This window comes from Podarcis tiliguerta, assembly GCF_965153285.1.
Source record: "Podarcis tiliguerta genome assembly, chromosome: 2".
Classification (NCBI taxonomy): Eukaryota; Metazoa; Chordata; class Lepidosauria; order Squamata; family Lacertidae; genus Podarcis; species Podarcis tiliguerta.
The window spans coordinates 20,126,289-20,187,236 of record NC_139535.1 but is presented as its reverse complement, the minus strand read 5'-3'; the positions used below and the strand labels follow the sequence as shown (position 1 = coordinate 20,187,236).

The window sequence follows — 60,948 nt, the reverse complement described above, 5'->3', positions numbered from 1 at the left end:
ATTTAAAAACTAAAACATTCTAAATCAGTTAAAACATCATTAAAAAAACCTCTATTACAATTAAAATTATCTGAAAGCACTTTCGGTTTAAAGCATTCTAAAACACATTCAGTTAAAAACATTATTCCATCTGATGATCATGACATTTCCAGCAACAGTATTCTTCAGTTCCCAAATGCTTGGATAAAGGGGGCTGTTTTCAAATTCCTCCTGAAAGTTAAAAATGAGGGGGACAGGCACACCTCACCAGGGAGGACATTCCACAACTGAGGCGCCATCACTGAAAAGGCCCTGTCACAGTTAAGCACCAACTGGGCAGCCTCTAGTGGTGGCAGCAGCACCAACAAGGCCTCACCTGACCATTGTAAAGTCCAAGGCGGTTGGTATTGGAGAAGGCACTCTTTGGAGTACTTGCGTCCCAAGCCCTAAATATATCTGTGGTGTTACATGTCCCACCCCCGATGTCTATAAGCAATGAGAAATGTCCCAGTAGTTAGTACAGTTAGTAGAGTTTGGCTTCCTTTGGAAGGAGAGATTCACAGGAGACTTACTGCCTTTTTGTAATGTTTTATTTATTTACAAATATACAAAATATAGAACAGGTGGGAACAGTCTGCACACACTCCAAGCAAGGAAATAATCCTGCTCCCTGCATGTGAGATACCCAGAAAGAGAGAGATGATACTTGCTTTAAAAGTGTCAAATAAAGGTGCTGGGAACCTTTGTGCTGAAGAACAGGATATGATTCTAATACAAGGAAGAAGGCACACTTATCACCGTGCTTTTGCCCTCATTGGAACGCTGGGATAAGTCAATGCAGAATACTCCCTGCATTTCTATCTAACTGCAAGGGCTAGAGACTCCTCTAAACATTTGGAGAAGTCGGAAAGATCTCGGACAAGGAGCCATGCCTCTGCAGGCCATGCTCTCTGGGGCTGATAGTAGCCCCTCTCCAGTTCCAGAATTAGTTATGCCGAACACACCTGCACCCGTTTGTGGTTCAAAGAGCAATGGAAGTAGCGCCTTGGTCCTTCTGTTCCGTAAGGGTCACCAAGATCAGCAAGGTGCTTTGTGGCCAGAAGGTGGCTGGCTGTTCGCTGGTGCTGCTTCGCAAGACGGTGCATAGCACGCAGCTGTTGCCGCCGTTGAGATACTTGCTGCAGACACTGCGTCGTAGAAGGACGTCCCAGCCACGGTACCTTGAAGGAGGCAGAAGCAGAGCTTCAGGTGGTAGCCACAGACTGGGATAAGGCCTCCCAAAAGGGATGAGGGCGCTGACAGAGTCAGTCCAGGTATTTATTTATTTATTCATCAACTTAATGTAAAGTCTATCAAACCTAGACCCTGGCAGACTGACAGCTCTTATAAAAAAGGTAAAGGTAAAGGACTTCTGGACAGTTAAGTTCAGTCAAAGGCAACTACAGTGGTACCTCGGGTTACATACGCTTCAGGTTACATACACGTCAGGTTACAGACTCCGCTAAGCCAAAAATATTGCTTCAGGTTAAGAACTTTGCTTCATGATGAGAACAGAAATTGTGCTCCAGCAGCGCAGCAGCAGCAGGAGGCCCCGTTAGCTAAAGTGGTGCTTCAGGTTAAGAACAGTTTCAGGTTAAGTACGGACCTCTGAAATTAATTAAGTACTTAACCCGAGGTACCACTGTATGGGATTGTGGTGCTCATCTCACTTTCAGGCCGAGGGAGCTGGCATTTGACGCAGACAGCTTTCCGGGTCATGTGGCCAGCATGACTAAATCACTTCTGGCTCAACGGGACACCGTGACGGAAACCAGAGCGCATGGAAATGCCGTTTACCTTCCCGCTGCAGCGGTACCTATTTATCTACTCGCACTGGTGTGCTTTTGAACTGCTAGGTTGGCAGGAGCAGGGACAGAGCAACAGGAGCTCACCCCATCAAGGGGATTTGAACAGCCAACCTTCTGATCAGCAAGCCCAAGAGGCTCAGTGGTTTAGACCACAGCGCCACCCGTGTCCCATTGGCATAAGCTCTTATGGGCTAAAGCTCACTGCATCAGATGCAGGACTACTGCGTGACTCACGAGGCTTTCTTTGGCTCCTGTTAGCATCTGAGGTGAGGAAAGTGAGCAGTGAAGATTTTATCTAATCAGAATTTTGTAGGATTGGGGATCTCTTTCACCCACTTCAGGAAAATAAATATCTATGCAATCAGCTGGCTGATTTAGGGATCCTAGCTTGGAAGCTGTCAGGAGGCCACCCATGACTCACATTTCCCTGTTCCACACTAATACTTATGTGATGTCCGCTAAATGACAGGCCAAAAGCAAGATGGAGAGATGTGGGTGTTCATTCCACAGTGTTTAAAGCCTGTTCAGTTGCTCAGAATGGCAAAGTCAGCACAGGAAACCAGTTAAGAGAGAAAGGCCATTCACTCACAGTGGGGTGCAAACCAGGACTACGGCTGAGAGAAGTTAGGACATGCTAGGCCTCAGAACAAAACATAAACTTTACATTTTTGTTATTGCTTTGTTATGTTTCCTTAAATTACTGTAAGCTGGCCCGAGCAGCAGAACAGCAACTGGAGGGTGGCATAAAAGGTTAAATTGCAGTTTAAAAAGCACCTGTGATGCTAGGTTCAATTCCCGGTGTCTCCACCTCCGGGCAGAACTTGGAAATTCCCCTCTCTGAAACCCACAGGATTTCTCCTCACAGGCATCTGGTTGGCCACTGTGAGAACAGGATGCTGGACTGGATGGGCCATTGGCCTGATCCAGCAGTGTTCTTCTAAATGGCCTCGGCTCAGTATACCTGAAGGAGCGTCTCCACCCCCATCGTTCTGCCCGGACGCTGAGGTCCAGCGCCAAGGGCCCTCTGGCGGGTCCCTCATTGCGAGAAGCAAAGCTACAGGGAACCAGGCAGAGGGCCTTCTTGGCAGTGGCGCCCGCCCTGTGGAATGCCCTCCCACCAGATGTCAAAGAGAAAAATAACTACTTGACATTCAGAAGACATCTGAAGGCAGCCCTGTTCAGGGAACTTTTTAATGTGTGACATTTTTATGTATTTTTACTCTTTATTGGAAGCTGCCCAAAGTGGCTGGGGAAACCCAGCCAGATGGGCAGGGTAGACATAATAAATTATTATTATTATTATTATTATTATTATTATTATTATTACTACTACTACTACTACTACTACTACTACTACTACTGTTTTTGAAGCCTGAACAGCCAGTCAGAATAAAAACTACTGAGCAAAATGAACCAGTGGTCTGGCTCCTAACAGGTTAATAGATAGGTTTCGAAGAAGTCTTTAAGACAGATATGAGAGAGGTAGCAGTGTGACAGTAAAAGAATAGTTCTCAGACACATCTGGGTTTTCTGTAGTGTCTGGTCCCAAGCATCCCTCTCACCTGCTGAGAGAGTGAGCGGCCCTTCTTTGCTGCTGCAGCCTCACGCTGGCGTTTGGGTTCCTCGTGCAAGGCCATCCAGACCTCCTCAGCGCCCATATCTGTGGATCAGGGTGGTTTTTTAAAAAAGTGTGAATGTCACTTAGAGACTCTTTTTATGTGGCAACAAGCGACTCATAAATCAAAAGCAATCAAAACACAAAACGCTTTCCCCCCCAAAGAGATACTTGGAATTAAAGGAGACTTTTCATGAAACAAGTGAATCTCCACACAGCCCACCGCAATCACTTCACCTCATGAGTCACGACACGAAAAAGAAAAAAATCCTCTGATAATTTGGCAGCACTAGCCATAACTAGTCGTGACTGAGTTTGTGAAACTGATGCACACACATACACAGCTGTTGGTTTAGCAGCCTGTTAGCAGACTGACGGGAAGGGAATTTCAGGGGATCACCCATTTCACTGCCGGCCGCATAGCTTACTGGCTCCCTACCTGGCAAGCAACCAGGTGGGAGCCATGATGAGGGCTTATTTATACCCTGCCTATCTGGCTGGGTTTCCCCAGCCACTCTGGGTGGCTCCCAATAGAATATTAAAAACACAGAGGATGCCTTCACCTATGGCCCTCTGGAACCTGGGGCTCAAACATACATAGCAGCATGTTCTGGTATTCTGTGCTAATTAACTCAAAACAAGGAACCACCTCATGGTTTGAAAACGGTTCACAGTCCCACTTTATCATCAGAGATTCTGGGTTGCAGGGAGTTGAACACCCATTTTTATTTCTGCACCAAGGTCCCTGTCCTCTGTCAGGAGCTCATCCTACACTCAAGTAGGACCCTGGCAGAGACACATGCCCGACTGGCATGTTCTCTCCCTCCTAGTCGATCGTTCGGGAGCTTCAAAATTTCTTCAGCCTGAACATCATGTTCCAAAGATAAGCACTGAACACTGAAAACACAAGGTACTTCAGTTTGACTGATTATTTAATTTGTATACCACTCGATACATTAAAAATATCTCCAAGCAGCGTACAAAAGAACTGAAGCAACAACAGGCAACTTAACAAAATATTACAAAAAGACACAGTTGGATAGAAAAATGTGACTGTTATGTACTGAGTTGAATAGGATCCAAACTGCAGCAGTCTGATTGGTCCTAGAACAATAGGATCCAAAAGGCAGCAGTCTGATTGGTCCTAGAACAATAGGATTCAGAATGCAGCAGGCTGACTGGTCCTAGAACAATGCAGCAGTATGATTGGTTGGCAGGAACCACCCAATCATGCTCCAGATAGAAGTGAATCCACAACCTGATTGGCTTACAGTAGAATTCCGGAATTAGCCAATCATGTGCAGCCCATTGTGTAAATAATGTATATAAAGCAGATACTTTGAGGGGACTTTTATTCATTCCTCCTCACCACTATGAGCTGAATAAAGAGCATGAAATCACTTTGCGACTCTGAGTATATTTCAGTGACATTAATACCAAGTTACTAACATATAAAAAATCAGTATCGGTTTATTTTTCCTTCTGACACACCCTCCCACTCAGCCTCTAGGTTCTCACTCAGGGTCCAAACAAATTCTCAGCTCGCCCACAAAAGTCTCGCAATGAGAAGAGTGCTTTGAAACAGCGGGCATCACCCTAGTCTCTTGCTCTGGACTTGCGTTTTGTGGGCAAGCCCAACGTGAATGGTATTTCCTCAGGCTGCCCACAGCTGTGTCCCATTCATCTGCACTCCTTGAACCCAATTCGAGGTGTAGCAGGTTTGTTGAGTTTCCTAGAGGGTCCAAAGGATGGGTTTCAAGGGAATGGCGAAGTGCAATGGAACGGCAAGGAAAACACAACTTTAAGTAGCTCCAAAAGATTTGGAGCCCTCCAAATGATTTGCCCTGAGCACAGAAAATAGATCTAGCTGAAAGGCAACACGTGGAGATCAGCATGGATTTTTTGTGCTGCATCCCATCCTTATTATTGTTGTATAATATTGTTTCATAATCTTAGAAGGGAGAGTGGCTGAGGGGGAGGGGAGGTCTGTGAGTTTAACTTCTGAATTTGCCACTACACTACCGGACTGGGATGAAGAGGCAAGTTCCTATGAAGCAGCATAAAAGGTAAGGTAAAGGGACCCCTGACCATTAGGTCCAGTCGTGGACGACTCTGGGGTTGCGGTGCTCATCTCGCTTTATTGGCCAAGGGAGCCGGCGTACAGCATGACTAAGTCACTTCTGGCAAACCAGAGCAGTGCATGGAAACGCCATTTGCCTGCCCGCTGGAGCAGTACCTATTTATCTACTTGCACTTTGACGTGCTTTCAAACTGCTAGGTTGGCAGGAGCAGGGATTGAGCAACGGGAGCTCACCCCGTCGCGGGGATTCAAACCGCCAACCTTCTGAGCGGCAAGTCCTAGGCTCTGTGGTTTAACCCACAGCGCCACCCGTGTCCCATGAAGCAGCATACACTCACCTAAACCAGTCACCAGCAGGCGCTTCACCCGAGGGCTTACTGGCTGCTCCTTGGTAGGTGGACGCAGGAAGTAGGAGGCTCTCTCTGAGCCCAGCAGCCTAAGGAGAAAGATAACAAGAGGCCATGTTGTCCCTCCCTACTGGAAACACCTACCACTCAGGTTGAGCTTATTAGACTAGCTCCCTCCCAACAGCAACCCATCCAAGTGATGAAGGTTTGTGAACCTGAGCAAATGGGGCACTGCCCTGCCAAACCCTTTCTGCTCTCAGCCAGCTCTTGCCTGCCTGCCTTCTTAATTATAACCAGTCTTGTGGGTGGCACTGCCTGGCAGCTTCCTCCGTGTTGTCCCTTGTAGATCTCAGCAGCAAGGAGGATGGGGCCAAAATTAGTTGGCTCTGCCTGTTATTGGCTCTAGCTCCACCTACTGCTATCTCCCTGTCTTCTGCTCTACCAGCCATCACTGCATCCAAACCATGATCAGAACCCCACATTTTAGATCAGGATTCATCATGTCCAGTCTGGGGCCGGGGCACTCATCTATGCTTGCCACATTGGCGTAGTTTAAAAGATGCCTGCTTCTTGGGAGAAAAGCAATGACAAACCTGGACAGCATCTTAAAAAGCAGAGACATCACCTTGCCAACAAAGGTCTGTATAGTTAAAGCTATGGTTTTCCCAGCAGTGATGAATGGAAGTGAAAGCTGGACCATAAAGAAGGCTGATCGCCGAAGAATTGATGCTTTTGAATTATGGTGCTGGAGGAGACTCTTGAGAGTCCCATGGACTGCAAGAAGATCAGACCTCTCCATTCTTAAGGAAATCAGCCCCTGAGTGCTCACTGGAAGGACAGATCCGGAAGCTGAGGCTCCAATACTTTGACCACCTCATGAGAAGAGAAGACTCCCTGGAAAAGACCCTGATGTTGGGAAAGATGGAGGGCACAAGGAGAAGGGGGTGACAGAGGATGAGATGGTTGGACAGTACTCTCGAAGCTACCAGTATGAGTCTGACCAAACTGCGGGAGGCAGTGGAAGACAGGAGTGCCTGGCGTGCTCTGATCCAGGGGGTCACGAAGGGTCGGACACGACTAAACGACTAAACAACAACAACAATAACATATCCTCTAGATGCTGGTTTGATGATGATGATGATGATGATAAATTTATTACTTATACCCCACCCATCTGGCTGGGTTTCCCCAGCCACTCTGGGCGGCTTCCAGCAAGAGATTAAAAATACATTAAAACATCACTCATTAAAAACTTCCTTAAACAGGGCTGCCTTTAGATGTCTTCTAAACATCAGATACAGTAGTTGTTTATTTCTTTGACATCTGATGGGAGGGCGTTCCACCGGGCCACATTTGAGCCACGTTACCAGAGAGATGGCAATTTCAACCTGTTCACCATGGTTCTAGGAAGGTTATTTCCAGCAGGCCATTGGTCCTTTCTGTCCCCCAGGGAGGTGTAAGAAAATACATCCAGGATCAGACCATCTAGTCCAACTTTTTGTTTCCCACAATGGCCAACTAGATGCTGATGTTTCAAAGCCCAATAGCGGTAACACGCTCCTGATTGTGATCTCCAGCATTTGATATTAAAAGTTGTTGTAGTCTTTTAAAGTTTTGTATAAGTTGCATTGCTGTGCTAAAGCTAGTGATGCATTTTTGAAAAATAGATAAATTGTTTTCAAAAGGAGTGAAGGGAAGAGCACAACGCAGGAGAAATATAAAAATGTATCTCCTACAAGGGCAAACTCTACCCTTGAAATGTTTTATTGTTTGCATTTGTTATATATTATTCAAACAAGCTTCCCTCTTTGTTGCAAATTTTCATAAGGCGCTTTAGTGGGTTTAAACAGGTCCGTTTCCTTGCAGATTGTCAGGGAACTGCCATCAGCGTCCGAGGGAGAGAGCAAGCTCCAAAGGGATCCCAGAGAGTGTCCCGGGATTGGGAGAGGCAGCCCATCTTCTGGGGAAGAGAATCAGCGTAGCACCAGTGGAGAAGGGAGGCAGATGGGGGAAGTGGCGAGGCGGTCCCATGACTCCTTGCCTGGGACCAGCGGGGAGAGTAGGGGTCCTCCATTGCCCACGCCCTCCCTGCGCAGAAGGCTTCCGCGCAGAGAGGGTAGGCGGAGACTAGACGTCAAAGAGCTTCTTTGCTGGAAGAAGTTTAAGAAACGCCCACTCACGGATTCTGCCAGCAATTGAGTCAGCCACGGGTGAGTGGCTATCTGGACACAAAAAGGTTCACTCTGGCAACCCAGCCAGGTGTTTGCACCCAGCCAGGGAGCAACCCCTAGAACCATTACACAGATACAATATATTATTCATTCCAGTTTTTGATTAATGAGCTTCCCTTCGCTCCCCAACCTGCAAGCACCTCATTCTATAATTCATTGTACACCTATTTTTAGTGAAGTATTGCTGATTCGTAAAATGCAGGAGCTTCCTTCCAGCCTCTTCTCAACCCACAACTGTGCACTTAAGCCCGTTGATATCAGTAGGACAACTCGTGAGAAAGTACATGAGGTTGGTGGGGCTTTTGGGGGGTTTTTTAGAGGTTGCATTTCATCTTAGGAACAGGTCTTTGAGGTGGCTAAGAAGAACAATCCCAAATAACAAACTCCATTTAAATTTTAAATAACCGATAACAGGAATAATAAAAACCTATTTATTTTCTTAGTACATCTGTATATCTCCAAAGTTTCTTCTGTCATAGAACTCAGCGCTGTTTAGGGAGGTTTTTAATCTTTGAAGTTTTATTCTGTTTTTAATGTTCTGTTGAAAGCCGCCTCTCTAACCATAATCCCAGTTGCACCGCAACTTGAAAGGCCCTTCTGTCTGTCCCACCAATGTATAAAGCATGTTTGGATGGAACTCAGGAGAGGACCGCTCTCCCTCCAAGGTTCTGGAATGCTCCCAGGTTCTGGAATGCCTTGCCAAGGCTGGCCTAGCTAATTCTGTCTCTAGTGCCCTCCAACAGGCAGGTAAAGACATGTTTATTAGTCAGGCCTTTGACCATGATAAACCAGAAAGCGCTCTGTCCTTTTTTTCTTTTTTGCATATAATTTTTATTAATTTTTCTGTTTTACAATTTAAAATACTCATTTTTAAATTCTTAAGATATCAATGACTTCCCTTTTTCTCTTTCCATGGTTTATTTTGCATATCATAAATCCCTGCATATTTTACAAAAACTACACCGTTTACAAAAACTACACTATTATTGCATCCATCAAATCTTATTTGCACTGTTGAATTTATCTTAATGCTGCCAGCTTTTTCAGCTGCACACAATTATTTTCCATATTTTCAATAAATAAAGATTTTCCAATCTTCTCTAAACATATGTTCTTCTTGTTATCTTATTTTATATGTTAAGTCTACAAGCTACGCATATTCTGTCAACTTAAGTTGCCATTCTTCTTTGGTTGGGACCTTGCTCATTTTCCATTTTTGGGCTAACGAAACACGGGGCCACAGTAGTGGCATACATAAATAACCTTTTCTGATACCTGGGAATTTCAGTCTGAATTATCCCCAGCAGAAAGGACTCTGGTTTGGGGAGGAAAGAAGGATGTAGGTGGCACTGAGCCTTGGGCTTGCCGATCAGACGGTCGGCGGTTTGAATCCCTGCAACGGGGTGAGCTCCCGTTGCTCAGTCCCAGCTCCTGCCAACCTAGCAGTTCAAAAGCACGTCAAAAGTGCAAGTAGATAAATAGGTACCACTCCAGCGGGAAGGTAAACAGCTTTTCTGTGCGCTGCTCTGGTTTCGCCAGAAGCAGCTTAGTCCTGCTGGCCACATGACCCAGAAAAACTGTCTGTGGACAAACGCCGGCTCCCTCAGCCAGTAAAGCGAGATGAGCGCCGCAACCCCAGAGTCGTCTGCGACTGGACTTAACTGTCAGGGGTCCTTTACCTTTACATTTTTACTTTTAAACATTTTTTTCAATTCATTATGGATCATTTCCCAATACTCTTTTACAAGTCCACCACATATGAAAGAACGTTCTCTCCATCAGACTGGCGCTCTGCTCTGATTCCTGTCCCTGACAGGACTGCTCTGTGGGGCTTAGGGCTCTCCCAAATCCTTGACCCACGTGATAGATCACTGCTCACCTGTGGAGATACTGTTGATAGTCTGGCAGGGGACTGCTTAGAGCTTCCTTCTCCTGAATCCTTCGCAGGTTCCATCTTCCAGACCCATTGGAGTCAGCCCACCTGTGAGAATCTTTGGCATGGGGCCAGACATGGCCTGGATATGCCATCATAACCTCCTAGAACATCACAGGGATAAAAGCAAAGATTGCACCTGAACTTATTCCTTCCTTCCTTAACTTCCCAGGGCCTGCTTCTATCCCTTCCACTCGCTGCCCCCCTTCCCAGTTTCTTCACACCAAGAGCAGCCCCTCATTTGCCTATTGGCCTTATGACTAACCTGCTGGATTCTGAGTTTAGGACCTGGTGTGCAGTCATGCAGCACTGTGGCTCTTTAGGCTTCCTTGTTTGGGCTGTCACCATGGTGCTTTGCCTTCCACCTGCCTCACGAAAGGTAGAAACCAGAACGAAATCACTTCAACACAGGGAGTGAGAAAAGCGTAGGCTGCAATCCTATGTGTGAAATTTGGCTGCATGGCTTCTTCAATACTTTGCATGTTTACCTAAAAGAAAGTCACGTTTAACCTAGTGGGACTTGCCTTAGAGTTTAAGTGTGTATAAAAATTTGGATGTGTTACAATGTGCCATTATTTGGGATAAAGTTACGCTGAATTTTTGGATTTACATGAGTGAGAAACCAAGAATTGGCCTATAGGGTTGAAAATTAAGAATCCCATGGTTTCTCAGACACAGGCTGCAGACACACCATACATTTAAGACAGATTTAAAGCACATTTCTCTACTCAGAGCAACCTGGGAGACATAGAAATCAAGGCTTTGTTCCCCTCCAGTCTACTTAAGAAGCTCAGCATATGAAGAGGCTAAGCTGGTTGCTCCATCTCAGCCGCATGGCTTTCACAAGCCATTATTGTGTTCCTATATCAGTAATTTAGGAATTTTCACCATTGTAACTAAGCCAAGTTTGACTCCCTTTGCAAATTTTTCTGAATGCTGTATGGAAAAGCACATGAATCTGACATGTGGAGAGTTCGTAAGTAAACCATTTTTAACTTACCGAAGGTGTAATACAGTGGTACCTCGGGTTACATATGCTTCAGGTTACATACGCTTCAGGTTACAGACTCTGCTAACCCAGAAATAGTGCTTCAGCTTAAGAACTTTGCTTCAGGTTGAGAACAGAAATCGTGCTCTGGCTGTGCAGTGGTAGCGGGAGGCCCCATTAGCTAAAGTGGTGCTTCAGGTTAAGAACAGTTTCAGGTTAAGTACAGACCTCTGGAAAGAATTAAGTACTTAACCCAAGGTACCACTGTATTTTTTCTGTACCATAAGGCTCACCCAGAATGTGCAGAAGCAAACAAGTGCATGTTCACTGTACACAAGATAAGTTCTGCTGCATCAGATGAAAAGCCTGTCCAGTCACAGCGGCCAACTAGATGGCTATGGGAAGATTTTGCGCACATTTAACATAGCGTCCAAAAAAGGGCTTCCTAATGCCTGTGCAACTTCTGCATTGCGCAAGCCTACATATTCCTTCTCTCAGAACCTTTCAGGGTTTTCCCCCCTACCCACACACTTCAACAGTTTATCTGTTGCTCATAACCCCTTCTGCAGCTGTCACCCTAGTATTTGCCCTCTGTACATTTCAGATTCTGAGAAGAAAATGAAAACCACCCCTTAAAACAAAGGAGTTTTAAGATTAAAGGAGGGGATGTGAATTCTCATTTCTTCAGCTTCGGCTTTTGCGTTTCACGAGGCCTGAAGCGTTTCGGAGCTTGGGGGAGGGGGGGTGCAGGGAGAGCAAAGTGTTTTGCTTGGCCAAAGCCCTGGCAGGTGGTTAGTGGGGGCCCGACTGTTAATAATTCCCAGCTAGAATAGGAGGTTTGGAAGACTTTTGTTTGTGTGTGGGGAGGGGAAAGCCTCCCCCCCCCCCATAGTGGAAAGGAACTCCATGCGAGGAAAGATTTACAATAAGGCACATTCAACGGCAAGAACGAGAGGAGGTGGAGAGAGAGAGAAAGAAGAGAGATCAAGGGTGAACGGGGCTGTCTGATTAAATGAGGTCTGAAAGGAGAGAGCGGGCCATTCACAACAGGAACGAAGCCTTCACCGGTAACAGCTCAGACTTAATCCAGGGAAGATGGGGAGGGGCGACGGCTGTGAAACTCTATGTAAGATTTCCAGCCCGATTCTGTGTGGGCTGTTGCTTGTCGTGGACAGCGTGGTGCCAAAATCACACCCACATCTCCCACAGAGGTGAGCTGGACCACCCTAATCTTCAAGCTACTTCTCAGGCAGAGGGTTCCAGAAGGGCAGTTATTTTCCTGACTCTAACCCCCCCCCCCACTTTCTTCTTCCAACTAGGCCGGGCATGGCCAAACTTGGCCCTCCAGCTGTTTTGGGACTACAACTCCCACCATCCCTAGTAAAATATACTCAGAGTAGAGAGTGGATTTCATGCCCATCATTCAGCTCATAGTGGTGAGGAGGAATGAAAGTTCCCCCAGAATGTCTGCTTTATGTACATTATTTACACAATGGGCCCCACGTGATTGGCTAATTCCGGGATTCACCTGTAGGCCAATCTGGTTGCAGATTCACTTCCACCTGGAGCTGGATTGGGTGGCTCCTGTGGACCAATCAGACTGCTGCATTCTGAATCCTATTGTTCTAGGACCAATCAGACTGCTGCCTTTTGGATCCTATTCAACTCAGTACATAACACCTAGCTAACAGGACCAGTGGTCAGGGATGATGGGAATTGTACTCCCAAAACAGCTGGAAGGCCAAGTTTGGCCATGCCTGAACTAGGCCAAGACACTGTGTTGCCTGAGGCAAAGGAGAAGGTGGTGCCCCTCTACTAAAAGTGACTGAAATAGCTGGATCTTTTCTGCAATACGGGCAATGGGGCTGCATTCTTCCTTACCCCTCACAGAGCTGCAGGTCCCAGCACCCCTAAACTATAGCTCCCATGATTCTTGGGGGAGGGGAGAGATGTGCCTTATTGTGTGTGCACAGCCTCAGTTGCACCCTCAACAATGTCTTCCAACAATTCCCAGCATTCCCAGTTCCCCATGCTCTCTCCATAGTGGCATTCTTGGTAGTGGCGCCTGCCCTATGGAATGCCCTCCCCTCAGATGTCAAGGAAATAAACAACTACCTGACTTTTAGAAGACATCTGAAGCCAGCCTTGTTTAGGGAAGTTTTTAATGTCTGATGTTTTATCGTGTTTTTAATATTCTGTTGGGAGCCGCCCAGAGTGGATAGGGAAACCCAGCCAGATGGGCAGGGTAGTAGTAGTAGTAGTAGTAGTAATAATAATAATAATAATAATAATAATAATAATAATAAAAATAATATTTTTATCCATCACCTGACAGTGCCAAAGGTTATTCAGTGGTTTCCAACCCAAGGCAGGGTGGTGGAATTTTGACTTTTTTTGATTCCAGGATGAAAATCTCTTAAAGCTACCACTCATAGGTCCTTGCAAATGTATGCAAATTTCAAACCAAGTACAGGTTAAAAACCCTTACCAAAATCTAGTGGAAAAATATTAAAGATGGAAATATTAAAGATGGAAATATTAAAATATTAAAGATGGAAATGTTTCTAGCCCACTTTTACTGTTTTACTGCTAAAAGTTCCCTATATAAAAAATATAAAACAATTTGTTTTTTTAAAACATATATTTTTATTGAATTTTCACATAAAAGACAGTGTCAGCATAAAACATCTTGGGGAGCTGCAAACTGAAACCATGAGATAGACTCCTGAGAGAAAATGGATCCTCTCATTACTAACACTTATTCAAAAGAAATTCAGACCAAATCTTGCCTGGCTGAGACAATTGATATGCTTCATGCCAGGATTCTGGAAAGCAGACCAAACCAGGGTTGTTAAAAAAAGCTTAACAACTTTTGTGTCCCGTATTTTATTTCTAGAAATATGGCAACCCTAACTCAGCAAAGATCTAGTGCTGATTTACCTATGCCTGTACAACAGCCAACATTTCTTACCTCAGGGCCTTGTCCCTCCCTTAAAAGTATGCAGTTTGAAGTGATGTTAGGCGATAAAAGCAAAACTTAGGACAAAGCGCATGCAGACCAAATGGAACGGAGTAATATTTACGATGTGACCTGTGCCATCTGCTGGCTTTTGAAAGGAATGCAGATCAAACAACAAAAACGTTGTTTAAAGGTTAAAGGAGCACTTTCTGAGGCACTGCAACCTCTGAACACGAGTTGCTGGAAATTGCAGGTGTTGTGCTTGTGTCCACACCTCGCAGGCTTCCCACAGGTATCTGGTTGGCCACTGTGAGAGCAAAATGGTGAAGCAGACAGGCCATTGGCTGATCCAGAAGCCTCTTAAGGCCTCTGGAGGCATATTTGTAATTCTGGGTACCACACCGTTGACTCCTCCTCTAGACTGCATCTTGGGAAATTTAGGGAGATTGCAGATAGTTTGGCGCATGAAGAAGTTAGAATATCCCAAGAACAGAGCTGGAGTGGGGAAAAACTTTTAAATGCTGGAAGCTTCTCAGTATTGCAAGACTCAGTTGGTTATAATAATAATGTTATAATAATTTGTTATTTATACCCTGCCCATCTGGCTAGGTTTCCCCAGCCACTCTGGGAGGCTCGCAACAGAATATTAAAAACACGATAAAACATCAGACATTAAAAACAGAGAACACACAAGGGGTAAGACTAGGCGCAAGAGGGTTGAGGAACCCAGTTCATAAAATGCAGGTGTTTGCAGACTCGGAGAGGGTTGCTGGGATCGTTCTCAGCTGCCTTGAGGAGAAAAATGTGGCTCACTTTCAAAGTTTGATGCTGCGGACCTGGCACACCCACCAGCCTCTGCCATGCAAATTGTGCCTGGATCACATCTGAGGCCCACATCCACATCATCATCATCATCTATTATTTGTACCTCACCCATCTGGCTGGGTCTCCCCAGCCAGGGTTTCCCCAGCCACTCTGGGTGGCTTCCAACAGAGATTAAAAATACATTAAAACATCAGTCATTAAAAATTCCCCTAAACAGGGCTGCCTTCAGATGTCTTCTAAAAGTTCCATAGGGTGGGCGCCACTACCGAGAAGGCCCTCAGCCTGGTTCCCTGTAATTTCACTTATTGTAGTGAGGGAACCGCCAGAAGGCCTTCGGCGCTGGACCTCAGTGTCTGAGCTGGCTGGAGCGTGGTGCTGATAATGCCAAGGTTGCAGGTTCAATCACCTTATGGGACAGCTGAATATTCCTGCAATGCAGGGGGTTGGACTAGATGATCCTCAGGGTCCCTTCCAACTCTACCGTTCTATGATTCTCTATCATTCTCCGAGAGAGGTGTAGCACAATATTGAAAGCCTTTTGGGCCATGTAGTAGGTGCACTGAAAGAACTGGAGCCACAATATTTAATTCAAATACATTTCCATCCTTAAGCCCAGCAGCAAGTCAACCCTCTATCCAATTAAAAGTGGGCGAAGTATTTTACTTGTGTGTCGCCTTTGTGCTTTGGTTCCCCACCGGCAACCTTTTTATTTCTTCCTCAAGCTCATTCTGGGAGCGGGGCCAGCCAACCTCTTCAGCAGCCACACGGCGGAAGACGACAAGAATTATCTTCTCTGAATCCTGGGACGGCCAGTGTTGTTCCATTCAACGCTCGCTCCCCAAGACTTCTTCAAAGAAATGTTGGATCTTTGGGCTGATAACTAAATAAAAAAATGTAAGCTGCCAAGATGAAGCACATTGGGGGGGGGGGGGGGCTTAAGATGGCACCACGTCAAGTTAAAGGTGGCGTTTTCACATGCAGGAGTGGGGAGAAGAGAGTGGGATTGCTCAGGCTGCCCCTGAGCTACATTCATTCATTTGAAGATTAGAAGCACCTTGGACCAGTTGCAAAGGGAATGACAGCGACAACTCAGTAAAGCTTGGCCATGGTTCTTTATGCATCGGTGACTTTGAGACCGGATCTCTGCAATGTGCTGTACGTGGGGGGTTCCTTTGAGCCTGATCTGGAAGCTTCCGTTAGCGCAGAATGATATGGCGTGATGGCAGCCAGCAGTGAGACCCTGTCGGCATATGACACCTCTGCTCAGAGACCTGCACTGGTTGCCAATTTGGGCCAAGTTCAAGGTTTGGTATATAAAGCCCTTAACAGCTTGGAACCAGCTTAACTGCAAGATTGCCTTACCTCACGTGAGCAGACTTGGCTGCTTCGATCTGCATAACTGGCACTGCTACAGGTGCCGCATGAAACTCAAATCTACCCTTGTAAAAAGAAATCTGGTATTTTAGTGTGGCAGCACCTAAACTTTGGAACTCCCTGCCTATTGTCACCAGGCTTCATTGTACTCTGTTTGATGCCTGCTTAAAACATTCTTGTTTAGACAAGTCTATACAGTGTATCACAGAGATTAGGACTTGCCGATCAGAAGGTCGGCGGTTCGAATCCCTGCGATGGGGTGAGCTCCCATTGCTTGGTCCCAGCTCCTGCCAACCTAGCAGTTCGAAAGCACGTCAAAGTGCAAGTAGATAAATAGGTACCACTCCGGCGGGAAGGTAAACGGTGTTTCCGTGCACTGCTCTGGTTCGCCAGAAGTGGCTTAGTCATGCTGGCCACATGACCCGGAAGCTGTACGCTGGCTTCCTCAGCCAGTAAAGTGAGATGAGCGCCGCAACCCCCGAGTCGGTCACGACCAGACCTAATGCTCAGGGGTCCCTTTACCTTTACACAGTGTATAGAATATTGACGTGCTTTGATCTAGCTTTTAGCTTATCAATGATTTCATTTTTTAAAATGTTTGGAACAGTTTAACACTGTTTTACACGAAGAAATTTGTTGGGGTTTTCTTTCTTTCTGTAAACTGCTTCGATATTTTATCAGTACTGTATATAAATATTGTGAGATGAATTTGGAAAAAGGTTAGAATGGTGTCTAGGCCTGTGCAACTGGGGCACGTGTGAGGTGGTTTCCACGCCATTATGTTTCCCAGGCACTCTGAGGGAGCTAGGGCCTGCTGCCATGATCCCCACTTGCTCCCTCCTCCCCTTGGTGTAGCATCCCTGAATAGGCTGTATAAAAAAGGGCTATAGCCATACTCCTGTGTAAAGACCATGGCTCAGAATCTGTCTCGCGAGCCTGGAAAACATTCTGGCTTTGAGCCACAATTAGCGTATCAGGATATCTACTGCCGCAACAGCTTTAAATTCCATGAACTCGAAACGGACAGGTGTTCTGATTTTCTTTGGCCTCTGCTCATTTCTATCCCTTTTTACAGTACATGTTTCTTTTCCAGATGGTTATCAGCAGGGTTTTTGCCCAGTAGATGCACCTGTTTGCAGCAGCAACACACAAATAGGAAAAGTAATAATAATAATAATAATAATAATAATAATAATAATAATAATAATAATAATATCTTTATTGTCATTGCCCCCTTCGGGGACAACGAAATTACTTGGCTGCTCCATAAAAACACTAATTAAAAAATATAATAAAATACAGCAAGGGAGATTAGATGACTTTCAAAGTCCGGGCTTCCCATTCAGGGCCGAGATCGCTCTGGAGAAGAAGCTGTTCTTAAGACGGCTCGTTCTTGTCTTCATCGTCCTGTATCTCCGTCCCGACGGCAAGAGCTCGAAGAGACAGTGACCAGGATGTGATGGATCTTTTACTATGTCCAGTGCCTTCCTATGGCACCTTGTGGCATAAATCTGCTCTAAGGTGGAGAGTGGGCAGCCAACAATGCTCTCTGCTGCCTTAACAACCCTGCGCAACCCCATCCTGTCCTGGGTAGTACAGCTTCCGTACCACACACATAAGCCATAAGTAAGCACGCTCTCAATGGCACAGTGATAGAAGGCAAGCAGCAGTTTCTGCGGAAGATGGTTTTTCCTTAGTATTCTCAAAAAATACAGTCTCTGCTGCACCTTCTTCACAAGCCCCCTTGTGTTGACACTCCAGGACAGATCCTCTTGTAATTCAATGCCCAAAAATCTGAACGTTGTTACCCTCTCCACACAGACCCCATCAATCAAAAGTGGCTGGACATTGCTCTTCTGTCTCCTAAAGTCCACCACAAGTTCCTTTGTCTTCCTTGTATTTATGAGCAAGTTGTTGTAGCCAGGGTCTTGACCACATAACCTCCACCCCCTCTGGCAAAACTGCAAGGCAAACTGCTTTTGAAACCAGGAGGCATTTCAAAAGCAGTTTTGTGACATGGGAGTCTGCTAAAAAGAACCAAAAGGTAGTCCGAAATCTTAGTGGGGTGTGTGCTCCTACTAGAGCTTTGTGGATCCCAGCCTATAGTTGCATTTTTCCTTAAGTCAAATATATCTGCTTTCGAGACCCCATCCAGTTAAAAAAGCTTCTTGTGTTATTATTTTTTGTGCGTGTTTTTAAACTGCTTTTGGTTGTTTTTATTATATTTTGGACATCGCCTTGGCATATATATATATGTGGAAGGTGATTAGTAAACAATACGATGTTTACTGTACGAAACAGAAAATTGCCTCCCGACAGCCAGGGCTGTCAACAGACCCCAGGTTTCTTTGAAGGGGTTTTAAGAAAATGAGTAATCATTATCAGCAGGGTTGTAATAATTGGTTTTAAACTCAGGAGCCAGATTTTCTAGGCACCAGCCTGGAAAATGGGAGGTGGAACCTGAGTGAACCAACGTCAAGAGGAAAGATTACATCTTGTGGCACTATAATTTTTATTATTATTATTACAGCATAAACTTCTGTGGATGAGAGTGCATTTCATCAGATGCATGAATTTGTAGCAGGTGTGCACATGTGTCCTATAATCTCTACACGTACAAATATTTGGGGGGGGGGGGTTGGAGTGGTAATTGCAAGCAGTGAGGAAAATAGAATACATTTCTGAAGTCCACTGATTCTATTTATCCTATACAGAATGTAGAGCAAGACTGTGGATACATATGGCTTCTATTACGTTTCTGAGCACAATTCAAAATTTTGGTGCTGACCTTTAAAGCCCTAAATGGCCTTGGTCCAGTATATCTGAAGGAGCGTCTCTTACCCCCATCGTTCTACCCGGACACTGAGGTCCAGCGCCGAGGGCCTTCTGGCGGTTCCCTCACTGTGAGAAGCCAAGTTACAGGGAATCAGGCAGAGGGCCTTCTTGGTGGTGGCACCCGCCCTGTGGAACACCCTCCCACCAGATGTCAAAGAGAACAACAACTACCAGACTTTTAGAAGACATCTGAAGGCAGGGAAGCTTTTAATGTTTGATGCATTATTGTTTTTAAATATTTTGTTAGAAGCCACCCAGAGTGGCTGGGGAAGCCCAGCCAGATGGGCGGGGTATAAATAATATATTTATTATTATTATTATTATTACATTGGTAGCTGAGAAGGTGAACGAACCATTTATGATGCGGCTGACTCGACCACATCAACAATTATTTAATTCACCCGTTCACCTTCCAGAGTACAAGATACGCCATCGTCCAAATGCCATCCACTTCAGCTGCCTATTATTTCTCTAACTGCCTTAACACAGAGACAACTTCAAGCAAGTTTATTAGGAAGAACGATTTCAATTTTCTGGATTAAAATGTGTTTAGCATAAAATTGATTTTGCTTTGGCGATAACGAGTGTAAAAATCAAAAACTTAAAATCGAAATAATTGGCAATGCTCTCCCTCCATGCATAGAGGCAGAGCATAGCCTCCCGAATACCAGTTGTTGGAAGGCGTAGAAGTGAAAAGAGCTCTTGGGCTCAGGTCCTGCTCTCAGGTTTCATCTGGGTGGCCCCAAGGAGAACAGGGATGCTGGAACAAATGGGCCACTGGCCTTATCCAGCAGCCTCTTCTTATTGCAAGCTTCATCAACATGATTGTGATTATTGCATTAAGTGCAATGCAGCTACGACATCAAAGAGGCTATTACAGTGAGGAAACATACTGTACCATATTGTTAAAAGGTAAAGGGACCCCTGACCATTAGGTCCAGTCGTGGCCCACTCTGGGGTTGCGGCACTCATCTCGCTTTATTGGCAGAGGGAGCCGGTGTACAGCTTCTGGGTCATGTGGCCAGCATGACTAAGCCGCTTCTGGCGAGCCAGAGCAGTGCACGGAAATGCCGTTTACCTTCCCGCCAGAGTGGTACCTATTTATCTACTTGCACTCTGAGGTGCTTTCGAACTGCTAGGTTGGCAGGAGCAGGGACTGAGGAACGGGAGCTCATCCCGTCGCGGGGATTCGAACCGCCGACCTTCTGATCAGCAAGTCCTAGGCTCTGCGGTTTAACCCACAGCACCACCCGCATCCCTTGTAGCATATTGTTACCAGAGGACAAAACAGGGCAAATGACACCAAATTGGAGGTTTCTTTATGGAAAATCCTCTGCTAACATGGTAGGAGATCTGGTAAGCCGTTATAATTTCACAAACGGTGATTCTTTCTAGAACCCATCATTATGGCGAACCTTGCTATTCAGATGCAATCAATGTGCTATGTGATTACATACTGCTTTGCATTCTGCATTTCGTAACTAAATTATTCTCAGTTAGTAAAGAGAATAAATTTTCACCAGCTTGAGTCGTAGAAAATCTTTTTAAAAATAAGTAATATGTGTGTGCCTTGCGCTTCAAAAACTTTGCTTGGGGGAAGCCGCTGGACTGGAAAACCAATTCATTTAAGAAAAATGAAGTCAGCGATTTTGAAGCTTAGGAATGGAAATCAGGGAATTTTGAGACAGGGCTTAATCTTCCATAAATTGGCCAAACCTTTTTTTTAAACTGCTCTCCTGCAGCAAATTTAATAAGTGGCAGCTGCAACAAAATGTTGCAGTGCAGAGTGCTCAGGAGCCCCCTTTCCCCCCTTCACCAGTAAGCCAGTTTCTGTGGCCATTTGCCCAGTCCTCATTGGACTGCTTTGGGGGGGCAGCCCTCCTTAGTTCCCCTCCCCCTAAAGAGTTTCTGCAAATTTAAGTGTTACCCCAAGTATGCTGATGCCCCCCACCCACCCTGCTCCTTGGCCTACATAAGACACAACACACAGGCCTGAATCTGAACTAGAATGGTGGTGATAAAAGTCTATCAACCAAAATGGTCAAAGGCCTGGAAACGATGCCTTATGAGGAAAGGCTAAGGGAGCTGGGCATGTTTAGCCTGGAGAAGAGGAGGTTAAGGGGTTATATGATAGCCATGTTCAAATATATAAATGTCACATAGAGGAGGGAGAAAGGTTGTTTTCTGCTGCTCCAGAGAAGCGGACACGGAGCAATGGATCCAAACTACAAGAAGGAAGATTCCACCTAAACATTAGGAAGAACTTCCTGACAGTAAGAGCTGTTCGACAGTGGAATTTCCTGCCAAGGAGTGTGGTGGAGTCTCCTTCTTTGGAGGTCTTTAAGCAGAGGCTTGACAACCATGTCAGGAGTGCTCTGATGGTGTTTCCTGCTTGGCAGGGGGTTGGACTTGATGGCCCTTGTGGTCTCTTCCAACTCTATGATTCTATGATTCTATTTGCCAGTGCAATTTGGCTTATCTCTAGATATGAAAGCTCAATGAAGGCAAACATCAAAGTATGCTTACGAATAATACTGGGGAGCCCCCTTATGCCTGAGGAGCAATGGGTGTACTTTTTATAGCTGGAGGGGCATTCTTTTCTGTTAACGGCTGCATTACCTTAAAGAAGAAGTTTTTCACCATTCTGAAAGTCCATGGCTACCTTGACCAACTACAGATGAAACTCGGAAAATTAGAATATCATGGGTAAGTTCATTTTTTTCAGTAATTCAACTTAAAAGGTGAAACTAATATATGAGATAGACTCATGACATGCAAAGCGAGATATGTCAAGACTTTATTTGTTATAATTGTGATGATCATGGTGTACAGCTAATGAAAACCCCAAATTAGCAATCTCAGAAAATTAGAGTATTAAATGAAATCAGCAAAACAAGGATTGCAAATAGAGCAATATTGGACCTCTGAGAAGTAGAAGCATGCATATGTACTCAGTACTTGGTTTGGGCCCCTTTTGCATCAATTACTGCCTCAATGCAGCGTGGCGTGGATGCTATCAGTCTGTGGCACTGCTGAGGTGTTATGGAAGACCAGGAAGCTTCAATAGCAGCCTTCAGCTCTTCTGCATTGCTTGGTCTCATGTCTCTCACCTTTCTCTTGGCAATGCCTCATAGATTCTCTATGGGGTTCAGGTCAGGCGAGTTTGCTGGCCAATCAAGCACAGTAATCCCATGGGCACTGAACCAGGTTTTGGTACTTTTGGCAGTGTGGCCAGGTGCCAAAGTCCTGCTGGAAAATGAAGTCAGCATCCCCATAAAGCTCGTCTGCGGAAGGAAGCATGAAGTGCTCCAAAATCTCCTGGTAGATGGCTGCGTTGACTCTGGACTTAATGAAGCACAGTGGACCAAAACCAGCTGATGACGCGGCTCCCCAAATCAACACAGACTGTGGAAACTTCACACTGGACTTCAAGCATCTGGCATTGTGTGCCTCCCCATTCTTCCTCCAGACTCTGGGTCCTTGGTTTCCAAATGAGATGCAAAAGCTGCTCTCGATTTGATGACCATCACAATTATAACAAATAAAGGCTTGACATATCTCGCTTTGCATATCATGAGTCTATCTCCTATATTAGTTTCACCTTTTAAGTTGAATTACTGAAATAAATGAACTTATATTCTGATTTTCTGAGTTTCACCTGTATATTCTTTCTGCAGCTCCAGTTACAAAACCGGCAGTCCCTCACCCCTTTTTGAATACCCTCCCTCAGCCTCCTGTCCTCCCCTCTCCTTGGGAGTCCTCCTCTGGGCAGCTGCCATCACTGCCCCTGGTCTCTGAGCCGCTTCCCACCCCACACACACGCCCCAGAGAGAGGTGCCTCCTCATGCCACCCCACAGAGGCTTAGGAAGAGGATGCCTCCAGCCTTAGTGGCCCGACGTAGACTGGCCAAAGGTGAATGTGAGAACAGCACCTTGCCCATCTTGGGAGGCAGCAGCGGCCACCGCCAGGCCAGCAGGGCAGAAAGGCTGCCCTTCGGTTCCAGGCACTCAGCTCCCAGGCAGGCCTTGCACACAGCAAGCACAAGAAAGGCCAGCGTGGCGCCACAACGCCCAGCCTCCCACTTGTCCGTCCATTCCCAAATGCAAAGGTTGGCAGACTAGCTAACTGGGCTCCCTCACCCACTTGCTTGCTTATTCCGAGGCCGCCTCAGCTCCTGGCAACCAGCACCCGCTGGCCAGCCCCAGAGGCACCATTTGCTTGGGGAGTTTGTAGTCAGGGTTGCTGCAACAAACAACCACACAAGCCCTTGGGAGGCAGAGATGTGAGAGGGCATCAGAGGAGGGAGGGAAGGGGGGTAGAAGTCACTTGTTGCCTGTGGTATCCCGACTATAATTCGAGGCACCCCAGGGTGCCACAGCACACTGGTTGAAAACCATTGCCTTAAGGGTATAGTCTACCAGGGAAAGCTCCATGCCAGCTGTGGGAATGACAGGTGCCAGTGGACAGGCCTGTCCTCTTTGTTCTTTCTACCACCTACATTTTTCTTTCTGACGTCTTTCCTTCTCTCTATCCCTTCCTCCTCCTCCTCCTCCTCCTCCTCTTCAAGCCGTCTGGTTGCCCATCCCTGTTCTACACTAGGTAAAGGGACCCCTGACCGTTAAGTCCAGTCGCGTACGACTCTGGGGTTGCGGCGCTCATCTCGTTTTACTAGCCAAGGGAGCTGGTGTTTGTCCACAGACAGCTTCCGGGTCATGTGGCCAGCATGACTAATCCGCTTCTGGCGAACCAGAGCAGCACACAGAAACGCTGTTTACCTTCCCGCTGGAGCAGTACCTATTTATCTACTTGCACTTTGACGTGCTTTCGAACTGCCAGGTTGGCAGGAGCTGAGACCGAGCAACGGGAGCTCACCCCGTCGCGGGGATTTGAACCGCTGACCTTCTGATCGGCAAGTCCTAGGCTCTGTGGTTTAGACCACAGCGCCACCCGCGTCTACACTACAGAACAGCAAAGCTTATCAATAAACCAGTGCTGAATTGTGTCCCTTTCAATAACACCCAATTAAATGTATCTGCATCTATCAATGTAGAATTGGGCATCACTCATCTGAGAAATCCTAAGCATTAAGGGTTTCAGCAAACCATGCCTTTACATCCATCCATTGTTGCAAGGAGGAGACAGGAAGGCTAATGTGCGGGGAACCTGTGGTCCTCCAGGACACCAGCTCCCATCAGCTCAGCCAGCATGCTCAATGGTCAGGGGTGGTGGGAGCTGTAGCCTAGCAACAGCTGAAGGGCCACAAGTCCCCTGCCCCTGGAGTAATGGACCATTTACAGTTGTGTTCCTGCTTCTTATGGTGGTTTCTTCCTCAAACAGGCACTAGAATTGAGGAGGAGCTGCTTCTCCCATGCAGACATGTGTACCAATTGTGGCTCAAGATATGTGAACTGGGGACCAATGAATTATCGGCAGGCTGCTCTACATTTGCCTCCGCTGCATGTGACTGATATTAGGAACACAACTGGGTAGTTTCTCTGCAACCCAAGACTCTCACCCCCATCTCGCCTCAGTTTTCAACATCTCCGAAGGACAAAAGGACTTTAAAAAGACAAGACAGACACAGTAAGCTGGGTTTTGAAGCACCATTTTTTATGTAGAATGGCAGAGCGGGGGTCATCTGCTACAATTCCAAAACCAAGGAAAGAAAACTTTCACTTCATTTAAAAAATAAAAGACAGGTCGGGGTTTTTTGTTCCCTTTCCCTCCTTGGTGAAAACATAATACTCAAAAAGTCGCCTCGCGTCACACGAGGCTGTTCCAAAAATATACAAACACTGAAACCGGGAACGGTGGGCTGGCTGCATATGTAACATCAAAACAGAGAACTTCAGAAAGCGTCCTGCACAAAGAAATTGAATGGGAGAGAAATCTGCTCTTGTGAGGCAGCCAGGTGGTGGTTCAAACCCATAATACCAAAGTGTTCTGTTTGCTTCTCCTCCCACATAGTGCCAGGGAGTCACAGGTGAGAAGTAACCAATGGCCAGAGAAAAATATATGTCTATATAATGTTATATCAAGGTTTACAGCACGTTGGGAAAATGGCGGGTGGCCACAAGTTCAGGGCTGGAGATGAGATCCACTTCCATGAAAGGACACCGGGTTTGTGCTTGGCAATGTAGAAAGCTTGAGAAGGACCACCACACACACAATACCTTGTGCTGGCCCCGCCGTAGTCTGGCTGGCAGAATCTAGCTACTCTGCAGGTGGTGTCTATCAGGAAAGATAGCATCCGAAACACAAAGGACCAAGGAGCGAGTTGTAGTGTGCTACATAAACGAAGGCCGCCTCTGTGGCTCCCATGTCCTTCGGGCGCAAAAAGGGTACAATTCAAAGTGCTTTGCATATGGAGACTGGCAGAGGCAGAGAGACAGCTGGGAGACACAGTGGTTTTTCAATGCCTTGTGTGTTAACAACTGTTTCCACAGACCCTCCCCGTTCCAGGCACTGGCATAGCAGCAATACCCTGTCCGAGCGATAGGAAGAAAAACAGGGGGAAGGGATATTTCCAGACCATCGCTCTCCACAGAGAGAGCTCCCCAAGGGCCTGCCCACGACATTTTAGCACTTCCGATCCCTGCTGGCACAGCCACAGCGAAGCCTTTCGCACGACTCGTGGGGATCGGTCTGGGTCCTGCAAACCATGCAGCAAAGGTGACTGGTCTTTGGCTTGCCTTCATCCACCACCTCCAATCTACTCTGGTAGGAAACACATACCAAGGAAAGCAGGAAGGAGGCAGGTTGGCCATGCCCAATCGCCTCCCAACTCCCAAAGATAAGGTTGCTCAATGAGAAGCATGGGGCTCATTCACAAAAACAGGGAAAGATTCTTAAAGCAACAGGAACCCCTTGGAATCCTCACACAAGACTGCAGGGAGGGAAGCTTCACACATCGAAAAGCTCCCTTCTTGCAAATGTCAGGGGTGGTTCTGGTCAACACGGCCCCAATCACACTCTGGGCGTAGCCAGGATGCATGTTTTTTGGGGGTAGGCCACCCCCCTGCCTGGCTCGCTCTAGCAGATCCAGAATGAAATGTCCCAACAAATGTCTTAAATCGCTTTCTTTGGACCCCACGCTCTGAAAAAACCTGTCAAAACCTTTCTACAATTTCTACTTTTAGTTAACTATTTTTATTTATTCACTTGGTGGGGGGGCAGCTGCCCCCCTGGCTGTGCCCATGACTCACACTGGAATGCATGTGCAGTTTGAGTGAGCGGCGCTACAGTCCCGCCGCCCCAAAGCAGAACTAGCCTGTCACAAGAGACTAAGAATAGGAGACTGAGCAGCTAAGGGCGTGTAATATCTTGTAAGTACTCCTAATCCCGCTTCCTTCTCCCAGGTGTCCGTACCCACTCAGCTGCAGCATTCATTCACATTTATCGCATCCAGAGCCTCCACATGCCCAGCAAGCCAAGAGAGCATGAAGCATGTTCTCAGCTTACAAATGCACTTGCTAACTCCCAACCACAGGGCGCACAGAATAGGTAATCCCTTATAAAATGCAAGCATCATGAAGAATGGCTCAATCCGAGACCATTTGGATGCATGCTTTCTGGTACTGGAGCTGTGGAATTGCGAGTAGCGTTGGACAGAACCTGGCCAGGGGTCTGTGCAGCCAAGGGCCTCATCTGCCCCTTCCAATTGCCTCCCCCCGCCAAAAGGCACTCAATACCGTGCAGAAGTGAATCCAGCGATCACCTCTAAGTGAACAAAAGCCTTTCAAGCCCAGAGGTCCAAGTATGCGAGGTCGACAACGCAAATGAGCCATCCTGGGAAATCTCAAGCTGATTCAGCTTAGGAAATTGCAGGGTGGAGGAACAGGACAGTGCAGACAGCTGCCCGGGACCCAAAGATGAAAGCTCTGAGTAGCCATTGCCAGATAGCTGCGTCGTAACCTCTCCTATGGGAGGCTGGAGATCAATACATACGTCAACATGTGACGTTGTCTCATACCTAGCACCCAAAGCATAATAGTCTTCTCCAGCAGTTACTCTCTAAGGTTTCTTTGCCTAAAATAAATCTTCCCCTGCCCCCAAAGATTCTTTTGAAGCTGGGATGCTGGCCCTGTGACCTAGCGGGCATGGATGCATGCAAAGAAGCAGCTCAGTGGTAGAGAACCTGCTTTCCATGCAGAAGTCCCTTGCTGCAACTCTTCAGCTAAAAAGGGAACAGGGCTTGGGGAGAGACCCTTGCCTGAGACCCTGAACAACCAGCACCAGTCCAAAGAGAGAATACTTGGTGGATAGACACATAGGATAGATCTAAGGAAATCAGATCTATTGTGGAGCTTTACCACTTGAGGGTGGCTACTCCAAAGACCCCTGGGAACTGAGTAGCAGAGGTTGCCTGCATGAGCTGAGTGCTGGCCCCATTTCCCCATGCCCAAAATTAAGGGATGGCGGAGGTCTACAAGCACTTTTGGCACCAGTCCTGTGTTTGAGCAGCCACCACAAGACACAGCCTCCCCTCTTAGCATTCTTTTAAGTAGTGAGATCGTTTTAGTTGAGAAAGCTTGCTACTGAAGCGGCAAGCAACTGGGGGTCATCACAGGTGCTCCCCCACTTCAGCTGATGGGCATTAAGAGGCGGGGGGAATTCTTCCCATGCAAGAGACCATTCATCTCCTTGTGCTAACTTATTGCAGTGAACTACATGGGCTTCTCAAGCATCAACCAGGGAGAGGAAATAATAGAGGCTAAGTAGATGTGACCATTGTAAAGGCACAACAAGCTATCTAGATTCCTGCTTAAGTTTTCTTTAGAGTTATATCTTCACCGAGCTAAGTGCCATGATGCTAGTGTCTTTGGGGAACAGAACGCTTCGCTGCAGCAGATTGAAAACCTGCTTCCTAGAAGACCTTCTTGACCTCATCCCTGGGGTTCCCCCGAGCCTGAATGGAAGAGCTTTCGTCTTGCGCTATTCGAAAAACTGCTTATGCGTTACACTACCCTTCCAGGCTAATTTTAACATTGCAAAACCAAAAGGAGAGGTTGAGCCACAACAAATAAACTCAAAATTGATGGCTTATCCATATAAAGCAAACTGCCTGATGAATTTCCATTTAAAAAATCCTTTTCCTTTTCAGGTGAGAAATAACTCTCTGATAGTAAGAGCTGCTTGACAGCGGAACAAAGAACCTTGGAAGGTGGCAGATTATCCTGCATTGGAGATTTTTAAACAGGGGTCGGGTGGCCATCTGTCAGGGATTCTTTAGTTGTGATTCCTGCGTTGAACAGGACCAGACTAGATGATCCTGGGGATCCTTACAACTCCATGATTCTATACCAGGCTGAGACCTTATCTGGTGTTGTTGTTGGGGTTTTTTTGTGGGTTTATGTTTTGTTTTGTTTTTGCTTTCTGTTTCTTTTTACAGCTCTCAGCCCAGGACATTTACAGAGGGACTTGTACACACAATGTACACATCCAGCCAATCTCGCATTTGGTATTTAGGGCAAAGAGTGCTAATCTCCCTTTACTGCCTGCAAACGGGTTATGGAGCCTCATTTAATTGCTATCTCTGTTCCTCTTATCGATCCAAGATATTTGTTCAGCCAGATGTTGTGGAAACTTCAACTCCCACCAGCCCCTAGCAGCACGGCCAATGGTCAAGAATGTTGGGAGTTGCAGTTCAACAACATCTGGGGTGTGTGTGTGTGTGTCAGAGTTTCCCCCTCCATGCTGTAACAACTGTTCCTTCCTTAAGAACACAATCCAGGTACGCAGAGTTTTGTGAGTTGGCTAAGAATTCTCTTGGCAAGCCGTAACTCCTCCAACGAAAACGACAAACCCTCAAGGGCACCGGAGCAGGTGGAAGTCACACAGCTGAAGCCAGACTATGCTCCTACGCAGTTGTGAGTACAACAGGAGCACAAATCAAGAACCAAGGCTTTACCAAAAGCTGTTCTGGGAGGAAAACAGTCTCCTCTAGAAGCAGATTTGTTTGCGTACTGACGCACCCAACTGCCACCCAATCTCGACTTTGCCAGGCACTTGGTGTGAGTGTGCGCACGCAGACGAATGGCATCGTCAAGAAACTTGCCCCTAGCACATTCCCTATTGGAAGAGCAGAACAGAAAGGATTACCTAAAAATTCATTGAGAAGAACGCTCTTAAAGCATCTACAGCAGCTTGGTGGAAGGGAGGGGGAGGTCTCCCCGTTTTCCTTTTGCCCTACCAGCGAGATAAATACCTAACTCAGAAGTGATCGCAGAAAGGAAGGCTATTATCCTTTGGAGAGAATATTTTCTCAAAGCAGCTTAACTGGGGCAGGCCCAAGGGCTGGAGCTGTAGTCGGAAGAGGCTAGATTTTCTCCTTGCCTCAACTGAGAGGAGACGCTCAAATCTAGAGACCCCCGCCCCCAATGGAAAGATGCCAAGCAGCAACTTAGATGAGCTGCTGTGCTAAACGCAAAGATTGTCCCAGCAAAGGCGTGAGAAGGCAGATTTCCAGAATGATGGTGCTGGCAGCTCTGCAAAGTCAAGAGCACCTGCCAATGGCTCGTGGAGAAGTTTCCTCACCTTCTACCATAGTGCTTCAACAGGTTTTAAACAAGCTTAGGTTTGCAAACGTGGCACAAAGTTGAAGTATGCTCTTCTTGAAATACTGGAGGTGCTGGCAAGGATAAGAACCTTTAAAGCGGTGCTTCTCAACCTTGAGTCCCCGGATGTTTTTGGCCTACAACTCCCATGATCCCTAGCTCACAGGACCAGTGGTCAGGGATGATGGGAGTTGTAGGCCCAAAACATCTGGGGACCCAAGGTTGAGAAAGGCTGCTTTAAAGGCTCGCAGGCCAGAAGCCTCTGCTGCGGTTGGACTAGATGACTAGGTCCCTTCCGACTCTGCAATGCTAGGATTCTAGGATTCTTTTTGCAACAAGAATCACGCCCAGTCACTTCTACATCAGGCCCAAAAACCTCTCGTCACCTTACTGCAGCAGGATACCCCTGGGTACATTCAGATGCCCAATGGCTGTAGGTCAGACATACTAAAATGTCTGGTGGCAGAAATGTTCCAACAATTGCACTAGAAAATATTTATCATAAGCAGCCACAGGTTCTTTTAAAAAACAACAACAACTAAAGAGAGGGGAGGGTCAATTCCACTATGGTTCGCTAAGTTGCCCTTTGGAGAATAAAACACAGGACACAGGAAAGTGGCTGGCAAGCAAAGCCCCCCATGAACTCTAGATCTTCAGAAGGGGCTTCCACAGAGAGGCGCCCTTCCTGCCCACTATGGCACTAACTTGGCACTAAATTATGAGGCACCCTTTTCTGCTTGCTTGGGGTGTGCCAGGGGCCTTGGTCTGTCCTCCCTTGCTACTTTTTCCTATGCAAAGTCTCCATATTTGGGGGCGACTCTCCTCCCCCAAAATCCCCTTTCCTCTGCCACTGCCTCATGGTCTGCTGGGATTAAAAAACCTGGTCAAGCGAAGGGACGAGGGCACCGGAGAAAGCAAACGTTTTCTCCTTCCCTTTCTAAAAACTCTCCCGGCTGATGTGCAACCTTTATCCCCCAGTCAGCTCTATAAGGTGGTGGCGTGGGCAGCAAGCAGGAGCCAGCAGGTGGCAAAGGGCAGCCAGCCACTCAGATTTACAGCCACGGGAGGCAACCCTGCAGACAGGCAAAGGCCTTCCATTAAACAATCTAGCAACATATTGGAGAGAAAAGCTTTTGAAACCAACTTGGGGGGGCAATGAGGAAGGGATCACATTCTGACAGCCCTTGGGCAATGCATGTATGTGAGTCCGTAGATATTTATATTTAATAATAAGTATATAAAATATGATCAAATCAAAACCAAGTAGGTTTACAGGTTTGTTTGCTTTTTTTAAAAAAAGAAAAGTAAAATATCACAGTACACCAATCATCCCCAGTCCTGCCACATCCCAGATGTGAGCTCTGCCATGTTGAAAAAAGCATGGTAGAAAAGTGTTCTAGAGGAAGGCTAATGCTCTGCGCCTTATATCTATCAGGATGAAGCCTCGGAGGCCTCTTAAAAAGTTTTTTTTTAATAACATATAATCCAACAGTTGCCCAACTCTGCAGAACTCTCCCCAGCTGCTAGTGACAGGCCTGAGGCCTGCAAACGTGGATATCAACTCCTCCCGCAAGAGGCCTGCAGTCTGCTCGGTGGCGCCTGCATTCGTGGCCCTGCGGCTCCAACTTCTCCGAGCCCCTCAAGGGACGCTGCGGGAGTGAGGCAACGGCTGGATTCTGATGACAGGGGACAGATTCACCCGGAGGATCTTCTGTGCTCTCCTCCGCAACTCGTCGTCGGAAGAGCTGTTCACCTTGATCGCCCGGAACTTCAGCAGGTTCAACGTTGCGGACGCCAGATCCGGTTTGCCGGGAGGCGAGACGGGAGTCGTTTTCTTCCTGTGCGGCAACTCCTTCCCCTCCTCCGCTCTTTTCCTCTTCTGCTCGGCCGTCTCCTGGCGGCTGCCGCCACCTCTCCGTTCCGTTTTGGCCGCGGGCGGCTCCTTCGTCCTGGACGTCCCAGTACTGGAGCTCTGGGAGGCGCTTCCGGAAAGCCGGCCGTTCAGAACCCCGGAAGCTTTGCAAGCGTTGCTCTCCTGCAGAACGCCACCTTTGGGTCCTTTCACGAGGCTCACCGCCAGAGCGCCAGAGTCCGGTCCTTTTTTCGCCGCGTGCCTATACCCTTTGGGGTCCAACTGACCGGGTGGCATTTTAGTAGCTTTGATGGCCGGAGGCTGCCTGGACGCCCCAGCTGCCTTGAGGAGCTTAAGGTCCGAGGGCGAAATCCCAAGGCGCCCTTGTTCACATTTGGACTCCAGGCAGGAGGCTGTGGCTTTCAGAGGGACCAAGGCTTCCAGCACAACAGACAGTCTCATGGCCGGGTAGACGCCAGGGTACATGTGAGCAGGGAAGCCCACAGCGGATGCATTCGATGTGCCTGAGCGTGTCCGTTTCAAAGAGTTCAACAGGAGGTTGGTGGAATTACTGCTCTTCGGCAATGGCTTTTCAGAGTCTTCGGGAGAACTTACGGTAAGGCCTGCCAAGGGGCCAGGCACCTTGGCCACGAGCGCGGTGCTTCGGGCCGGAGCCTTTGCGGATTCCGAAATAGGGGCAGCTGCTTTCGAAGTGTCCGGAATGCTGTCTTTTGCCTGACCGGGCATACGGGCAGTACACGACATGTACCCATAAACGTCTTTGCTTCTGAGGATGGTGGGCTGGTAGCCTTCCTCCCTGAGGCCTTGGAGAAAAGCTACCAGCTGGGTCTCCGTGTCAGACAGGTCCCTGGACATGGGGTTGAAGACTCGCAGAGCTTCTTCCAAGGCCTTCTGTCCTGCGGAGGAGATCCTTGACCACGAATGGACTGCTTTTTCTTCCGCATTGTCCGCCTCAACATTCATGGCATTAGGCTGGCAGTAACTTCTTAGGGGTCCAAACCACGTGGAAGCCAATGCAGGTCACCTCAAATGAAAAGGGGGAAAAGGCAGTTAACTTACAACCCGAGAAACAGACAAATACAGGGTTTTGTTTTTTCTTGTGTGGAGGCTCTCAAGGCCCCAAGATACCTCTGCAGTGAGTTAGCCTTACCTTTCAAGAGCAAAAGGCCTAAAATCACAAGAGGTCAACTCTGCCAGAACGCCATTGACCAAATAAGCACATTTCAGCAAAGCTGCAGAGGACACAGAACTGCCTGAATTTAAGAAAAACATAAACCTGAACCAGAACTGTACACCATTTAGCAAGTTGCCTCTCCCCCCTTCCCCAAAGCATTGGAGGAGCCACAGATGTGATTTTAAGGAGCTAGTCTAAATTTCAGAATGCTACCACAGCTGCCCAAAACTACCCCCAAAAAGGTGAGCTCGGAGCAGAGGACTTCCTGTCCCGTCCCTGGACTCACATTCTTTTACGTTAACACTTTTTCATGATTCAGCAGGCCATAAACCTAAAGAGATGCTCGCACAGCATCTTTAATAGATCATTGCAAACGTTTCCCCTGCCCTAAGTCTCAAAACATGTCACAAAGCAGTGCCTGCATCTTCCATTTTGGTCTATAGGTGTCCCAAAACCAATGTCTAAGTAATTTCTTATGTTCAAACAAATTAACCCTGCCTTAGCATCACCTTAAGCAAAGACTATTTCAAGGAAGGCGCTTGATAAGATTCTATTGACCCACCCACCCACCCACCCCAATCAAAATTAAGGCTTTGTTCTTCCTTTTGATTCTACGGAGGTACAGGGGGACATTCTGACTCCCATTGCTGATAGCAGAGGAAAAAGAGAGAAAAAGGTTACTAGGGCAATAGGTTGCCAGGAGGGTAAGCCAGATCAAGGCGCAAGCTGACTTAGGTAAAAAGGTGCTGGTGTGAGGGTGACTCAAACGAAACCCACACTTTTTCATTAATACACACAACACCTTCATCATCTGGCCCGTATTTTGTTCGTAAGTAACTTATTTTTTGAGCATGTGCTCTTTCGATCACTTATTTTCTGTCGTTTCCTTATTATTTATTTCAGGGGTCTCCAAGCTTTTTTTGCCTCGGGCCAGTGTCTCCAGCGACAATTGTGCAGTGGGCTGGAGGGTGGGGGAGTGCGTGCCCGTATCCACGAGCTATTTCTGGCGCACTTTCAGGTCGGAGGAGCACCGGAAATAGCTTGTGTGCACGGGCCTCCTCTGACCCGGATGTGCACCGGAAATAGCGTTTGTGCACTATAATTGTGCATTATTTCCAGTGTTCCTCCGACCCGGAAGTGGGTCCCTGCGCCGCGCCACACCAGTAAGAGCAGGCGGCGGCAGGTGGTGGTCACCAGGGCCGAATAAACAAGTCCCTTGGGCCTTATCCGGCCCCCGGGCCGTAGGTTGATGATGTTAGGATATTTCCGTTCCACCTTAAAAGGGAGCGGGATGTTTGTGTCACAGCCTGCGTATTTTCCTGTTTCACAGGATGTTTATGTTGTGTCTTTGCTTTCGTTTCTCTCTCTCTGCTGGAGACTCTGAAGCAGGCAGTCATGTTTTGCTTTGTTCTGACCAACGCAGAAATAAACTTGTAAATAATGCTCTTCTGACTGCATCTTTCGCTGTGCTTTATCTGCTGATAGAGCGTGCACGGCTCTGGAATGTGGCAAGCTATTTCTGGAGCTCGTGTCGCTAATTGCTGATACTGCGTGTCTACGGGAGATCAATGGAAGTCTGGAGACGACGTGGAGTCAAGATGGACTATGTCTCCCTGGCAGTATCTCAACAGATGACCCCTGATTTATTTCAAAAAAATTATACATCCCTAGTTTGTAAACAAACAAAAACCCCTCAATGCGGTTTTACAAAAAGATAAAAACAGTAAAATCCAGAAAATCACGCTTCCTCTGTGCAGGCCGCACCATCCTGCGATTATGTTCCAATCAGATAAAGAAATAGGCTTGCGCGCCAAGAGTAGCTCTGCCAATCTAACGATGAGTCAAATTTCTCATCACAATGCCTGCAGGAAATGCTTGGGGAGATACTCACGCTTAGGAACAGCTGGGATGCCGCTCAAAACACTTATCTATTTGATTGCATCCTTAATAAGTATACTGAAGTTTAGGGCCCAGCAGCAACCAGGCCGTATTACATATCATGTCCTAGTCATGGTGCAAATACAGGAAAATAATTTCATCGATGACGCCTCCCCCCAAATCCAAACAGTCTTAAGAAGAGGCTAGCCAGCCAACGGAGTTCAGGAACATGGAACCTGGAACAAAGGTTTAAGTTTCAAGGATGTGGAAACACCTGTTGCACACCTGAAAAACATGGACACTCCAGCATGACAAGTCTGAAAAGTGAATACAGCACTATGAGCATGGATGAGGCCTCCCCCCATAATACATACTGATGGTTAAGGACTCTGGGCCCAATCCTAACCAAACCAGGACCACTTCCTTCCTTCGGTTCTTAAGTGATGCATTTGACTCTAATCAATTGACTGGTTTGGTCCTATATAGATAGCAACCAACTTCCGAATACCTGTTCCAATGCTACCCTGCACTAGTTCAGACACACAACCTACAAAGCCCATTTAAGATCATACACTAGAGATGTGAAGGCCTTGTGGGAAAGAGAAAAATTCAGGGTGGGAAAGAGGACGGGTTTTCTTCAAGCCTTTCGTTTTGTTTTTCTGAAAAATGTCCAACTATGAGAGGTAGAGAAACTTGTTTCAATCCAGGCAAACTTACAATGATTTGTAAGTCCATTATAAATATGGTGACAAATGTGAAGCAGAAACTGATATGGAAATGAATGCTTTATGTCTGCTTGACATATTCAATATTCATGTTCAAGATTAGTCCTCCTCAAGAGTAGACGATCCACTGAAGTTGATGAACATTGCTAACTTAGGTTCATCAATTTCAATGGGGCTACTCTACGTTGAATGTATAATCTTTTTTTCTTTTTTTTTAAACTATACTGATGTTTTCTCCTGTTTGGCTGGGTTTGTTGCCTGTTCTTCATACACTGGCAAAATGACAGAGTTGCTGGATTCCTTAAGTATGAAGTGAATTGTACCATTAACAACCATTTGTACATGTTTGTGGCTTCTTCTTTTTTAAAAATGGCTGCCACGTGGCTACGCCTTGTGAAAATCCAGCCTTAGTGACTAAATTGCATCTTATCTGATGTGCAGAAAATCCAAAGAGAGGTTTTGCTTAACTGAGCTTTCATTCAGCAGTTAGGATTGGATTTCCACAAAGCACAGCCACGGAACAACGAGAAAAGCCCTCGGATCCGAGGCAATTAATTGGTGCATAATATGCTCAAGATATGAGTCAAACAGAAGTGGGAACGAACCCTTACTCTTTTAACTGTGACTTGGACCAGGATAAAACAGATTCAAATATGCTGGTTTCATCCCCCAGTACCTGGCTGGTTACTTGCTGTCTATATAACCTTCTGGCAACATTGCTGCTTGGGAGTCCTTGCAGTTTCAAGGGCATCTGAACCACAAAGATAAACACTGCACACTTTCAGCAATGTGAGCTGCCACAAAAACTGGAGCGATCACTTGAAAAATGGGAAATTCAAAGGTTGTGAAGATGGGAGTGCGAGGCAACCCTGACTGCGCCTTTGAAAGAAACTCCACTCCAAGCCCAGAGGCCAAACCTGAGAAGACATCTGTATAATGGATATCTGCTTGCCCGCTGCAGTGAAGGAGCACTGCTATCAACCTCTGAATCTAGGAAGCTAGCTTATACTTACATTTGGAGGAGTACAGTATATTATTTTTGCTGTTTTTCGTATTTTGCTGTTAGATCCGATTATGAATTGTAAGGTGATTGTTTAATTTGATCGGATATTTCTTAATGGGATGCTTTCGTTAACTTACTGCTCAAATTTTCTTATATTTTGTAACTTGGGAATTATGTAATTTTCATCCCGCGAGCCTCCTTGACAATATTGATCGTGGAAAGGCAGCATGCAAATAGATGATACTAGACCAAACCGCTGGTCCTTCTGATTGTTGTTGTTAGTTTCTATTGATTTAATGGTTTACTTATTGTCTGTATAAGATATTCTGGTTTTGAATGTTTTATGTTTTATTATGTTTTTCTATATGCTGTAAGCCGCCCAGAGTGGCTGGGAAACCCAGCCAGATGGGCGGGATATAAATAGTAAAAATTAGTAGTAGTAGTACAGTGGTACCTCAGGTTAAGAACTTAATTCGTTCCGGAGGTCCGTTCTTAACCTGAAACTGTTCTTAACCTGAGGTACCACTTTAGCTAATGGGGCCTCCTGCTGCCGCCGCGCGATTTCTGTTCTCATCCTGAAGCAAAGTTCTTAACCCAAGGTACTATTTCTGGGTGAGCGGAGTCTGCAACCTGAAGCGTCTGTAACCCAGGGTACCACTGTAGTAGTAGTCGTAGTAGTAGTAGTAGTAGTATCACCTATACTGACTGGCAGTAGCTGGTTTCAGAAAGGCCATTAACAGCCTTGCCTGGAGATGCAGGGGACTGAATCAGGGGCCTTCTGAATTCAAAAACACACGCTCTACTGCTAAGCTATGGCCCCTCAGTTTAGACAGTGGCAGAAGCTAGCAAGGCAAAATCCATCTGCTGTAGTAATGCTCCTCTACCCCGCAGACCCTTTTTAAGGCTGTGTAGGCACCGTACATTTACAGCACACGACTGTCCCCATCCTGAGACTTGTCGTTTCCCCCTTGCATCGCTACAGCTCCCAGCACCCTTGAATGATTAGTTCCCAGGATTATTTGGGGGAAGTCAGGTGTTTCAAACGTATGGTGCTTACACAGCCTAAGTCAGGGGTCGGCAACCTAAGGCCCACGGGCCACAAGTGGCCCACGGGGGTCATTTAACCAGCCCCCAAGCCGAGCTGCCCGCTAGGCAAGTCCCCAGGAGCTGCGCTAAACTGCCGCACCGCAGGGACTCACTTTCGCTGCACTGGAAATCGCGTCTGCGCAGATGCTGGAAATCGCAGGTGCACGGGCACAATCCGGCCCACGGAGGGATCTGCGCTGGAATGAACCGGCCCAGGCGAGGTAAACCTTGCTGACCCCTGGCCTAAGTCCCTGCAGAAGCCCTATTCACACACCCCCAGCCCTAGACTAGCTAATATCTTTAGCTGTCCTCACATACACAAATCTCTCTCAAGTGACAAGCCATGTATCCCTCCAAGGCAAGGATGCCATGGCCAATATTTCACTACCTATAATGCTATTTTTAAAAAGCGCTATCTAATCTCCTGCAAAGACCACTGACCACTTGCAGTCTTGAGAGTCCCATGGACTGCAAGAAGATCAAACGCATCCATTCTTAAGGAAATCAGCCCTGAGTGCTCACTGGAAGGACAGATCGTGAAGCTGAGGCTCCAATACTTTGGCCACCTCATGAGAAGAGAAGACTCCCTGGAAAAGACCCTGATGTTGGGAAAGATGGAGGGCACAAGAAGGGGATGACAGAGGACGAGATGGTTGGACGGTGTTCTCGAAGCTACAAACATGAATCTGACCAAACTGCGGGTGGCGGTGGAGGACAGAAGTGCCTGGCGTGCTCTGGTCCATGGGGTCACGAAGAGTCGGACACGACTGAACGACTAAACAACAACAACAACAAGTCTCGCAGCTACGGAACTTCCCGCCTCTAAATATCTGTCCATGCCTGAGTTTAAGCATCTTCTGCAATGCCTGGGAGAATTCAGCTGGCGTGAGGTAGCATTTTTTTTTAAAAAAAAGCTCACTCTTATAATTTATAGTGCCCCATTCTTTCAAAGGAGCAGTCCAGGCTGGCTCAGAATACAAGGAAGGCAGCAGGGGACATAAGCCATTTAGAACTGGCATAGAAAGAACCATAAGAGAATCTCATTTGTAAGAATCAGAAGAGAATCGTATTCTACTTCTAAACAGAAATATTTCCACACGCCTTCTGAAAGATTATAGAGGCTCTGGAGGGAGTTTGACAGCTGCAAGGCCACCACCGAGAAAGCCCTGTATGATCACTGTAGGTAGCTCAGTCGGTACAGCAGGAGACTCTTGATCTCAGGGTCATAGGTTTGAGCCCCATGTTGGGCAAAAGATTCCCGCACTGCAGTCGGTTGGACTAGATATCCTCATGGTCCTTCCAGCTCTCTGATTCTCCCTTCAAGGAGCTCAGGTAAGTATCAATGGGGAGCTCACTTCATGTGACAGATTAGTCTGAGAGATGGTGGCTGCATTCAAAAAAGCACTCTATCCTGTTTTCCGCGTGCTTCCTTGCCTGATTAGTTTCTATCTTTCACACAACGTAAAAGCCATTTGTGGAATCCAGCGGAAGTTAAGCACTCAATTCTGTGTTGCTTCCGGGGGGGGGGGGGGCATTTGCAACACAATTAACTTGGAAATCACAGTTTGCACTACAGTATAACTCCAAGTGACAAAATCTGAGGCAGTATCCTGGCATACAGTTATTTTCTGCCGTATAAAGTTTCGTGTGACATGGCAGCACAACGCTCCAAAAGCCATAGTTCCATAACACGACAGGTACTACGGTGTGAAAGTAACGTTAGAGATCAGGACAGAAGTATTAGAGCATTATAACCAGGAAAACTATTGCAATAAGCCCCATGTTTGAATGCAGGCTATGTCTTAGAAAAATAGAATCATAGAATCATAGAGTTGGAAGAGACCGCAAGGGCCATCGAGTCCAACCCCCTGCCAAGCAGGAAACACCAGGAGAGCACTCCTGACATATGGTTGTCAAGCCTCTGCTTAAAGACCTCCAAAGAAGGAGACTCCACCACACTCCTTGGCAGCAAATCCCACTGTCGAACAGCTCTTACGGTCAGGAAGTTCTTCCTAATGTTTAGGTGGAATCTTCTTTTCTTGTTGAACATGGCTATCATATCACCCCTTAACCTCCTCTTCTCCAGGCTAAACATGCCCAGCTCCCTTAGCCGTTCCTCATAAGGCATCGTTTCCAGGCCTTTGACCATTAGTTTCACATTCTACTGAAGCTACAGCATCCCTGATGGGGGACCATCCAGCCTCTGCTTAAAACCTCTAATAAAGGAGAACACACCATTTCCCAATGAAGTCTGCTTCCTTGCCAAACAGTCTGTACCATCATCTAGCTTTTACTATCTACCAGTATGTGATGGCCCTGATGTGAAGGTGGCTATACCATACTGCCTCTTCTCCATGTTAGCTATACCCAACTCCTTCGCAACCTTTTCTTCTAGGGCTTTGGTCTCCAGACCCCGTGTTAGAAACTCAGGTATATAAGCCAATCGCCAAATGGAACCTTAAACCTAGGTTACGGTTGCCGCAACAGAATGTCTAGGCGCCATTTTTCTTTCAATGAGATCTATTATTATTCATTTCTATGCTGCTTTGTATTTTAAAGAGTGTTAGGGAAATTCCTAGGGTTCCTTCCTTGGAGTAGACAGCCAAAAGCTTCTAAGGAAAGAGGAGTCAGGTACACAAGGTAGGCTCAACAGAGATTTATTCATCATTGAGACAGGGCCAAATGGTCAGCCACAATGCTATTGCCGCAAGCATGGTCTGGCCTCGGTGTATGACCTTCAGCTTTTCTTATATACTCCTCTTCTATCAGGTAAATACATATGCAATCCTCATGCCTGTATCATTTATGCAATGCTATTGGCTAAAGCAATGCGTGAACAGATTGTGGACACTCTGCCTGGCCGTCCAATTGGACACACCATATTTGGAGTTGTCTTCTCCTCAGAAATTCCTACTACCTTATTAAGGTGTCGTCCTCAATCATTCCTTTTCAGCAGGTTTTGGCTTGCACATTCTGTTACCTATCCCTCCCAAACTTGTCCTCGGCAATTCTCCTTGTTTGTGTGAACTCCTTGTCATTGTATTCCAATAAATTTTCCTCCTCTTATCTGGCCATCTATTAATCTCCTATTAAAGAACATAATTGCTAAGGGCAAGGTTCTTGCTGTTTACGGACACTGCTTTCGACAAGCAGTTCTGACTCTAAGCATAGACGACAATTTTGATTTTAACTACTTCTATATATGTATTCATAACACTATACATCATATATATATGATATACCATATATCATAACATATATTCAAACTGTTTGTGCTGACCTTAAATGGCCTCAGCCCAGTATACTTGAAGGAGTGTCTCCATGCCCATCGTTCAGCCCAGACACTGAGGTCCAGCTCCGAGGGCCTTCTAGCAGTTCCCTCCTTGTGAGAAGTTACAGGGAACCAGGTAGAGGGGCCTTCTAGGTGGTGGCGCCCGCCCTGTGGAACGGCCTCCCACCAGATGTCAAGGAAAAGTATCTGACTTTTAGAAGACTTCAGAAGGCAGCCCTGTTTAGGGAAGTTTTTAATGTTTGAAGCTTTATTCTGTTTTTAATGTTCTGTTGAAAGTCGCCCAGAGTGGCTAGGGAAACCCAGCCAGATGGGCGGAGTAGAAATAATAAATTATTATTGTTATTTAATGTTTGATGTTTTACCGTTTTTAATATTCTGTTGGGAGCTGCCCAGAGTGGCTGGGGAGGCCCAGCCAGATGGGCGGGGTATAAGTAGTAGTAGTAATAATAATAATAATAATAAAAACACATATGTCTAACAAGACAAAATCTCAAAGCAGTTTGCAACACACTAAGCAGGCACGTCCAGCTCCCAAGAGACTGCGATCTACTCCCAGTATAAAAGAACTGGCAGTGATGTACCCATTGTCATTGGAGGGAGGAGAAGTGTGCATGGGGTAGGTGGATTGCCCAGACTTGTTGAGCTTTTTTTGGGGGGGGGGATTCCACAGAGTTTTTGAGCTTTCTTTAAATTTAACTTTTTGTACACTTTATTTAAGCCCGCAATAGATAAGGATCCAGCAATCTACCAGGATCAGCCAGGGATTTACTGATAGATCACGATCTACTGGTTAGACATGCCTGCACTAAAGGATAATAAAAAAAAAAAATCCAGAATAAAACAAATTCAAGCTTCAAGGAAAATACTCCAGACCCTTCTCTAAGGGACATTTTGCTTTTCCTATATTAATGCACACAGCATTGATCAGCTGATTGGCAGTGCCGGCCAAACTTCCCTTTGGCTGAGCCAAGTCTTTATCTGCCCCATACCTGACTTCATATGCTACGTCAGATGCAGGGCAGGTGAGCATGACTTGGCCAAAATTAGATTCAGGTGCCAGAGGCTGCCCATCTTTGCATGATGCCAAACTGCAGCCGTTTTCGAACTTCCTAGCCTCAGGGAACTTTTCCTATGGAGAGCTGGCCGCAAATGAATTCCTGCATGTCTGGCACGGAATCTCTGGGTGTTACAAAGGAGTCTGGAAAGCGTTCAGCTTCTGGGTACATGCTTACTTCAGACATGACGCTTGCCAGACTAGTTGGGCCTCACCGTTGCTCCACATTAATTGAGTGTTCACCCCAGAGTACACCCAACACTAGCCTGCGGCTAAACTTTTTATGTGGATGGGTTGGTCCAAAAATCAGGCTTTTGTTAGTCAATACAGGTCCCCTGAATAATATTTTGAGAACCAATATTATACTGGATCTTCCAGGCTGGCTAGAATCCAGGTGTCAGCTGGAACATGGCATTTTATAAGAGGGCATATGGACTGCCGGATTTAACCAGACCATGGTTTTTAAACAGGTACAGTGGTGCCTCGCAAGACGAAAAGAATCCGTTCTGTGAGTCTCTTCGTCTTGCGGTTTTTTCGTCTTGCGAAGCAAGACGATTAGCGGATTAGCGCTATTAGCGGTTTAGCGGCTATTAAAGGCTTAAGGGATTAGCGGATTAGCTGCTAAAAGGCTATTAGCAGCTTAGTGCCTTAGAAAAAGGGGGTAGGGAGCGGGGGGAAAAACCCAGGAATCGCAAGACATTTTCGTCTTGCGATGCAAGCCCATAGCAAATTCGTCCTGCGAAGCACCTCCAAAACAGAAAACCCTTTCGTCTAGCGGGTTTTCCGTCTTGCGAGGCATTCGTCTTGCGGGGCACCACTGTATGTTGAAAATCTAGCTCACACTCCTATCTGTAAAACAGCAACCACTTAACATTTACAGTGCTACCTCCGGTTACATACGCTTTAGGTTACAGACTCTGCTAACCCAGAAATAGTACCTCGGGTTAAGAACTTTGCTTCAGGATGAGAACAGAAATCGTGCTCCGGCAGTGCGGCAGCAGCAGGAGGCCCCATTAGCTAAAGTGGTGCTTCAGGTTAAGAACAGTTTCAGGTTAAGAACGGACCTTCGGAACCAATTAAGTATGTAACCAGAGGTACCACTGTATATGTAACTAGCACACAATGTCAGTGTTAGAAACTCAGCTAGGCACCAAATGGCTCCTTAAACCATTGTTGTAGTTGCCAAAATGGAATGCTCAGTTGCCATTTTTGGCTCTAATGATGGACTGACTGCGATTGATTATCAGTTAACCATCTGGCTGGTTCAAATGACAACCTTGAGCTAATTTCAGAAATAGACTGGAAAGAGAAGCTGTTGAGTTGCAACTTATTACCAAACTTAAAACCATGGAGAGACCTGGTCTGAATAGAGACATTGGATTCTTATCTCATTATACATGATAAAGCTATTTTTAGGCATCTCACCCCTTGCTTTTTTCCTGTAGAAGAAGAAGAAGAGTTTGGATTTGATATCCCACTTTATCACTACCCTAAGGAGTCTCCGAGTGGCTCACAATCTTCTTTCCCTTCCTCCCCCACAACAAACACTCTGTGAGGTGAGTGGGGCTGAGAGACTTCAAAGAAGTGTGACTAGCCCAAGGTCACCCAGCAGCTGCATGTGGAGGAGCGGGGAATCGAACCCGGTTCCCCAGATTACGAGACTACCGCTCTTAACCACTACACCACACTGGCTCTCACTGTTAGACCAATTGCGGTCATTAACAGTCATCAACAGGTTTACCACACCTATCAGCCAATCACCCCTTCCCACCACCCTTCTGAGTAATACCCCTCCCCACCCTCTCACTATATATAAGGTGACTTCTGTTCCAGTGTATCTGAAGAAGTGTGCGTGCACACAAAAGCTCATACCAATAACAAACTTAGCTGGTCTCTAAGGTGCTACTGGAAGGAATTTTTTTAAACCTCGAGCTAGATTAGTGAGAACTTAAAGAAGAAAAGTCACTTGATCCAGGGACAGTCTACATATATTGGCCTATTCCTACCCCTTTTTCTTTTCCCCATATGAACTGACCCAGACCCTGCGCTCATCACGTGAGACCTTTCTTTGTGTGTCTAGAGGGTGGCAACATGAGAACAGGCCTTTTCTGTGGTGGCTCCCCATTTGTAGAATGCTCTCCCCGGGGCGGCTCGCCTGGCGCCTTCATTAGATATCTTTAGGTGCCAGGCAAACAGTTTCCTCTATAACCAAGCCTTTGGTCTTTAACTGTAAGTGGCCTTTTAGAAGTGGGTGGGATGTTTTTAATGTATTTCTCTTTCCTCTTGGTTTTAGTCTACCTCTGTGGGGTGTATTGTCTATTTGTTTGGTTGTAATTCGCTTTCGGTCCGGCAAGCTAAAGTGAATCAACAATTGAATAAACAAACAAATAAGAAGAGCGCTGCTGGATCAGGCCAGCAACCCTTCTAGCAATCCCATTCTCACACTGGCCAACCCAATGTCTATGGAAAGCCTGCAAGCAGGACCTCAGCACAACATCACTCTCCCCAGTAACTGGTATTTGGAGGCATACTGCCTCCAACAGTGGAGGTACAACAGGGAACTATATTTCAGCAATGCTTTGCCAAGGTCCCCCATATTCATTTTTGCAAGCTGGTAAAATACGGTCTAGATGGTACTGTGTTAGGTGGATCTGTGGCTAGTTGATTGACTGTAGAGTTGCCATACGTCCGGGAAAACCTGGACATGTCCTCTTTTGGAGGGCCAACATGCCCATCTGGGTGGATTTTTACATTTTAAAGGACATGTCCAGGTTTGGTTTTTTGTTTTTGTTTTTAAATTGGGGAGTTGGGGTTTGGGGGGGCGCTGTGCCCTGGAAGCAGAAGTGCTGCAGCAGAGCAAGGCCATTGCAGCAAAGATCAGGTAGGAGCAGGGGTCCTGCTTCTGCTCGGGCCTCCTTTTTGCTGTTCAAGATATGGCAATCCTAATGAACTATCCCAAAAGACCACTAATAAATATCTCACCACCCTGAAAAGAAGTGACATGGTGGAATGATGCATGGTTCTGTCCCAGGCTCGGTAACATTTACCATCTTTATAAATAATTTGGATGAAGGAGATGCTCATCAAATTTGCAGGTGACAACAAACTGGGCTGGACAGCTAATATCTTAGAAGGTGGAAACCAAATCTAAGATGATCTTGACAGAATGGAGAACTGGGACAAAGATAGCAAAATTTATTTCAACGGCACTGAATATAAAAGCTTGGCAGTCAGGCAGGAAGATGCCCACAAAGAGGGAACCTGCAGCCCTCTAGGTGTTGCTAGACTCCCATCATCCCAGGCTTGGCCATGCTGGAAGGGAGTTGTGAGTCCCAACATCTGGAGGGCTCCCCCTAATATACACTCAATTTGTAGGGAAGACACCTGGCTTGACATGTGAAAAGGACGTAGAGGTTTAATGAGACCAAAAGCTAAACATGAATCAGCAGTGCAACGTGTGACAAACAATACCAATGAAATTCTAAGTTGCACTGAAGTCTATGAGGAAAGGCTGAAGGCGTTTGTCATGATTGCCTGGAGAAGAGATGATTAAGAGGTGCTACAATTGCTATCCTCAAATATTTAAGGGGCTGCTGTGCAGATGATGGACCAAATTTATTTTCTGTTGTTCCATAAGGCAGGATCCAATCCAAATGGTTTAAATTGCAAGAGTAACAATTTCCTGATGACATGAAATGTTAGACTCCCTTAGAAAGTTGATTCTCCCTTGTTAGAACCAAGCAGAGGCTGGATGGCCAGCTATCATGGATACTGTAGATTCCCTGCAACCACAGGGGATTGGACTAAATGACATTTCAGGTGCTCTTGCAACTCTATGATACAATCCTGCCACATGTTCTAGATCACTAGTCACTACAAAGGAAAGAGTGGATGACATGGGGCTACTGTTTTAGAAGCAAACACATTAGGCACTATGTCTAGTTTCAGCCAATGTCATACACAAAATCCATGCATTTCCCCCCTAAACACAGTACTAGTTAAATAACAGCAGAGCCAGACTGATCCAGTGGAGAGTGGTTGGCCTGGACATCAATTTGCGCCACAAATCTTCAATGAATTGACAAGGCGACTTTGGACAAGTCGCTACTGGCCTCAGGTCTTCTATTTATATAATGGAAATTGCTTCATATGGTTGCTTCAAAAATAACGTGTGGGGCATGAAGCCCTTTATACAAAAGGGGTACAGAAATCAATAGTCTCATTCCCAAAGTAATCGCATTCAGACTCATAGGCTGAGAAACCAATTAAACCACAGAACCCAACCCAAAATGAACCACAAGACATCACTCCCTCTGGAGCACCCAATGCATTTTTCAAAGTTAAAATGCTGCAACTTATCGCCCAAAGGAATGCTAGAAGCAAGCAAAGCCAGCAGCAACTGGAGTCTTAAGGCTACGATCCTAATCACACTTCTAAGGAGCATTATTAGTAAGCAGAGGAGGATTTACTTTAAAGTGAACCTGCACAGGATTGCAATGTTAAGAAAAATGAGCAGGTGTCAATGGCCACAAACCAGAAATGGAAACTTGCAACATGCAAAGGTTTCAGATCCTCGTATAAATGGACTAGAAACCATGGATCAGAAATCTTAAGAAAATTAAGGGCTGGCCTTAAAAGAAGGAACAGCCCAGAATTTACGTTAAGATGACAAGTTGGGAACAGGTGACCAGGCAGAGAAAAGTCTGTTTGGTTGGGCCATTCCTGGCTTTAATGAGTAACCATTACTCATTAATGGCCTTTTAACTTATTATAGTAACCTGTAATAAATGTAATGCTTACTTCTGGTATTATTTTTCCAGCTTTTGTTTTAGAACACAAACTAGGGACTACAACTACACCGAGTTATTAATTTTGTCAGCCTCTTCAAGAACTTTGAAGGCTAAAAATTGTTTTTCGATATACAAAATAAGTATCCACAAAGAAACATATCCTCTTAGCTCCCTTCGACTTTGCCAGATATCCTCCTTAGCTGGGAAGAGGACACGCAAATAACCCTAAACAAATGTTTCCAATCATCTTGAGTCGGGGATCTTAAACATCTCACGGTAGTGATCAAGAGCTGCAAAAAAGTTTGCAACTGTTGGTTTGTGAGTGCACACAGAGCGTTCTTTTTCTGTAGCTGTTACAGGACTAGTTTTCCCTCATTTACAAAGCCACAAACGCCACCTGCAGAAGAGCGCAACAAAGTCTCCAGGAACTGGGACATAAACCTGCGCTCCTAACTGATCCCAAACGAGCTCCAATAGCATCCGGCTACCTGTTGAGATGCTTATCATGAATGTACATATTTGGTGCAAATTGTGTGGAGAAACGACTGATATACCAGGATGACCGAGGCCACTCCAAGGGAAGCCAGCAAAGGGTAGCAGGCATTTAAAGAGCTGGCTCCCTGCGCTCCTGCAGCAAATATTCCCCACCCCACCCCACCTTTGCAACAAACGGAACCTCGGGCAACAACGCAGGTTTGAAACGCGGCGCGGGGAGTAAAGATGGGAGTAAAGTAAAGCTGGATTTACAGCCTCTCCTAAGGTTAGAACGGGTCCCCTAAGCCCGGCCCTACTCGGTGGCAGCAGAGTTTGGGAGGGGCTCGGTGGGATCCATCCCTGCAGCTGTCGCAGGGGCAGGATCGGGGCCGGCAGGCACTGGAGCCACAACATCGGGGGTCTCCCAGCGAGATCTTGGGAGGGGGGGGGGAGAGAAGCAGCCCTGGAATAAAAAGCGGGCGGGGCTCGGTGGGGTGGGATAAGGCCCTGGGGGGTGCAAGGGACAGGCTGCTGCAGCGAAGGATACCAGCAAAGCCAGTGGCGGAGGGCCGGTCCTGCGACTCCCCCTCGGGGGAAGGAGGGAGCAAAGGGCGGGGCATCCCATGGCTGGACGGAGAAGGGCGACGCGGGGGGGAGGGTCGGGGGAGAGAGCGGGCTGGGAACCGGGCAGGGAGCCACCCGAGCCCCGAGTTCGAATCCCGACTGCAGCGCCGCTGCCCGGCGGCGCCGGCCCCGCAACCTACCGGCCGCCGCGGGACCCAGCAAAAGCCGCTGCGCCGTTCCAGCCCCTGCAACATGGCCGCCCGCGGAGCGCCGGAAATACGAGGCCACTTCCGCTTCCGGCCCCCGCCGAGGACGGCCCCGCCCACCCTCCAGATTTATCACCTGGGCAACGCCCCCCCTCCGCCGCTGGCGGCCACGCCCACGGTCGAGTCTTTTTTCCCGGCCACGCCCACGCGGCGCGTCCGTGGCTCCGCCCACTCTCCCAGGCCACGCCCACCCAAAGACCCCCGCCTACCCTGCTGAAGCCGCGTCCACAGATAATCACTCCTTCCCCCTCCATCCATCTGTTACTGGCTAACCATTTGGCTTCCATCTCATTGAGGCACCACAGTGGCCTCTTCCTTCCAGTTAATTTCAAAATGTTCATAGTCCTCTCCACCTTCCCCCTCCTATGTCCAAGCACTTTTGAGGCCCCCTTCTCCAAATCCACAATATTCCTAGCATGCTTCTTCCATGAACTCCAATAAATTATTTCTCTCAGCAGCACTCCATCTGCTTTCTTTGCCCTCCTCTCAGATTCCACATGTCCTCCAAATAATAATAATAATAATAATAATAATAATAATAATAATAATAAATAATTTTTACCTCACCCATCTGGCCAACCAAGGCCAACAGGTTTTCCCACAATAACACTCCCCAAAATTCCTCTAAAGATTCGTTTCCTGAAAGCTCAAGTTTTGTGGTGATTGCTTTGAAATGTAAGGCAGGCTCCTGATTTTGACTTCTCAATCAGTCCACCACCAACCACCTGTCATGTTCAAACGAGATGTCCTGTTTAGTGTGCTATCACAGCACTTTGGTAACCAAAAATCAAAGTCCCTGAACTGAGTTAAGACTTTTAACAGACAGTGTTTCCACATGGGGATCTTATATCACAAAGCAGGTTGTTCAGATCTGATCTTTCCATGTAAGTGCTTGGCCAATCAGTTTCCACGCATTTTTGTTTTTTTCAGATGGCTATTTATTGCTTTTTAGTCACGCGCCAACCATACCAATGGGCAAAGCTTGACGGAGTGTATACGAGTTGTGTTTTTCACTTTCGCCAATCACTCCTTCCCTGTCTCTGCTACCATTTTCCATTCTGGGAATATGTACAGGTTTTCTGTATCTCTGTGTACACAAACCTTTATTTTTCTAAAAAAAAAAAATTTAAAAAATGCAGCAAATGTTACCAGCCTTATCTAGCCAGTTGCTCTTTCACAAGAGGCAAAATGGAAGTTTGTGCTTTTTTGTGGGGAAGCAATATCCATTCCAATATGTGTGGTTTTTGGTTGGTTTTTTTAATGTGATACTGAAGTCTTATGCAAGAGTGCAAATGTGATAAAGTGTATTTAAAACACACATTTTTATTTATTTTAAAAAAATCAATTTTAGGCACTGGTGCAATTGTGGTTGCCCAGGTAGTCCTCCACTTTTACTGTGCAGATATCTTAAATAATATCTCCTGTGAACTGGGCATGTGTCAATCAGTGGAAGTGGGTTTCTTTCCTTTGGTGCTGGGGGTCAGTGAAAACAAAGGTTGTTCTCAGGTGATGAGCAAACAGAAGTTGGGTGTGGCGAGATAATTTGAAACGTTGCCTCACATTACAAACTGCCCACTCCCCAAAAATATATTATTTTTACTTATTGGATTTTTTGCAGCAAGGAGAATTTTTATTAATTTCTTTATTTTTAAAGCACAGGTTGGTATTTTGATGACACATGACATCGTGCGAATTCTGCAAAAGGTTTGTAGACATGAGCAACACGAATTTCGCAATAAACTTCCCTCTGGAAACATTCAAACTGTACAGATAACTTGAAGAGGGAAAAACACCACCCAAGTCACAAGATCACATGATGAATGGTGGGTTGTTTCCTATAATAAAAGGTAACAAAACGATAGTTTACAGAAATGGAAAAGTTACAAATTACTGGTAATAGGAAAACTGATTTATGATCACTCAAATGAGGAAATGGATTTAATTATAACCCAGGACGGGAGGACCTGTACTTTGATCATAATAAGCATGAGTAATAATCTGTTAAGAATAAACATATAGGGAGCAGGATGTGTTCTTATAGAGAACAAGGCAGTCATTTCAGAGTGTTCATTAAAGCTGACTAGAATGACTCAGGAATAACTTTACTAATTCCACTGGACAGACAGGGGACCCAGGGAATCAATTCACTGAGCGACCTCCCAACCAATCTCCATTCTTCCCCTCATAATTATTGGCAAATATGTCAAATCTTCTGCTCAAGGTATATTATAAGATTACAAGCTTTGTGTTATTATTGAACCCATGGTTGAATCCATATGCGGTTGCAGGTTGAACTGAACGACCTTAATGTGCATGGGTGTCAGTGAGTGGACACATATGGTAAAAGGTAAAGGACCTCTGTCCAGTAGAAGGTGACTATGGGATGCGGTGCTCATCTCCGCTTTCAAGCCGAGGGAGCTGGCGTTTGTCCACAGACAGCTTTCCGGGTTGTGTGGCCAGCAGGACTAAACCGCTTCTGGCACAATGGGACACTATGACGGAAACCTGAGCACACAGAAACGCCCTTTACCTTTCCACCACAGCAGTACCTATTTATCTACTTGCACTGGTGTGCTTTCAAACTGCTGAATTGGCAGGAGCTGGGACAGAGCGACGGGCGCTCACACTGTCACAAGGATTCGAACCACCGACCTTCTGATCAGCAAGCACAAGTGCTTTAGATCACAGCACCACCTGAATCCCTGGACACATATGATCAATAAGGCACTGTGACCTGCCAATGTACACACTGAAATGACTCATATATTTGGGGCAGTTGATAACGTTGTTGAGCTTTCAAATGTTCTTTAATCAAAATAATACCATTAATCCAAGGAACAAACACTCTCACGTGGCGTTAAATCAGAGAAGAGCCTGCAGTAATTTGTAATTGATGAAGTGCTTCGGGGAGTTTGTCTTGGGGCAGGTGGTCCGCCTTGGGATTGAGAAAAGAGGCATTAACTGTGTCCTTGTTTCCAGCTGTGAAATGTTGCAGGGTGTGTGACACTGAAACCTCCACCTAAATTAATTTTGAGCTGCCAGGGAATGCTAAGTTCTTCTTAGAACATGACTCATCTCTCCCTGTCTTCTCCAGTTAGGCCGACTGCTAATAGGAAAGCCAGGATAATTGTGAAGCATGAATATTTCAAGACCCTCAAAATGGCAGTCTGCTTGCCTGAGGCAACTCCTAACTGCCAAGATCTTTCCAGCGTGTCAACTGGCAATGTTTGCTCCTCCCTCCCACCAGAAAAACAGCAGCAGGAACAAAACTGTGGGATATGAACGGCTAAGGTCAAATGTGGAAAGACGAGCCTGTTGAACTTCCCACATTTATTTATTCATCGTACGTTTATCGCTCCCTGCAGCCATATTCCCATGGGTGGCAGTTTACAAAAGGGGTGGTTTGTCTCCCTATCCAGACTCAAGTTTTTCTCCTTTCCTTTGCCTCAGTAGGATAAAAAGAGAGCCCTGCTGGATCAGGCCAAAGATCAATCTAGTCCACCAACCTGTTTCAAAAAGAGGTTGGTCAGATGAATCTCAAAAGCCCATAGAAGAGTCTGAGGGCAACAGCTATCCTCTGAGGCAACCAACATGTTGTCCTCCAGATTTTGATGGACTTCCACCATCCCTGACCATAGTGGGGGCTGACAGGAACTGGACATCAGGTGGTGTTGTAGGAAAGAGGACAGGAACAAGCGTAGACTTAGTTGGCTCTGTCTGTCACTGGCTCTGGCTCCCCTTCATGGCTGGCCTCCATGTCTTCTTCTCCACCAGTCCCAATGGGCACCAGGCAACACTGGGGCATTAGCATATATCATCCTCTTTCTCTTTTATATTTACACCTTTAGCTCTTGAGAGAACTTTTAACGCCACCATCTGAGTCACCTTTGTTTTGTCTTGGGGAAGTTCAGATTATTTCGCTTTAGATTACAGGAGACTTTTGATGATGACAAAGCTTTGGGAGCTGTGGGTTAAAGGCATCTTCTAAAACGAAACTGGCGGAAAGCGCTACTTAGTCAATACAGATTTTACATCCCACTCCGTGTGATTCAGCACCGGGGAATTCACAGCTTGTCTTATTTTATTATTTTTATATTACCCTAGGTGGAATTTTCAGGCAAGGAAGCCTGTCAAATAATTACTACTTGGCGAGTTGGCCACACAACATTCGAGGAGACAGATTGAAAGATTTGGCTGGAGAACACACATTTGGTTAATGTTCTGGTCCTACATGCATTCTGGGTGAAGGAAGGTTGAGGAATGAGGGGTGATCATTGTTTAGCACATTATTGTACTCTGATTGTTACCTACTTTTGAAAATCGATGAAATGTTATTTTAAAAAGGATGTGGCTCCTGAAAGCCTCCCTAAATTATTAAAAACTACTCAGCTCTCCCGCTCTCCCAAGGGCCAGGGCTACAATTCTTGAGGTTTGTTCGTACACAGATTGTGGTTAGGGAACTTGCTACCAGCCTGACAGGCTTTCCTGGCAATAGCATCTAGTGCGGTGATTGTTAAGCTTCAATCCACCACAATGCCTTAGTGTGCCCTGGAGTCAGGGGCATTCTGGGAAATTGAGCAGCAACCAGACTTGGCCACCCAGCCCCTGGTGGGGTATTAAAACAGCAGTGGGCCTTGCTAGTGGTGGGTCCCTGGCAGCTGCACAAAGATGTGATGTGTTAATGTTGTTGTTGTTTAGTCGTTCAGTCGTGTCCGACTCTTCGTGACCCCATGGACCAGAGCACTGCCACCTTGGCAGGGATACTGGAGTGGCTTGCCGGTTCCTGCTCGAGGTGGATCACGTTTGGTCAAAACTCTCCACTATGACCTCTTCATCTTGGGTGCCCTGCTCGGCATAGTTCATAGCTTCTCTGAGTTCTTCAAGCCCCTTCGCCACGGCAAGGCAGTGACCCATGAAGGGGGATGTGTTGATACCAGCCTTGTTTTCTGGAATGTTCCACAGGACTACTGAATGGAATCAGAGCAGGGAGAAGATCTTGATGGTCTAGGAAGGCTACATCTGCTCAGTTATCTCAGAAGCTCCTCACACTTTGCACGGTAGCTATCCAGTACATAATTTCTAGAAAAATGAAATATGGGTTTTATGTCTGACTTCAAGCAGCACATCTCTGATTTGGATGCCTTCTGCCCCCTAATCTCTGCTGTGTGGCAACTCTCTAATTTAGTCAGTGGCAAGAAAAGTGCATTTCACATCTGCTCAGGATCACTTCCAACTCTTCCGAGGTCATGATGTGATAGGGTCCAGCTCTGGCATGGAAAACAGATTGTGAGGCTGAGTATCAGAACAAATTAAGCCCTTAATGCTCTCCCCCAACTTCAGCTGCAGCTTCTGGCTCAGAGAAATTGGAACCTATTTACTTCAAGTATGGCAAAAACATGATCTGAGGACTCATGCAGGAAGAGAAAAAATAGTTCAGTAGCTTGTCCATTTGTGATTCCAGTTTACCTGTCTAAAAGGTTCAGTTGTGTGTGTCCTTGTTCCTGTCTCACATACAGAGCATCCCTCATGCCACCCACAACCAGGAAATTATTCTGTCTGGCAGGTAGATGACACTTCACATCTACAATCTTGCCTCTTGCTCCCTGTGAACATGTGAAGATATCATGTATGTCAGCCTTTGCCAACCTCCTTCCCTTCACCCTCCAGATGGTTTGAACTACAACTCCCATCAGCCGTCATGGGAGTTGTAGTCTAAAACATCTGGAGGGCGCCAAGTTGGTGGCGGCTGTTCTGTGACTTTACATGTTCAAACCTGAGTAACTGGCCTCTGTCTAGATGAGGGTGTTAAGTATGACTGTTTAACACACATTGAAATTGGAGATATATAATGGGTCTGTATGGTATATTGTGAAGTATGGTTGGAAATTTCCATGAAGTTAGAGAAGAGCCTACCTGGTTAATCATTAGTGGGGATAATAATAATAATAATAATAATAATTTATTATTATTTATACCCCGCCCATCTGGCTGGGCTTCCCCAGCCACTCTGGGCGGCTCCCCCCAAAATATTAAAATACTGTAATACATCATGTATCTCTGTGGCTTAGTCACAGGGTCATCAGCTTGCAGTCACATGAAAAGGATTGTATTTCAGGTCTATGCATATGCTAACTCATAGGGATCCATGTTGGGTGCCGTGCCTCTTTGTTCTAAGCTGCTGAAGAGAATGGATGTGATTTTCTCTGTCTCCAGCAAAACAGCCTGAGGCTGAAAGAGACTGAAATGGATAATAGATGGAGCTCTGATTTTAGCTCAGAATGCAAGTTATTTGTAATCTAAGTTTTTATGCCTCATGCTGTGAGTTGTGTAAGGAATAAGCAACTAAGTGAATGTAATTTTATTTGTTTAAAATTGTTTAAAGTTAAGTTCTGTGAGTAAAGCTTTTTGAACTGTATTTTTGGAGATTTTTTTTATTTATTTCAATACAAGAGTCAGTTTTGTTCATCCAGCGGTTTCTACATGCATAAGATTATTAGAGGGTGCCAGACTCACTTTTATCTAGCAGTGGGGGAGAAATTAGATTCAGTTAACACTTAGAGGTACAGTACCAGAACAGACATCACAGCCCTTTCACACAAAAATCTACTCTCTGTCTGTCAGTGGCTTTCCAGAGATACAGCCAGAGGTCCTTCCCATTTTTGACCCAATATATCAGGGATTGAATTTTGAGATAATCTGTGTGCAAAGCATGTTTCTTTTACTACTGAGCACAGCAACTCACCAGCAGCAATAGGCTACAGAAGAGAGACAAAAATGCAGCGACTTAACACCTGCAAGAAGCCGAGATATCACTTTGTTATGTACTGAGTTGAATAGGATCCAAAATGCAGCAGTCTGATTGGTCTTAGAACAATAGGATTCAGAATGCAGCAGTATGATTGGTTTGCAGGAGCCACCCAATCCAGCTCCAGATGGAAGTGAATCCACAACCTGATTGGCCTTCAGGAAAATTCCGGAATTAGCCAATCACGTGCAGCCCATTGTGTAAATAATGTATATAAAGCAGATACTTTGAGGGGACATCCATTCCTCCTCACCACTATGAACTGAATAAAGAGCATGAAATCCACTCTTGACTCTGAGTATATTTCACAGTTATTGTAACTATATCTACTAAAGGTAAAGGTAAAGGTACCCCTGCCCGTACGGGCCAGTCTTGACAGACTCTAGGGTTGTGCGCCCATCTCACTCAAAGAGGCCAAGGGCCAGCGCTGTCCGGAGACACTTCCGGGTCACGTGGCCAGTGTGACATCGCTGCTCTGGCGAGCCAGAGCCGCACACGGAAACGTCGTTTACCTTCCCGCTAGTAAGCGGTACCTATTTATCTACTTGCCCCCGGGGGTGCTTTCGAACTGCTAGGTTGGCAGGCGCTGGGACTGAACAACGGGAGCGCACCCCGCCGTGGGGATTCGAACCGCCGACCTTTCGATCGGCAAGCCCTAGGCGCTGAGGCTTTTACCCACAGCGCCACCCGCGTCCCACTATATCTACTAAGGTAATACAATTTCAAGACCTAGTAAGGTCAGCCACTTAGGGGTGGGCAAAAGTGTCGACTTCGGATTATCTATTTGACATTTTTCCAGTTTTCAGCTCTCCACATTTCTGCATATCTCTCTGCGTAGTCGTTAGGAAAACTCACCACCATTTCAGTGCAAATATTTCCTAATGCATTTACCTTATGCAATCTTGCTTAATAAACACATTTTTGCAAAGCAACTTTCCCTAATATAATGCATTTTTTAATTTTACTTTTATGAAGATGTGCGCTTTTATGCACACTTTATCTGGTGTATGCATATTTGTTGTGCCCATTACTTGGCTGGAGAACTGAACTGTAAAATTCAAAGGAGTGTGACTTGCGAAAGAGAGGGATTGTCAAAGGCGAAGCAGGAGGGAAATGAAATGCGCAAGACCGACGCACAGTGATAATAACATACTTAACAGTGATGATTCACAAGGCACAGGCATGAGCTAATAATCTCTCAGTTTAGTCCCTCTGAACTTCCTTTTTTCACACACATACACATACACCCACACCCAGCAACCTTGTCTATATGAACTTATAGCCCAGGATATAAAAATTCATTCAGCTAATGAATTCCTAACTCTAGCCTACAGGAGCTTGCCATAATATATTTGTTAGTCTTTAGGCAGTTCGAAAGCATGTCCAAGTCCAAGTAGATAAATAGGTACCACTCCAGCGGGAAGGTAAACGGCGTTTCCGTGCGCTGCTCTGGTTCGCCAGAAGTAGCTTAGTCATGCTGGCCACATGACCCGGAAGCTGTACGCTGGCTCCCTCGGCCAATAAAGCGAGATGAGCACCGCAACCCCAGAGTCGGCCACGACTGGACCTAATGGTCAGGGGTCCCTTTACCTTTCAACATGCACAGGATTACACTATTAAGATAAAATGGCGAAGGTTTCATGCAGACAAAGGCTGCAGTAAGTGAACATGCACATCCTTCAACTTATTTCATCTCACGGGGTTGTTGTGAGGGTAAAACGGAGGGGAGGACAATTTATTCCACCCCTGAGCTTTTTGAATGAAGGGCAAATGAAACTGACCTATGGAAAATGCAACTTGAAAAATGAAACATTGCGTATACCTTTGTAAACCAAGAAAACTTTAATAAAAATATTATAAATAAATAAATGAAAATAAAATAAATGAAACAAACAAATTGGGAAGTTAATTGGGTTAGACTTGCTAGGTGACAAAAAGATAATCAAATTGCACCAAAGATTGCTTGGAGTAAGACTATATTGAATACATAAATATTGTGCTCTGCATCTTCAATTGTCTAAAGGTTTGTCACGTGGACGATGGAGCAAGCTTGTTGTCTCCTGCTCTGGAAGGTAGGACCCAAACCAAGGGATTCAAATTACAAAAAAAGGAGATTCCAACTAAACACCAGGAAAAACTTTCTGATGGTAAGAGGTGTTTGACAGTGGAACGGATAGTTGGACTCTTCTTTCTTGGAGGTTTTTAAGCAGAGGTTGGATCAGTGGCGTAGCGTGGTGGGTGCAGGGGGAGCCAGCCGCACCGGGCGCAACATCTGGGGGTAGGGTTAGGGGGCGCAGATCCACGGGTTAGGGGGCGCAAATTACCTGCCTTGCCCCGGGTGCTGACAACCCACGCTACGCCACTGGGTTGGATGGCTATCTGTCATGGATACTTTAGCTGAGATTCCTGCATTGCAAGGGGTTGGACTGTGTGACCCTCAAGGTCTCTTCCAACTCTACAATTCCATAATTCCTTTTGAACATGTAAAAATTATAAATTACATGGATGTATCTCTAGCACTAAGGGATGCGGGTGGCGCTGTGGGTTAACCACAGAGCCTAGGATTTGCCGATCAGAAGGTCGTTAGTTTGAATCCCTGCGACGGGGTGTGCTCCCGTTGCTCGGTCCCAGCTCCTGCCAACCTAGCAGTTCGAAAGCATGTCAAAGTACAAGTAGATAAATAGGTATCACTCCTGTGGGAAGGTAAACAGCGTTTCTGTGCGCTGCTCTGGTTCACCAGAAGCGGCTTAGTCTTGCTGGCCACATCACCCGGAAGCTGTATGCCGGCTCCCTCGGCCAATAAAGCGAGATGGGCGCCGCAACCCTAGAGTCGGTCACGACTGGACCTAATGGTCAGGGGTCCCTTTACCTTTATCTCTAGCGCTAATTACAATATGTGGGTCCTCATAAGACAAAAAGCAGAAGTAAAGAAAAACCTGAGCTTCTTCATATTAGGTTAATCTCCGTCTCTTGTGTGTTTAATTATAAATAAAACAACTGGGCTAAGGATATTTTCCTTTACTTCTGATTTCTGCCACCCACATGTACCAATTAATGCTGGAAAATCCCTTGCGCCAAATACAATCTCCACATAAGAACAAATCAGAAGATAAATCTTTGGCCACGATGATTGCAGATTTTATTATTCCACAAGAAGAAGGAAACCAACACAACTCTCTGGACTGGAAGGCTAACCAACGGCAGATGGGTAAGAGCGCATGCAAAATGAAAACAGAACAAAAATCAACACTAAACATGTCAGGCATCGTGAAGTCTAGCAATGAAATCCAACACTTTCACACAGCCCACCTCGACGGACTATCAGGGAGTAGCTCCTTAAGTATGAGAAAGTCTAAAAATATAAAATGTGTTATCATACATTGTGTCTTGCTTACTGAGTTGCCTCTCTGGACTAATTACAGGCTATCTTGCAGAAGGAGGCTGTTCAGGGTATGCAGAAGCAACTTGGAAGTTTCTCTTTGACACTAGAGGAGCCCGTGCCTTTTGTTTTCTCGGCTAATAGACGGGGTTTGCAAAGAGCCTCTTAGAACTCTGCAGGTCCGTTTTCTTTCTGCAACCCGCCTTTTGGCCCAACCACACCTAAGAAAGTACCTGTACTTGAACAGTAGCCATTGTTATTGCTGTAGGTTTGTAGGGGGATAGTCAAGAGTCTCTTCTGAACCAAAGATTCTGTCACTGGGGAGGTTTAGAATCTAGTAGAAGAGGCCGCTGAACTGGTCAGACAACATAATGGCCTTGGCTGGACTGTTAAGCACCCGCAGGGCTGGATTCACCATTAAGCAAAATACACATGTGTTTAGGGAATCAAGGGGAAAGGGGCACCATGGAAATTTCCCATTGCTGGATTTACCATGGACCAAATTTGTCCAGGTTCCACACAAAAAAGCCTCCAAAATAATTGAAAAAAGTACATATCTATGTATATACAACAATAAAAAATAATAACAACATAGTAAAAATAGAGATTAATGATTGTTGAATGAAGATCTGATCAAACACTTTGCATTAGAAAACACAGGAGAATTTTTTTCTAATATAAATAAAGTGGAAGTATACAAAAATAAACATTGTTTTCCATATTACTGTAGGCTTCATTTCATTTCAAAAAATAAAACTTATTTTTACGGTTTCATCATTGTTTATGTTTTGAATTAGATATATAAGGGGACACCAAAACCTTTTAAGTGTCCAGGGCCTCTAAAGGTCCTAATCTGGCCCTGAAGCACCGTCATTTACATGTCCTAAGAGACTGCCATAGATACAAATGGGTGGGCCATTTCCCACCTCACCTGGCTGGATGCCATGTCATCCTAGGAAGGGGAGCGATAAGCCAGGGGAGTTGGTTCTGGTGGGTGAGTTTTATCTGAGGCTGGAAGCTGGAGACACAGAGACACGTCTTGCTCTGTGTGTGGGGCCCAAACTGATCACTTTGGGTCTTCTCTGGAAACCAAATGGAGAAGCAAGATCTGTTGGACTGTTAATGCTGTGAGTCCCTCAATCCTATGCTTAGGTTGTATATACATGTGCAAATAAAACCACACATCCTAAAGACACCAGTCTCCACTGGCCTTCATTCCAAGGAAACCAAAACCTGGGTCAGGGCTGGAAAGCCTGGAGTCTCTCACCTCTCAGAGACTGGGGTGTGTGCAATATTTCATAGGCTTTTCCATGGTGTTGATGGAGCCTGCCATTCCTGCGTGGTTCAGAATTTCGGCCGGTGACTCCTGGGCATACTGGTCCACCGTGGGCACCAGAGGACTTTTCATATTCGGAACGCTAGAAATTCTCTGGAAGAGGCCCAACTTCTGCAGGGCTTCATCCCTAGGGGACCTCTGGCCTCCAGGCAATGGCAACGGCTGCTTATCTGTTCCCACAGCATCCTCTGTTGGCCCTCTGACAGCAGTGGAGCTGTCAAGGTGGTGGAGGAAGCGAGAGCGAAGCTCTTGGACGTTGACTCCTGACCTCATTATTGTGTCAAACTTCCTGAAGTAAGCAGGGTGAGATTCCGCCAATCTCTGAGGCCCTCTGGCTTTGGGAGGAGAAGGGTTGGGCCTGCTCCTCCTCGGAGTGATGTCAGCTGATTCCTCCGAAAGGGACTTGGTCATTTTAATCTTGGAAAGGGCAGAGCGAGGAGAACCGGGCCTAGCTGAGGCGGCCTCCACAGACGTACTTTGCTGCATCCTGGAGTCAACACTGTCCTTGCATTGGTCCTCAGCACCTGCACACACAACCAACGTGAGTGAGGAAAGTTGACTGCAGAAAGTCACGAATGCTTCAGCTGAGATGCCTGCACTGATAGATCAACCTTGTGGATTCCTTTCTACTCCACAATTCTATGATTCTAAGAAAAGAGGTTGGAGGTTTCCTTAAGAACTGACTGGATTCCAAATCTAAAGCAGGATTCCCAAAACTGGTACCCTCCAAAAGTTTGGGACTACAAATCCCATCATCACTGCCCATTGCCACTTGACTTGCTGGGGATGATGGGAGTTGTAGTTCAAAATATGTGAAGGACAGCAGGCTGGGGAAAGCTGATTTAATGGGGAAAGATCCATGTTTGGGGCCATGTGTGTGGGACAGAGATGCAGCCATCTAGTGTGTACGTGGGCTGAAGTTGGCAGTTACCTGTTGGCAGTTACCATTCTAAGTGCTAAGGATTAAAGATTAGGCATGGAACACCAAAAACATCATTCCCACTAGTTTGACTGGAAGGCAGTGTGCTACCCGGGGCCTAGGAGGCAGTGGAGGAGCAGAAATATACCTCCTCACACAGGCAAGCGACAGAAAGGACTGTAGGCATCAGTGAGCATGGGATGTGGGGGCAGAGAAGTAAGAAGATGTTGATTTTAATGTGTTAAATGCAAATCACAGCTGCAGGAAGCCACATGAGAATGGACCTCACTACACCAGCCAGCTGGCCTATGTGCTGTAGATCAGGGCTGGGGAGCCTTTGGTCCTCCAGATGTTGCTGAACTACAGCTCCCATAATTCCTGGCCATTGGCTATGTTTGCTAGGGTTGATGGGAGTTGTAGTTCTACATTTCTAGAAGACGTCCACAAATCTTTGTTAACGGCTTTGATTTCATCTCACCTATTGGTTCTGTCAGTTCCTGATGACTCCCTTCTTCCTCTTCTTCTTCTTCTTCTTCTTCTTCATCATCATCATCATCTAAAAGATCCTCATCCAAGGAGTCAATTGTCTGCAGCAAGTTCTCTAGACATTCCTTCTCTTCTGGGCTTAGCCCAGAGAAAAAATCTTCATCGTATTTTGAGGTGCCTTCAGAATGAGGTACAGGGCTCAACTAAAGGCAAAATAAGAAGCCAGGATGAAGAGGGGAAACATAACTTCTCAAAGCCAACAAATACAGTGGTA

The 60,948-nt window shown here is 46.2% G+C and overlaps 3 protein-coding genes across 30 annotated transcripts in view; all 3 read right to left on the bottom strand.

Annotated features, from left to right (window-relative positions):
* Nucleotides 1-551: 551 nt before the first annotated feature.
* Nucleotides 552-14,578, bottom strand: LOC310670925 (uncharacterized protein). Of its 8 annotated transcripts, none has more exons than XM_083426791.1 (6): nt 13,992-14,578; nt 10,298-10,520; nt 9,979-10,136; nt 5,860-5,957; nt 3,389-3,486; nt 552-1,199 (listed from the first exon to the last, which is right to left on the bottom strand). In XM_083426791.1, the coding sequence occupies exons 3-6, from the start codon at nt 10,128-10,130 to the stop codon at nt 969-971; spliced, it is 579 nt and encodes a 192-aa protein (XP_083282917.1). In that variant the 5' UTR covers nt 10,131-10,136; nt 10,298-10,520; nt 13,992-14,578; the 3' UTR covers nt 552-968. The 8 variants fall into 8 exon arrangements, with proteins under 8 accessions (XP_083282917.1, XP_083282919.1, XP_083282921.1 ...); XM_083426793.1 differs by having other exon boundaries at nt 10,298-10,401; XM_083426795.1 differs by having other exon boundaries at nt 10,298-10,397.
* A 10,025-nt stretch (nt 14,579-24,603) lies between these two features.
* CCDC71 (coiled-coil domain containing 71) lies at nt 24,604-47,784 on the bottom strand. Of its 7 annotated transcripts, none has more exons than XR_014507609.1 (3): nt 47,684-47,784; nt 29,957-32,467; nt 24,604-29,871 (listed from the first exon to the last, which is right to left on the bottom strand). XR_014507609.1 is itself a non-coding variant. In XM_083426360.1 (3 exons), exon 3 carries the CDS (start codon nt 32,404-32,406, stop codon nt 31,210-31,212), a length of 1,197 nt encoding a protein of 398 aa, XP_083282486.1. In that variant the 5' UTR covers nt 32,407-32,467; nt 34,870-37,745; nt 38,094-38,745; the 3' UTR covers nt 24,604-31,209. The 7 variants fall into 7 exon arrangements, 6 of the variants coding, with proteins under 6 accessions (XP_083282486.1, XP_083282481.1, XP_083282484.1 ...); XM_083426360.1 differs by lacking the exon at nt 47,684-47,784 and adding exons at nt 34,870-37,745; nt 38,094-38,745 and having other exon boundaries at nt 24,604-32,467; XM_083426355.1 differs by having other exon boundaries at nt 24,604-32,467.
* Nucleotides 47,785-57,676: 9,892 nt separating this feature from the next.
* LOC310670766 (uncharacterized protein) overlaps nt 57,677-60,948 on the bottom strand; it is a 16,261-nt gene continuing 12,989 nt past the window's right edge. For all 15 annotated transcript variants that reach the window (XM_083426518.1, XM_083426516.1, XM_083426504.1 and 12 more), the window contains 2 exons: nt 60,667-60,877; nt 57,677-59,793 (listed from right to left, as the gene is read on the bottom strand). In XM_083426518.1, coding sequence (XP_083282644.1) covers nt 59,204-59,793; nt 60,667-60,877 — 801 coding nt within the window. In that variant the 3' untranslated portion in view covers nt 57,677-59,203. The remainder of the gene's footprint in view (nt 59,794-60,666; nt 60,878-60,948) is intronic.

Coding starts and splice junctions, on each gene's coding strand:
- LOC310670925 (XM_083426791.1), bottom strand. CDS start 10,130: ATGATGGCATATCCAGGCCATGTCTGGCCCCATGCCAAAGATTCTCAC. Junction 5,958..9,978: donor TATCAACAGTATCTCCACAG/GTGAGCAGTGAT, acceptor CTTTCTCCTTAG/GCTGCTGGGCTCAGAGAGAG. Junction 1,200..3,388: donor GCCGCTCACTCTCTCAGCAG/GTGAGAGGGATG, acceptor GCCTCCTTCAAG/GTACCGTGGCTGGGACGTCC.
- CCDC71 (XM_083426355.1), bottom strand. CDS start 32,406: ATGAATGTTGAGGCGGACAATGCGGAAGAAAAAGCAGTCCATTCGTGG.